Raw genomic sequence first — 72,089 nt, 5'->3', positions numbered from 1 at the left:
CCATGAGCGGCGGCGGCGCCGGCGGCGGCAACATGGTCGGCGGCCATTCCATGGACGGGGGCGTTTTGCCTTTTGGGGTCCGATCCCAACTTTCCGTCATTCCTTTTCTCTCTGTAGGGATAGAATAGGCCCATATCAATCGTACCTCTTAGGTATCGAAAGATGGTCTTTACACCAATCCAATGGCGGCGTGTTGGCGCAGAGCTGTGTCGAGCTAACAAGTTCACTGCGAATGAGATATCCGGTCTTGTGCATTGAGCTAAGTACAATAATGCGCCTATTGCACTCAAATAGGGCACTTCGGCCTCTAATGGTTCTTCGTCCTCATCCCTTGGACGAAACGGATCTTTTCCTGGCTCAAGACTACGGCCGATCATGGGAGTACTCGCAGGCTTTGCTTTATCTTCATTAAAGCGCCTTAGGACCTTCTGAGTATATGCAGACTGATGGATCAAAATCCCATCACTACGGTGCTCGAGTTCTAAACCGAGACAAAACCGTGTTTTCCCAAGATCTTTCATCTCAAATTCGGATTTCAAGTATTTAGCAGTTTCCTTCAACTCATCTAGAGTTCCAATTAGGTTCATGTCATCGACATAAACTGCTACGATTGCAAATCCGGAACTTGTTCTTTTAATGAACACGCATGGGCATATTTCATTGTTAATATATCCCTTCCCAATCAAGTAGTCACTTAGACGGTTATACCACATCCGTCCAGATTGTTTTAATCCATATAGTGAGCGTTTTAATCTTATTGAAAACGCGCTCCGTGGTTTAGAGCCACTTGATTTGGGTAATTGAAGTCCATCTGGAACCTTCATATATATCTCTGAATCTAGATCCCCATAGAGATATGCTGTAACCACATCCATAAGCTGCATGTCAAGTTTTTCGGAAACTACCAAACTGACAAGGTAGCGGAACGTTATAACGTCCATTACGGGAGAATATGTCTCCTCGTAGTCGATTCCAGGGCGTTGTGAGAAACCTTGCGCCACAAGGCGGGCTTTATATCTTACCACCTCATTTTTCTCATTACGCTTTCTAACAAAGACCCATTTATGGCCAACAGGCTTTACACTTGGGGGTGTCTGCGTTACAGGCCCAAATACCTGTCTCTTTGTTAGTGAATCCAATTCAACATGGATCGCATCTTTCCATTTAGGCCAATCTGCTCTTCGTTGACATTCTTCAACAGAGCGAGGTTCGATATCATCATATTCTATAATTCCTTTTGCAATATGATATGCAAATGCATCATTAATCGCCATAGAATTTCTATCCATCATCTCATGTACACTAGTGTAATTTATGGAGATCTCTCTATTCTCTGGAGTTGGTTCTGACATTGGAGCGTCCCCCAATGATGTCTCTTGGACATAACCTTAATCCGGAATATTCTCATGAGATGGATTATTCACATCGATGATTAATGGATTATTTTGTGCCAAACTCGCTTTCTTTCTTGGGCGAGAATCCATCGAACCTATGGGCCTCCCGCGCTTCCTGGCGGGAGCCGTGGGCCTAGCCATAACGTCACCATCATTGAGAGATGGGACGTTGGCGCCATGCTCATGCATTCTTGAGTTGGCGTCATGTCCTCTACTTTTAGGGACATCAATCCTTGCAGGCACGTTTGCAGCAGGTATATGTGATCTCGTCACTTTAGCGATATCAGAAAACGCATCAGGCATCGATTCTGCTACGTTCTGAAGATCGAGAATTCTCCGCACTTCAATTTCGGACTGTGCGGTTCGGGGATCAAGATGAGACAGAGTGGGGACAAACCACGACAATTCCTGTCGTTCCTGTTGAACATTGATGTTCTTATCTCCCCCTAACGACGGGAAGACTGTCTCATCGAAGTGACAATCCGCAAATCTAGCGGTAAAGAGATCGCCTGTCAAGGGTTCTATGTAGCGGATAATCGTTGGAGAATCATATCCAACATAAATGCCTAATCGTCTTTGAGGACCCATTTTGGTGTGCTGTGGTGGCGCAATTGGCACATAAACTGCACACCCAAATATGCGTAAGTGTGAGACATTAGGCTCATACCCAGTCACCATCTGGGACGCAGAAAAGGGTTGAGTGGCAGTGGGCCTCAGACGAATAAGCACAGCTGCATGCAATATTGCATAGCCCCAAGCAGAAATAGGGAGATTGGTGCGCATCACCAATGCTCGAGCAACCATTTGTAGTCGTTTAATGGTGGCTTCTGCGAGACCATTTTGGGTATGAACATGAGGAACAGGATGTTCAACATCAATCCCAATGGACATGCAATAATCATCAAAAGTCTTTGATGTAAACTCTCCAGCATTGTCTAATCTTATAGACTTAATAGGATGATCAGGGTGGTGAGCCCTTAACTTAATGATTTGTGCTAGGAGTTTAGCGAATGCAGCGTTCCTTGTGGACAATAGCATGACATGTGACCAGCGTGTCGATGCATCAACCAATACCATAAAATATCGAAATGGTCCGCATGATGGTTGAATAGGTCCACAAATATCACCTTGGATTCTTTGCAAGAATGGTATATTTTCTTTGGTGTCCTTTGCATAGGATGGTGTCGATCCTAACTTTGCTAAAGAGCAGGCTTTGCAGAACGAATGATGGGCTTTAGAAACAACCAATGAGGATTTTGGTTGAGCCATAAAGTCACAATGGACTTTAGAAGTAGAAATTCGAGTCAGAGGAGCAGAGGGGGCGTCAAAGCCACCCTTGAGCCGCAGGGGGATGGCGGCGCCGGCTAGTGGTGGCCGGACTTGAAGGGGGAAGGCGCCGTGAGGCGCAGGTGCTCCTCCTTGATCCAAATTTCGAGTTTTACTTCCTTTCGTTCTGAAAAAGGGATGTCCGTGTGAAGTCTTTAATATACGGATCATCATGTCACCACCTGGGTGTCCCAAACGGTCGTGCCAAAGCCTATATGTGTCGGAATCCCATAAATCATCTCTCATGACATGGTTGGATTCAATGACTCGAATAGTGGTTGCGTACAACCCACTAGAGCGACACATAAGTTTCTCTAAGACTCGTTTATGTCCGTAGTCATTAGAGGTGATGCAAAGGAACTCTTGTCCATTCTCACAATGTGTTTCCACATGAAAACCATTGGCTCTTATATCTTTGAAGCTTAATAGGGTTCTTCCTGCCCTAGGAGCATAAAGAGCTTCGGTGACATTTAAACTCGTGCCATTTGGCAACATAAATTGGGCTGGTCCTCGACCATGGATCAATCGAGATGATCCAGCCATCGTAGTCACGGAAGATCGAGATGGTGTCATCCATAGAAATAGCTGTCTATTTCGAAGGATAGTATGTGTAGTTGCACTATCCACGAGGCATTCTAGCTCTCCAGGAAACATACTGAAAAATAATAAAGTTCGAATTAAAAATATGTCCAAGACATTGTATAGAACAAATCGAAAACTTTATTAAAATAGCCAATGATTACATCAAAGTTTCTTGACCAAAATCTAATCCAATATAAAAATCAAACTGTAGACAAATCGTAGTCACTCAATCCGTTCGGTAATTTCAATTTAGTTGTGACCAGGTAAGGTAAGGCGAGATTTTGGTGGAGCGTTGCTCACTTTTAAAACCGTTCTCTCAGATCAAACCTTGCCTAGACATCACAAGTACTCTTGAGTACGCCTAGAGGGAAAAAGTTAATACAATAAGTCATTTTATTGATTTAAGGCATAATAGCCATTACATAATTCTTGGAAAAATAAGGGACTATACTAATCAAAATCTGCAGCATCCTTGTGCAATTCTTTGTCAGATTTGAAGTCCGCTATGGTGAGATTGACGTTGGCATCATCACCATCTTCTTCTTGTATATTTTCGGCAAGATTGGCTTCATGCTCTCTGAAGTCTCTAAATGCCTTGTAATGCGCAGCTAATTGTTTGCTTGCTTTGCATTGTTTGAACCAGTGCTCACTAGATCCACATCGATGACACATGTCATTGTGATTTCCTCCCTTTAATTGAGGTGCATTGTTTGCACTTGGGTGGCGTCCCTTATAGGAGTTGGCGCCATTCCCACGGCCTTGGGTGGCTCCTCCACGTCCTGGAGCCCCACGGCCTCCTCTCCCACGTTGCCATGTATTGCCACGTGATCGTCCTTCATTCTGACGAGTACCTTCCTTTGTAGGGCGGTTATATGGACCAGAACGTCCGTTGTGTCCCTTATTCTTAGGGTTCCGCTCCTTGTGCCCTCCTTTGGGTGCATCATTATAATTCGCCTCTTGAACGCTCTTAGTTCCTATAGGCCTTGAATTATAATTTCTCACGAGGATATTATCATGTTTTTCAGCTACAGACATTACAGTAATGAGCTGATGAAATCTCGTGAGCCGTCTAGTATCGAATTCCGTTCGATATTGCTTTGAGAGCAAAATTGCTGAGACGGGGAAGGTGGAGAGAGTTTTCTCAATTAGTTCTTGCTCTGTGACAGGTTGTCCACAGAACCCCAACATGGTCTTGAGGCGAAGAACTTCTGAATTATATTCAGCTACAGACTTGAAGTCAGCAAATCGTAGATTGTTCCATTGAACTTTCAAGTCAGGGAGGAGGGTATCCTTTACATTACCAAAACGCTCTTCTAGCGCAACCCATAATTCTCTAGCATCCTTGATTGCCATGTACTCCAATCGGAGTGATTTATCCATGTGGCGTCTCATTAAGATGAGAGCGGTGGCATTATTTGTAGCCGTACGCTCAAATATGAGGTCGGGATTTGGTGCTTGAATTACGGGTAGGATCCCTTTTGAAGTGAGATGATTCTCAACATCCGTGACCCAACTATGATATTCCGAGCCAGTTGAGTCAAGGATAGGAAAGTCAAGTTTTGACATCCTGAAATAAGAAGAAGAAATATATTAGTTTCGGAGTTAAAAACTTCCACGACAACTAAATATTTAGATTTCCGAGCTATGCTACCAAGAAATCGATTTCCAAGAAAATTGGATTAGACCGAAACAATGATGTTTATAAGGTCGTTAATCGATGCTTGCGGACGCTCTTAGTCCGAAGTCTTACGAACGCTCTTAGTTCGTTTATAGCGCGAATCCCCACGATTCCGCTTTCTCAAAATCGAACCCACATTATAAGAAAGGTGGGATGAAGAAGAAGGGAGGTTTTTAAGTCCCCGAGAAAAAGATGAAATATTTAAATTTCAAAATTTAGGAACTTCAAAACTTACTCTTGAATACTTACTTGTATTTGGATCACGCGCGTGTCGATGCAGGCGTGATGGAGCGAAGCAATCCGAGTAGAGGCGTGCAGCGATGCGAGGTAGTAGGGGTTGCAGAGGTGCTGCAGTGGCAGCGAGTTGCAGTAGAAGAAAAGGGGAGTAGCTAAGGCAGGTGCGCTGCAGGGGCAGCAGTGTGCGCAGGTGTGCGCGGGGCAGCAGGGGCTGCTGAGGCGCGCAGGGCAGCAGCAGCGCTGCAGGCGCACGGGCGCGCAGACGAGCAGCAGAGTTGCAGGGACGCTGCAGGGGCAGCGTGGGGTGGACGCACGGGCGCGGGGCTGCAGGGCAGCGACGCAGGGGCGTGTGGCTGCAGGTGCAGCGCGCAGGGCAGTAGCAGCGAGCGAGGCTAGCGAGGGCTAGGAGCTTGCGGCAGATTTTTGAGGAGAAGAATTTCTTTTCAGGTTTTTGGGTTTTAGCTTTTGTGGTTTAGAGCGTCGTGCTGATAACGTGTTTAAGTATATTGGTATTGAGAGAGATTGATGAGAGAAGTGTATTTCATTATAGAGAATAGGAGCCCTATATATAGGGATTACAAAGTGCATAATCTAAGAGTACAAGGATTCCTTATCTAACTTGGAGTAGGAAACCTCTCCTATTACAACTATAGAACTTATCCTAGTTTGACTAGGCACACTAAGTGTCAATATCCTTCAACAAGTTTAACCGCTCGAGAATAAATTTTCTGTTCTTGATTTTGATTCAATGATAAAAGTGAGGTGTAACAATTTTAAATTAACAACTCCAAAATTAAATATGATTACTCTAATGCATTGTTATTATTGTCTCACTCCATGCGCAAAGTAGTATGCTGTTCAATTACATTTTCTAAAAAACCATCATAGGTAATCGGGTTGGTAAGAGCCTTCAGGTGTGGAACCCCCACACTAGAGATCGAATCCCACCGATGTTGATTGAAGTTTAAATCTCAATCTATTCTTGGTGGCTAGGGGAGATGAACCATTTTGACATGATCCCTCAGGCCGGATTAGTCTCTGAGCCTAGAAAGGCTTTGAGGATACCGTGTGATTGCGATAAAAAAAAATTACGTCCCTAAAAAGAGAATTTACTAAGTTGAGACACGTGATTCCATAAATGAAGTGACGTCGTTTAGATGGTAATTGGGCCATTAGACTATCTCTTAGACTCTTACACCCAGGGCCAAATATAAAAATAAGCCCAATCGGAATCCCTCCATGTAATCACGACCCAACCGAAAACGCAACGCCGCAAGGAAATTTCAGAGGCTTTGAAGAGATGGAGTTCCAAAAAAAAAAAAAAAAAGAGGCACTAAGCTAAGAGCAACATTAAAACCACTGCTTTTTTGCTTTCTAGAGAAAAAAATTGGAGCTTTCCAGTTTTTGCTTCACTAATGTGCCCCACCGAACTTGTAGATAGTAGGTTAGAATTAGTTCTGTGTTATTTTCTCATTTCCTAAACTTATATTGCAGCACAGTAATTTCAAATTGTAAATTATTATAGGATTTTCAACCAGATTTTTTTTATTGGAGGAAAACACGAAAGTTCAGCCGATAATTTTTTTTTTTTTTTTTTTAATATGGAAAGAACTAGCTCCATGTCACTAGAAAAACTCATGTACTAGTTATGTGCAAGTAGCTAGAGCTACAAAGGGTTCTTGTGATTTTGTGATTGGATTTTCCTCGAAATGAAAAAAAAGAAAAGGAAAGAGAAATTAGGGAATGTGCCCACATACTGTGTGAACCTTCGATTTGTTATGTGGTTTATAATTGAGATTGTGGACGTACATGCAGTGGCGGACGCATGATTTTATGTTCCTGGGGGCAGAAAAAAAAAAACTTAAACAACCACAAAACAAAATTTCAATTAATGAAACAAGGTTTCAATTAGTACATTTCGTAGCAAATAAAAAGATAGATTTTCAATAATGCATTTCCCAATAGGCAAAAATTTTACAATTAGTTAATAAGAAAACAAAAAATAAATTTTCAAACGAAAACAAGCGTCAAGCCAAAGCAAATTAAAAAATCTACAAATATCTTCAAATTTAGTAATTCATTTTTTTAGTAAAGTAAGTAACTAATTGAAAAACAAATTAAAAGAACATTAGAACCCTATTAGTTGATAATTTTATCATATGTTGTTTTAAGAAAGATAGAAAAAAATATAATCCATCATGAATTCAACAGAAGTTTCTTGCGATTATTCAAGAATCAATGCTGCAGAATAAACTTTCTATATAGGTGTCGTTTGGTGCATGGGTCTGGGGGCAAAAACAATTATATAGTGTATCAAGATGAGAAAAACAAACATTTGACTGGGGGCCACTGCCCCTACTGGTCCCAACGTGCGACCGCTAGTGCGTACATGGAGTGAGTGTTGAAAAGGACGACTAAGTTGAAGTAGAGCAGCCTTTTACTGGAAATGGTTTAGCCACAAATGTCATGACACTTGTGCACTCATACCTAAGGATAGGAATGGGATAAATTAAATAGAGAAATATGATTGAGTAAACATCAATTTCTGATGTTTTGTTAGTTGGCCTGCAGATGACCGTTTACTTTTTTCTTCTGGTGAATTAGAATATGGTTGAATTCTCTCAATCATTCGGTCCTATAAAATGTACCCATTGTTTTCTTTTGAGCTAGCCACAACCAAAAAATTTCAGCTAAAGTTGTCATTTGGAGAAACCCTGTGGTTCATTCATGGCTTGCCATCTCAACTTGATTTCCTTTTGTTGAAGGAAATCGACTTATGTGTGCCTAATCAAACTAGGATTAGTTCCATGATTGTAATAGGAGAGAATGTTCTAGAATACCTAGTTCTATTCGGAATAGTTTTCCTTGTACTATTAGAATATATACTTTGTAATCTCTATATATAGGGCTCCTATTCTCAATAATGAAACACATAATTCTCTTATCAATCTCTCTCGAATCCTTTATTCTTAAACACGTTATCAGCACGACACCCTAACCCTAAAACCTAATAGCCAAAACTCTAAATCCGAATACAAAACCTTGAAACCCTTCCGGCCCCTGCTGCACATCTTGAAGCCCACCATTCCAGGAGTCCAGAACCGGTCGGAAACCTACCGAATCTGGCACCAGAAGCTCCAAACCACCCGTAGCAAATACTCCACCGGTTCACCACCTTCCGGACCTCCAATTGCTACTAAATTTTTCTAGCAGTAGCGCCTCAATCCAAAAGTCCGGGAACTAGAAAAATTTTCCCCTGAACCGGCCTAAAAAGATGTGTACCGGCCACCTGAGCATCTGCACCCTTGAACTGGCAGAAGAAGAAAAGAAAAAAAAAAAGGAAGGAGAAGCCCAGAAGAAGTCAAAGCCCACTGACATCAAATCCGCCATGTCATCAGCCATGTCAGCAGATCAGCCACGTCAGCAACTCGATCAACCCTCCGGTCAACACCGGTCAACGACTTCCAGCGACATTTTCCGGCCACCGCCGGCGACTTTTCCGGCTACTTTTCCGGCCAAATTTCCGGCGACCTATTTTTACTAAAAGTTCCCACTTTTGAATTTCCTTAATTTTAATTTAAATTCTTTTTCTTCAGAGACTTGCAACCACCCTTCTTCTACATCCCACCTTTCTTGTAATGTGGGTTCGATTCTCAAAGCGGAACCGTGGGGAGTTCACGCTATATACGAACTAAGAGTGTTCGTAAAACACAGACTAAGAGCGTTCGTGAGCATCAAAATATTACGAAATAAGAGCGTTCGTAAGCTACGGACTAAGAGCGTTCGTAAGCATCAAAATTTGACCATTTAAACGTCATTATTTCGATCTAAATCCAAACTTTGAAAACTATTGTCAACAAAGACATTGGTTAGAACTCTTTCGCAACAAGGCTCACCCAAATTATGCGTGATGTCTAGGAAAATAGTTGAGATAAGTGGTACTTAAGCGAGCTTTGCTCCACCGACATCTCCTCTTACTTTCCTGGTCATGCTTAATTGGAGTTACCGAAACGATTGAGTAATTAATTACTACTTGTCTAAAGCTTGTTTTGGATTAAAATTTTGATTTAGAAACTTTGACATAATCATTGGCTTTCATTGAAATAAAGTGTCGATTTTGATTCGAACTTTATTAATTCAAGTATGTTTCTCAGACTGCTAGAATGTCTCGTGGATAGTGCTACTACGCACACCATACTTCGAAATAGGCAGTTATTTCTTGAGATGACGCCTACTCGATCTTCAGTGACTACGATGGCAGGGTCATCTAAATTGATTCATGGTCGAGGACCAGCTCAATTCTTGTTGCCACATGGCACAATCATTAATGTCACTGAAGCTCTCTACGCTCCTAGGGCCGAAAGAACCTTTTTGAGCTTCAAAGATATAAGAGCCAATGGTTTTCATGTGGAAACACATTGTGAGAACGGACAAGAGTTCCTTTGCATCACCTTTAATGACTACGGACATAAAAGAGTCTTAGAGAAACTCATGTGTCGTTCTATGCAACCACTATTCGAATAATTGAATCCAATCATGTTATGAGAGATGATTTATGGGATTCCGACACATAGGATTTGGCATGACCGTTTGGGACATCCAGGTCGTGATATGATGATCTGTATACTAAAGACTTCACATGGACATCCATTCTTCAAAACGAAAAGAAGTAAAAATCCAATTTTGGACCAACAAGGAGCCCCTACGCCTCAGGGCGCCGTCCCCCTACATGACCGGCCTTCACAGGCCGGCGCCGCCATCCCCCTGCGGCCCAATAGTCACTTTGACGCCACCTATGCTTCCAGAATCCAAATTCTACTTCTAAAGTCCATTGTGACTTCATGGCTCAACCAAAATCCTCATTGGTTGTTTCTAAAGCCTATCATTCGTTCTGCAAAGCCTGCTCTTTAGCAAAATTAGGATCAAGACCATCCTATGCAAAGGACACTAAAGAAAACATACCATTCTTGCAAAGAATTCAAGGTGATATTTGTGGACCTATTCAACCACCTTGCGGACCATTTAGATATTTTATAGTGTTGGTTGATGCATCGACACGCTGGTCACATGTCATGCTCTTGTCCACAAGGAACGCTGCATTTGCTAAACTCCTAGCCCAAATTATTAAGTTAAGGGCTCACCACCCTGATCATCCTATTAAGTCTATAAGACTAGACAATGCTGGGGAGTTTACATCTAAAACATTTGATGATTATTGCATGTCTATTGGGATTGAAGTTGAACATCCTGTTCCTCATGTTCACACCCAAAATGGTCTCACAGAAGCCACCATTAAACGACTACAAATGGTCGCTAGAGCATTGGTTATGTGCACCAATCTCCCTATTTCTGCTTGGGGCTATGCAATATTGCATGCAGCTGTGCTTATTCGTCTGAGGCCCACTGCCACTCAGCCCTTTTCTGCATCCCAGATGGTGACTGGATATTTGGGTGTGCAGTTTATGTGTCAATTGCGCCACCACAGCGCACCAAAATGGGTATTCAATGATGATTAGGCATTTATGTTGGATATGATTCTCCAACCATTGTCCGCTACTTAGAATCCTTGACAGGCGATCTCTTTACCGCTAGATTTGCGGATTGTCACTTTCATGAGACAGTATTCTGTCGTTAGAGGGAGATAAGAACATAAATGTTCAACAGGAACTACATGAATTGTTGTGGTCTGTCCCCACTCTGTCTCATCTTGATCCTCGAACCGCACAGTTCAAAATTGAAGTGCGGAGAATTCTTGATCTTCAGAACGTAGCATAATCGATGCCTGATACGTTTTCTGATATCGCTAAAGTGACGAGATCACATATACCTGCTGCAAACGTGCCTACAAGGATTGATGTCCCTAAAATTAGAGGACATGACGACATCTCAAGGGTACCTAAGCATGGCGCCAACGTCCCCTCCCTTGGTGATGTTGTGGCTAGGCCCACGGCTCCTGCCAGGAAGCGCGGGAAGCCCATAGGTTTGATGGATTCTCGCCCAAGAAAGAAGCGAGTTTGGGACAAAATAATCCATTAATCATCAATGTAAATAATCCATCTCATGAGGATATTCCGGATTATGGTTATGTCCAAGAGACATCATTGGGGGACGCTCCAATGTCAGAACCAATTCCAGAGAATAGGGAGATCTCCATGAATTACACTAGTGTACATGAGATGATGGATAGAAATTCTATTGCTATCGATGATGCCTTTGCATATCATGTTGCAAAAGGAATTATAGAATATGATGATATCAAACTGTTTCAGCTATCTCGAGAAGAGTCCGATCCAGCTGAACACAGGATGTATCGGTCTGTTACTATCACTATCGGTCTCGCTTATCTGCAAAATAGACGAAGGTCAGAGGGAAGACCGGGTGTGCTGGCCTTCGACGCTCCGATGCGTAAGTCAGTATCGTATAAGATAATGATAATGGAAAGTGATAGTAAACAGTTACCTCTTTGGGTTGTTGGAGATGACCCTAATGTAGCAGATTTGTGGGAGCTTGGTTCCGTTTCTTTCGGTGTAGGACGCTCGGGGTTCCCGATATCGCCCCAAGGGGTATCGGGATCCTCGGCTGGGAGCTTACCTCGCTTGTGTATCGGCGATACGAGTCTTGTGCTTCCGATACTTGCGCCTGAAAGATATGTGCATACCAACAAGTCCCCCAAGTCCCCGGTCAAGAGTTTTCTTGGGTGGGGAGTTTGTCTTTGGTGAAAGTATCAGAAGTGTAAGACGAGTTTACGCCACGTGACTTCCATACAACCATTACCCCCAGTCCCCCAAGTCCCCACTTAAGAGGAGTCTTGGCTGGGGTGAGTAGATCGTGCTTGTGTTTAGCATTGTGTCGCTATCGCAAATCGGTGGTAGGGTTTCATGCGTCTTTTGGAGCATATGCCATGCCCTGGTGACACGTGTGGTGATGTCATTCGTTTTTCGTGTGCGGGAAGCCCGGTGTACTGGAGTCCAGATCATGTAATAATGGCGTAGTGGTGAGGAGCCGAGGCGACGACGCATGACTTCTGTAACGCTCAGGGATGTCGGACACGTTGTGAGATCTGGCGTCGTCGTCCTTGCACGTCCAACGGTCCCTGCATTCTCGAGATCCCTATATAAGGACAGAGGGGACATATGGAGATGGTTACTGTTCCTGTGTTCTTGTTAGAGATTGAGATAAGAACTAGGTGAAGTTGGAGCCATTGGTGTGCAGAAAGCTTGGAACGTTCGGGAGGTCGTCAGAATTTCAGTATTTGTAGGCGTCATTGTCTCTGTTTTCGATTGGAGGAGTGAACATGTATGCTCTCTTGGCCTTTCTGGGTTCGCTTTGGGGGCGTTTGTGTGTGTGAGTTTTGTTGAGGGGGTGGGGTCATTTTCCGGGAGTGAGATTTACCGGCGGGTTCTGGGTTGCGTTAGGTTCGGTGAGGTTTTGAGGAAGGTGAATTTCGGGTTGAGCTGGGTTTGCTGTTGTGGCCCCACGTAGGTGGCAAGATTTGATTTTTGTGGGGGAGGGTCGAGGAAGGCGAGAGACAGGGGGTCATTGACCAGTTGTTTGTATCGCATGCAGTATGGCGCGGGAGAATCGCAGTCGCGGTAGGCGAAAGGGTGCCTCTAGTGGAGGGGAAGGAGCTTCTCGCGTCGCGGCGGTGGTGAGGGCGTTTCTCACGGTCGTGGGCAAGGGGTTCCCCTTGGGGGAGCCGCGGGAGGTTCCTGAGGAGGAGGCGAGGGTATTGCCCGAGGAAGTGGTGAGGGTTCGTCTCGTGGGGTTCCGAGTAGGGTTGGGCAATCCGTGGTTTCCGATATACCTGATACAGAGAATGTTGAAGTGTTGGAGATTCCACGATCGCCACTGGGGTGGTTGCTCCTTGGCGATACGCCCATTGATCAGCCTGGTCCGAGTATGACGGAGGAGCAGATCGCCGAGATGAGGACCACCTAGGCGATTCCAGACAACATCTTGTTGCGCCCATTGAGGGAGGGTGAGTATTTTAGCCATCCCGAGGTGGGGTGGGCATGTTTTTACGAATATCAGCTCAAGTGTGGGTTGACGTTCCCGATACCAGAGGAACTACAGTATCTGCTATCGTGCTTGAATATATCGGTAGGGCAGCTATCGCCCAACGCGTTGAGGCAAACAATGGGAGTGTTGCTGTTATGGAAGCTTAGCAGGCTGTTATGTCTCACCATTGGTGAGTTTAATTCTATGTTCAAGATGCAGTACTCGACGAAAGCTGGCGATAGCGGATGCTTAAATTTTAGGGCGCGTGGCCGTACGATTATTGAGGACCTGCCGTCAAACATTTATGCTCGCTGGCGGGGGAGGCCGGTGGCAAAATCTGGATATGGTGCATCGGGCTCCGACCCATTTCCAACCCATCTGTGAGTATCGTGATTGCATTTTTGGTAGCTTTTGCCTTTGGCGTATACTAATAGCATGTCTTTGCATCATAGTGAGGCAGGAGGTTGATTTGACCACGATGGAGCAGAAGCTTGTGGCGAGGGCGATGGGTGCGTTTCCCAAGGGAGAGAGGGGGTTCTATCGCCTGTGCAGGCTCCCGATATACGAGAGGTTTGGTTTAGAGAGGCGTCCGGGTGAGGGGTTGCTCTTTTTTTGTTTATGGCGCTCGGTTGCATGGTGTTGTGTTCTTGCTAACGTTGTACATTTATTTGGCAGCAGATATGCCGAGCGAGGCCCCTAGCAAAAGTGACGCCCCGTACGCAGATGTCGATCCCAATACCATTATTCAGGGGTTGTTGCAAGAATCGGAGACGGCGAGGCGAGTTGATGTTGATCTACCGGACAAGGTGCGCTTAACTGATCATCCGGTGAACATGTTGTTGCCTGACCGGATGGCTATGAGGTTTCCTGATACTGTTCTGGAGTATCTCAACCAGCGAGCTGAGGAAGAGGCCGGTACCGAGGGGCATGAGGTTCAAGATGCTCGGGAACTGGAGCAAAATTCCCAGGTGCCTCCAATGCAGGTGGGTGAAGCGGGCGAGCGTCCCTAAATACATGTTTGCGAGCACCAGTCCCCCGAGACTCGGGAGGTGGCGAGACAGTCCCTCGGGGTCTCAGTAGGAGGGGTGGATCTTGGTGATGTGGCTCGGGCCTTGAAGCCAACGGTTGAAGTGAAGATCTCCGTCGAGGAGTTGCTGGAAGAGGTGGAGCGGCGTCAAAGCGATACCAGTGCTCGCGCTCAGCTAGTACAAGACGCAGTGTTGGAACAGCTGGATGCTGTCTTTGGCCAAGACACTGGCGGGCCCGTCTCGCGGGATGTCATTGCTGTCGATAGTGGAGAGACGGAGGTAACCAGCCAAGCCGTAGGTGAGACGGGTCCGACAGTTGAGGCTCTGGAGGTGCAGCAGGAGTCTGGAGAGGGCGCGATTGGGGCTGCCCAGGTTACCGAGGTGGGGGCCCAAGATCAGGTTGCCGAGGGGGATGGGATCCGAGTGACGGATACGTGTTCCCGCACAGACGGGGTCGGGTCGAAGAAAAGGACTGCATCACAACTTCAGCTCGGGAGTCCCCCAGTCGGTGTGAGTGTCGATACTCGTGGGGGCAAGAGGTCTCAGACTGAGAATGTATCGCGCTCGAGGTCGACGAGTAGGGGCTCATGGGGTTCTCGTAATGAGGTTGCCGGGGGTCTCGCGCGCACCCTGGGCGAGAATGGAGTTACTGACGGTGCCATCCTGCATATGGTTGCCGACTTGCGGAACTGTCATCTCGACCGTAGTCATGCGAACGCTGAAGATCCGCGCCTGGGGTATCGGGAGGCTCAAAAGAGGCTGATGAGGGATGTATCGCTATGAGTTTGTATGCTTTGTTCATTTCGTTCGCGTAGGTATACTGAAACCATGGTGTGTGGTGCAGGCTGTGAACATGAATTACCATGCCTCGGCCGAGTTGGTAGCCCACTTTGATCGGGAGTTAGCCTGACTGCAGGGGGAGCTGAATGCCTAGAGGGGGCGAGCACGCAAGCTTCAGAGTGCATTAGACCTAGGCCAGGCGGAGTGTGAGGATATAAGGCGAGCAATTGATGAAGGGATCGCCAGGAGGATGGAGTTGGAGCGATCACTTGCAGTGGAGGAGGCTCGTCGCCAGGAGGCCGAGGATGCGATCACTCCGCTGAAGGAGTCCAACTTAGAGCTTACCGGGAAGCTACAACGGGCGGAGGATGGCCTGAAGGCGGTAGATCAGGTTAGGGCCCGGGTTAGTGAGGCTGAAGAGCACCTGTAAGAGTTGAAAGGCAAGTCCGGAATCGCGATGCCAAGTTGGAGCTTCGCGCGGCTGCTCTGGAGAGTTTGGCACCTTTTCCTGATCATGTAGTGGAATTGGAGGGGCAGGTTGGTACTTTGCAAAGGGAAGCTGACCGTTTGCGAGACATTGAGCTCGAGGCGGGCGAGAGGGAGGCGGAGATGGAGTGATTGAGGAAGGAGTTAGCTGAACAGCAGACTCGGGCCAGTAGCTTTGCCGAGGACTGCATACGCTTGCGCGCCGCCGCCGAGACACATTTTGACAAACTCCAGAAGGCTAAGAGGGATGGCGCGGATAAGGCGGTGGACTTCTATCTCCTGTCAGACCATTTTCAAGAGAGGATGAACAAGGCCTTCTCGAATGGAGCCCTGCATTCGATCCGAGATGGTATCGCTGCCGGTTGGATTGATCATGAGAAGATGGTTCAGGATATGCAAGCCAAGAAGGCAGCGAGATCACAAGCCAGTGCCGCGAGTGGCGGTCGAGGTGCTGGGATTGTGATCCGGGAGCAGGCTGTACCGGAGCATGTGTCGGGCCAGGCTGGCAATCGCGAGGCAGAGGGCGTTGCTGGCGAGCGGGAGGCCCGCGTGAGTACCGATGGCGAGGTGCAAGGTGAAGACGTTGGGGAGCGGGATGGGGCATTGGAGTGAGACCGAGTGGGGGAGCAGACACACAGTGCTGAGAGCGAGACTTAGCTTCTGCATTGTTTAGTTTTATTTTGTGCTAGCGATAGGCTTGCTTTTTTTCTTGTAAATGCTTTGGATTTTATTGAGACATTGACCGAGTGGTCTGGTTTTTGGAATGTCCGCTTGGCATTGGGACGCGAAAAGTTTATGGGGAATAGACATTGTTGGGCGATAGCCCCTCATGAGTTGAACGCATTTATTTTTTTGTCGAATGGTTGCCTTGGCATTATTGCAGGTCATTGAAACGGTGCGACGATTGGTCATCTAGGGACGGTTGGTGGCGGTGGCATTCCTCTATAAATAGGCAGAGAGGGGGGGGGGGGTTGTTTTCATCATGTTTGCAACATGGCATTCTCTTTGTTTTTCATTGTTCTCATGCTTCTGAAATCTTTTCTTCCTTTGGGCGGTGTGTGTTTCTAGATTTCTGGGCGTTATAGCTTAATCTCACCTTGGGTTATAGGCTTTATAGCCTAATCTCACGAGGGTTCAGCTTCATCACCCATTTGGGGATTGAGCAATCTGTGCCCCTGCGGAACTGAAAACCGAACCAAGTGAGAAACCCAAGGACTAAGATCACTGTAGGGGCGACGGGCTACAACGATGGGGATCGGGTGGCGATATGGCGGAAAGTGGTGTGGTGTAACTGCCCCCCAGTCTTCCTCACCGGAACCCGGCCAGCCTATCAATCCTCCAATTCAGTGACCTTCTGGAGCTCCTCATTTTCCAAAGAATCAGACTTGGTTGGAGCTAGCTTGTGCCGGACTCGGGAGGACAAGCGAGGACGGTTGCATGTGTATCGCATTTGTATGAATCTGTAGGTGTATCGCATTTGTATGGAGTATCAATTGGTGTATCGCTATTGGCTGCAAAGCCTTTTATAATAAATATCCCTTTTGGAGTATGTACCACCGTTCATAATGCCATCGCCTTTTATTTCTGTATGAGCTGTTCATTGTGTATCTCTTGTCACCGTGGTGAAGTGCGAGTGTAGGCGCCATATTTCATGGCAAGGCAGTATAATATTGGTGCTGGGGGCGGGAGCGAGTGGCGAGGCTTTGACATTGGGTAATTCTGTTTGGCGTGGCATCGCGTTGGCATTTGCCGTTGCTGCCTTATATCGCATATCGTTGCAGTTTTTATGGGGCTCATGAATGGCAATGTGTCGCGTGGTATTAACTTTCTTCGTGGCGATGTATCGTCCACCATACGTTCAGTGGCTTCATGGCAAATTATTGCGTAGCATTCATGCATTCATTCGTGGAGACGTATCGCATATCGTTCATTTATTTACCCGTGCAGGCGCGTAGCATTCATTCATTCTTTCGTGGAGATGTATCGCGTGGCGTTTATGTACTTATTCATGCATAGGAGCATTCATTCACTGATGGCGGAGTATTGCATATCGGTAACACACACATTGATAGGAGCGTTCGTTGATGGCGGGGTATCGCCTATCGTTAACATTCAATCATTGATAGGGGCATTCATTCATTGATGGCGGAGTATCGCCTATCGTTAACACACATGCATTGATAGGAGCGTTCATTGATGGCGGGGTATCGCCTATCGTTAACATTCATTCATTGATAGGGGCATTCATTCATTCGTTGATAGGGGCATTCATTCATTCTTTGATAGGGGCATTCATTAATTGATGGCGGAACAAGATACGTGAAGAAGTTGGAGATTCCAAATATTGTATTCTTGTTGATGAAGCAGTAGATACATCTAGTAAGGAACAAATGGCCATTATTTTGAGGTTTGTTGATTGTCAAGGTATTATTCGAGAATGATTTTTTAAGATTGTGAGTGTTCTTGACACTACCTCACAAACTCTTAAAGATGAGATTTCTAAAGTACTTACTATGTACAATCTTCAAGTGAGAAATATGCGTGGTCAAGGATATGATGGTGCTAGCAATATGAGAGGTATTTATAATGGGTTACAAGCATTGTTTCTTGAAGAGTGTCCTTATGCTTATTATGTGCATTGTTTTGCTCACCGCTTGCAATTGACATTGAATGCTAAAGGGGTGCATGACATGCATTTGGCATTTTTTTTCAACTTTAAGTTTAATTGTGAATTTTGTTGATTCTTCTGCTAAGCGTCATTCTGCATTAAAAGCTGTGAGAAAGGAAGAAATTGCAGATTCGGTAGCTTGTGGCCTTAAAAAGTCCCTGAACTCTCAATTTCCTCCCAATTGGTCCCTGCCGTCAAAATTTTCTGTTAAAGTTGCCGAAAATGTCTATTATGCCCTCACTTACTTTGTTTTTTAAAATTTATTTTTTCTCTCTCTTTTATTTCTTTTTTTCATTTCACCGCTAAAAGGTCTATGGATGAGGCCCGCCGACCCGCAGGGCCAAAAGCCCGGCCCGGCCCGTCAAAAAGCCCGCAAAAACCCGGCCCGGCTAGTAAAAGCCCGTACTCTATTATATTATATTATATTATATATATATATATATATATATATATATATATATATATATATATATATATATATGTTGATGTGCTCATATTTTCTTATATTTCTATGCCTCTTTCTCTTGGTATATATGTTTAGTTCTCCTTATTTATGGTTCATTTACGTTAGTTTAGTGTCTTTGTAGGTGTGTTTCAAAGAAAGAAGAAAAGAAGCTAAGCTGAAGTAACTAACACAGAAACTGTTGTGCAGAACATCTAACTTTGCTGAATTACTGGGAACTTCTCGGATGGAATTAGGAGATGTACCATATATGCATGGAAAGCCCCATGTGTCTAGTTTCTGAAGAATTTTAGGGTTTGCGATTCCAATTTTTCTAGAAAGAGTTACGGCAATTTAAGTGAAGGCAGTTCAGCTTGGACGGGAATCTGCAACATCTTTTACAAGTTCATGTCTAGAACCTAACTTCGCTGAATTACTGGGAACTGCTCAGATGAAATTAGGAGCTGTACCCTATATGCACGGAAAGCCCCATGTGTCTAGTTTCTGAGGAATTTTACGGTTTGCCATTCCGACTTTTCTCGGAGTTATGGCAATTTAAGTGAAGGCAGTTTAGCTTGGACGGGAATCTGCAACATCTTTTACAAGTTCATGTCTAGAACCTAACTTTGCTGAATTACTGGGAACTTCTCGGATGGAATTAGGAGTTGTACCCTGTATGCACGGAAAGCCCCATGTGTCTAGTTTCTGAGGAATTTTACGGTTTGCAATTCTGACTTTTCTAAAAGGAGTTACTGCAATTTAAGTGAAGGCAGCTCAGCTTGGACGGGAATCTGCAACATCTTTTACAAGTTCATGTCTAGAAGGCCCAGCACATATATTTGGAAATCTTCAATGTGCCACATCATCATTATTGAAGATCCAGGACTTTTAGACATTGGAAGTTAGCTAAATATATTATACATGTCATGACTACGGTTGACCGATTCGATCGGATTCGAAAATATGGTGAAATTAGCTAAATTTTTTACCACACTCATAATTTATTATAATAATCTCATCCAACGGTCGGTTTTTCTACAATCACCATAAAATATTACAATCTCTCCATCGAGCGGTTGGTTTCTCCGAATTCATTTTCCACTTCATGGTTGCTTTAGAATGAACCTCAACAATTTAAATGCAATGTATAAGTCATACAACTTTAGGAGGAAAATTGGTATAGGCCAATCTGTTTGTAATTAAAATTAATTTTTTTTATCTCATGTCCACGCACATCCATCGATGGAATATTTACAAACGTGATGTGAAAAAAATAAGCACGTTTCGCGGTCGTCATGTCATCGGTCAACTAAGAAGACATACAAGTGACGACGGTTGACCAATTCGATCAGATTCGAAAATATGGTGAAATTGGCTAAATTTTTTACCACACTCATAATTTATTGTAATAATCTTATCCAACGGTTGGTTTTTCCATTTTGTTTGAATTGATAGAGGTTGCCCTTTGGAGTGTATGATATATAAATATAGGTTTATAAGAATAACTACGTTTGACCTAGTTGATCGAATTCGAAACGAGAACCAAATTGGCTGGATTTTATACAACCACCATAAAACATTACAATCTCTCCATCGAGCGATTGGTTTCTCCAAATTCATTTTCCACTTCATGGTTGCTTTAGAATGAACCTAAACAATTTAAATGCAATGTATAAGTCATACAACTTTAGGAGGAAAATTGGTATAGGCCAATGTGTTTGTAATTAAAATTAATTTTTTTTATCTTATGTCCACGCACATCCATCGATGGAATATTTAGAAACGTGATGTGAAAAAATAAGCACGTTTCGCGGTTGTCACGCCATCAGTCAACAAAGAAAACATATAAGTGACTACAGTTGACCAATCCGACGGGTTCAAAACTATGGTGAAATTGATTAAATTTTTAACCACACGCACAATTTATTGTAATAATCACATCCAACGATCGGTTTTCCCATTTCTTTGAATTTATAGAGGTTGCTCTTTGGAGTGTATGGTATATAAATATAGATTTATAAAAAAATTATGTAAAATTATATATATGTTTTTAGAAAACTATCCGTCCGTTTTCTAATCCTACCGTTGGATCTGGAATGGATAGCAGCTGTGAGACACTGAGACTAACACCTAAATGACCTAATGACGGAATGACCTAAACCTAAAGTCCTAAAATTTATCACTTTCTCAAGCCTCAGCCAACCGCTCCTCTCGACGACTCAGAGTCTCAGACCTAAATCTCTATACCTCCATAGCTCCTCAGCTTCCTCTCGACCTAAACCTCCATACCTCCATCAACTCACTTTCTCAGCCACGACTCAGGGACAGTGAAAGAGAGCTTGGAGAAGGTCGAGAACGGGATCTGATCCAGCGTGTTCCATTCCGGCTGGATATCCACCAACGATTTGAACATGACGGCTTCATGGCGAGTTGGATCTGTTCATGTTGTAAAGCCGGTCACTGCGAGGTCCTCTCCTTCTCATTGTCCATCGCTATTTTTCTTTTCTTCCTCTTCCTCATCTCACGGGCTGCAGGAGGGGATAATCTGAGAGCAAAGATTTGATCGAGCAGGGACTGAAACGACTTCTGGTACTATTCTCTTATCTTTTTGATTAGTTCATTTTTAGTTTATGTTTTAAATGGAGCGATCTGACGAGTTTGAGTTTTATTTCTTTGTTTGTTCATGCTTCAAAACTCGAACATATATTTGCAATCGAGCAGGGACTGAAACGATGGCTGTTGAATCAAGCTGAAACGATGGCTTTTGAATCCAGGTTATGGCTTTTTTTTTTCAATTTTTTTTTTGAAGTTGGTGTTTTGATTCATTGGACTGGAGTTGAAAGAGTGATTATTTTTTATAGTTAATGAAATCCCTATGCTTTTCCCTCTTCTGGGTTGTCTCTGTTAATCAAAGCTGGAAATGAAGCTGATAGTGATTCTAGAAATGACTCTGGGGAACAGGTACAATGTTTTTGGTTCATCGCTTCTATTTTTTTATTTTCAGCGAGACATATTTACTGGTTATTTATTCTTTAAATGGTCTTTGAATGTGTAGGTGAGACATGCAAGTTGAATCCCATGAGCTTTCAACCAATCTCCCGCCTTAATCTTACTGGTAATGCTTTAATTGCTGCATTGTTGTCTTGGTCATTCAAGTCCCTAATTGTATATTTGATTTTAGTACAAGTTATAGCTTCTAATATAAAAAAGGATTGAGATACTGAGATCCATCAATTTGGATGATTTCAAGCATTTGATGCTTCTTTTATGAATATGTTGCCATAAAGTTGTTTGTGTTTGTCAGTTTGTGGTTGAAATTGATGATTTCCTGCTCAAGGCTTTGGATAGTGATGAGACAATTATATTATTTCATTTTTACCATGCACTGCTGCTATTAGCATCACCTTCATTTACGAAGTTTACGATTGGAAATTTGAAGTGCTAGAGTAGCAGCTGTACTGATTTGGATGTCTAACATTGCTGTAATCCCTAAATTTAATGCCGATGCTCAGATATTCTAGTGCTCAGATCTTTATTAACTGAACATGTTGCTCTGTATTATCAGATATGAGTCTAGACACACAAACTTGGGCTGAGTGATGGAAATGCATGGTTCACTGTTGTTCACAGTTCACATGAGCCTCAATGTTGCCAAGTCAAGTGCGAAGAAGAGGAACAACCTTAAAATGGAAGACAATATATATGCCTAAGTAGATATAGAAGTTGTATTATTAATCTGCTTTTGTTTTAAGTTGTAATTGGGAATGATTTTGGACTTTTGTTATAGTCCCCCATTCCCTACACTTTATATTTTTCGTTTTTTTATTTCAATAAATTCAATCGGGCGTGGGGATGAGCCTCCCAGTTCGGCTGGTTCCAAACCCCTTAAAACGAAAAAAAATAGCATCTTTAAACATGTCTTTGTAAATAAAGTCCGGCCCGGCCCGGCCCGAAAAAGCCCGCAAGGCCCGCCTTATATGGACGGGCTTGGATCTTATGATTTATAAAGAAGCCCGGCCCGGCACTATTTAAAACAGTAATTAGGCCTGGCCCGGCCCGCTCCAAGTCTGCTATGAATGGGCCGGGCCCAGCCGTTGACGAGGCCTAGTAAGTCTTATATAAGCAACATATTTCTATTGTGTCTTCAGTTTTGTTGCTAATAACAGGTTATTTTTCATTTGGTACAGTGGTTACATGTCTCCTGAGTATGCTATGCAGGGATTTTTTTTTCTGAAAAATCAGATGTCTTTAGTTTTGAAGTGTTGATGCTCGAAATCATCAGTGGTAGGAGAAACAACAGCTTCCACACTGCTCATCGTGCGCTCAATTTAGTAGGATATGTATGTCATGCAATTCTCAGTTATACTTGTATTGATTTTGTTCTTTATTTTCATGTGAAATGTAAATAAAATTATGCATCCTAAATGGATACAATCTTGTTTCAGGCATGGGAGTTATGGCAAGAAGGTGCAGGACTAGAATTGATGGACGCAACTCTTAAGTGATTCATGTGTACGTTGAAAATCAACTATTAAGATGCATCCATGTTGGTCTACTATGTGTCAAAGAGGATCCAGAACTTCGGCCAACCATGTTAGATGCCATATTTATGCTGACAATTGAAAGCTAGCCTTTACCTATACCAACAAGACCAACATCTTTTCCAGTAAGGAATTCGGCTGGAGTAAATATAAGAGGAAATGAATATGAAAAGATTCCAGAAAATGGCTTGTCCAACTCCCTTATTGTAGGACGGTGAAGACGCCTAATGTGTTGTGGAAGAAGGTGGCTAGCCAGCTAATTTCCCCTTGTTGAGTTAGATCAACTTGAGTTAGCTGAGGGATTCTTTGTGCTTTGTGTTCTCTACGTAAATAAGTGTCATACATGTATACAACAATATATCTCCTCTGTATTATACTTTTAACATTATGTAATAGGTAATTACGTGTATACCAAGGATTACTGTAATATATGTCTAATCTGGAGCAGTTAAAACAAAAAAGTTCAACCACTTTACGATGCTTTATGAAAGTTTCAATAATTTTAAAATGATTTATAAAAGTTAGTGTGAGACGGCTTTCATAAGCTAAAAATAGAGGGGTTCACTACAACAAATTCTGGCATTAGTGACCAAATTGTCAGTGACCACATTAATATTGGTCACAAATAGTATTGAATTAGTGACCATTATTACCAGCTGGTCACTAACACTTTTAATGACCAAAAGTTTTAGTACTAGTGACCATTTATGTTGGGTCACTGATTTTTCTAGACTTTATAACAAGTGATTTTGCTTTAGTGACCAACATTTTTCAGCTGATTGGAGGGAATTTCACTACTATAATTATGGGATACAAGGACACCAAAGAAGGACACAGCCGACGTGTTTAATGTTGTGTCTTGATTCCAAAAATAGCTCCCAAATTTCACTTCGCGCTCGAGCTCCTTCCCTCCCCAAATTTCACTTCCCTCCTCATCCAATTTTCAGATTCCCTCCTCCCCAATTTTCAGCTCCCCCTAAAAGGTAAAAGCGAAGCTTTATTGGACGCAGCAGCTCTCAGATTTCTTCTTCTCCCAAAAACCTCTCAGACCCCAGCACCACCGCGATGACCTGAAGAGGTTACTCCAAGGAGATCGACTCCCGAGTCCGCAGGTCAGATTCGCACTCCAAACCCTCTTCTATCCAACTACAAATGTTCCCAATTTGTTCAATTTTTAGTCTAGGGTTTCCATTCGGATTTTCAATTCAGCCGATTTTCTGCCCTAGCCGTTAATTTTGGTTGATGTAGTTTCTGGGTAGTGGGTTTCTGTGTGACTTGGGAAATTTTAGATGGTATGAGGAATTTGTTTGGGTCTGAATTACATGTTTCGGGTTTTGCAGTGCGAGAAAACTTGCGAGGAGTTAAGGAGTTTAGGAAAACTGAAGATGATTTGAAGTCGCTTCAAAGTGTTGGTCAGATTATAGGGGAAGTTCTGAGACCTCTTTTTTATGAACGCTGTAAGTAAAGTTTGGACCTGCTGGTTATCAATCCGTAATGGGAGATGAAAATCCTTTCACCATATTTCTGTACTTTTCAGTAATTGGAGTTCTATTTTCAGCTAGTTATTACTAGAGGAGGCTGTTTACTCGGGTTATACTTGTTATACTGGTTTACAGATTTTGTGCCTGCTTTATTCCATATTTTTCAAATATGACCTCCATTGCATTTTCATTATGTTAGGTTGTATCATACATGATAACTTAAATTAAACTTGTCTTCTATAGGTATCGAGTATTTCTGGGGCACAAACAATACTTCGTTTCTTCAGACGTAGGTGCAGGAAAGATGCAATGGTATGCATTTCACAAGGAACCAGCTGGTGGTGCTGATGCCCCCAATGGTACTTATGCTCAAGATGCCCTTAGACTTCTCTCGTAGATATATGCAATTAAGCACATAAACTCTCGTTAGCAAATGAATCTAGAATTTGTAAATGGGTATAAGAAACTACCCGAATGAAAAATATGCTAGGATATCAAGTGAAGTTCTCTCTAGTTAATGGCTGGTGGGGAGTAATATATATTTGTAGCCCACTTATCGTTCTTTCTCTGATCAGGGCCAAATTCATAATATGCACAATTTCATATAAGGATTTAATTGTAACAGTATAAACTATATGAGACCATATTTCAGATGTGCAGAATTATGAGATTAAATGATGCATTATCAGTTATCACGTTATACTCGACAGAGTATTGTTGGGACATCTTATTCCAGCTCTGTGTTTCTTTTTTGTGATATGGAAAGAAATATGTAATTGATTCGTTATTGTCCCTGGTTTGGCAGGTAAAAAGGAAAGGTTGCTTAAAATATTTGATGGGTGGTGTGATAATGTGGTAGATTTGCTACTTGCCACAGAGGAAGATGCAATTCTACGACGTGACATATATGACAGGACACCAACTTTATCCTGGGGAAAGGGTAATGTGACCTTGCTTGGAGATTCTGTCCATGCTATGCGGCCAAATTTGGGTCAAGGGGGATGCATGACCATTGAGGTATGCTTTACTGTGTATTTAATTTTTACACACTATTGTTCATCATCACTCAAATCAAGTTATGAAGGTTAATTCTTTGTTTTTCTTCTTGTTTCCTTATCGTCTGCAGACCTTATATATATATATATTTTTTTTTTTTCCTTCTGCACAGATTTTAGTCTGGCATGTACTCTTCGAGCTATACATTGTTGTTTTATTGATGATCGACCGGTTAATAATTACTTCAATACTAAAGTTCTCTTGACCCTATTATATATTACATCTCTACAGGATGGTTATCAACTTGCAGTGGAGCTTGAAAAAGCTCTGAAGAAAAGCAGTGAACTGGGAACTCCTCCTGACATTGCTGCTTCTTTAAGGTAAACCCCAGGATACTATAGGAACTTTAATTTAAGGGATGAGATCAATATGTGTATAATTATATATATAAGAAAGACAGTTGAAAACAAAGACTTGTTTGTTTGGAGGACTTAATTGACTTGAGGAAGTTCTGACTATTGATTCATTTTTTATTTCTTAAACAGCTATGAGACATCTAGAAAACTGCGGGTTGCCATTATTCATGGAATGGCTAGAATGGCTGCAATTATGGCTTCAACTTACAAGGCTTCTCTGCGTGTAGGACTTGGTCACTACTACAAAAACTGCATCACACAACACCCATCAGAATACCGGTCCATTATCGGTAAGAACCTTTGTTAATTGCAGTACAAAATACTTATTGGCATAGAGTCTACAATCTTGATAATGCAATGGAAGTGTCTCTAGATACTCATATTGGTTGAAAAACCTTGTAGTTTGTGACGAAGTTTAGGATACCACATCCAGGAAGAGTTGGTGGGAGAGTTTTTATTGACAAGGCAATGCCCTTGATGCTGAGTTGGGTCTTAGGTGGTAACAGGTAAGATATCGTCTTTGGTTGGTAGTAAGATATATTCTTCTGTTGCATGGTTCGTGTTATTTTGTCTGCTTTTGCACTTTTAGGGAAAATAATTGTATGATGTGCAGCATGAATGTTAGAAAACTAAGCTACATTAGGATGAAAGTTATAACTTGCTATATATGTTTTGTTATATTGCAGATTTGGTCTAAGCTTCAAAAAGTACGTACATCTTGCAAACTCTCATTGAAGGCACATTGAACTTCTAGAAAGACTTTAATGTATTTCTGTCTATTTTGAAATTGTTATCAAGGATGGATATTAACATCTCTATATTTTGGATTTGTGAATGTAGTATTTCAAGATGGAGATATTGATAACTGGTTTTAGAGTACATTTCACTTTGTGGTGTTGGACTATATATTGAATGCTACTTTTAGCAGGTTATTGCATGAAAAAATGCACATTGTCTCCATTTTGAAAATGCAGCAACACACTCAGTGATCAAGTTTGTTGGTTATTAACATCAAACATAGCAACCTAGAATAATTGCCAATTTAGTTACCAAATTATTAGTGACCTGATAATATGGTTACTAAAATTATTCAATTTAGTGACCATTGGTATCACAATTTAGTGATGAACATGTATGTCACTAATGTCATTATCATTTGTGACCAAATGATCATGGTCACTAAAGACATTTTGAATTAGTGACCAAAAATTGTGGTCATTGAAGACATTTCTAGTTAGTGACCAACTTACAATTGTTGGTCACTAAATAGAATCAGTGAGGGACCTATAGTGACCACCTAGTGACCACTCGAATTTGGTCACTAACCATATTTAGTGACCAAATTTGCTAGTTTTAATGACCAATGTAGTGGTCACTAATGTCCAGATTTGTTGTAGTGGTTGCAATGAAAGCTAAAAACAGAATAGCTTATTGTTTAAGCACCTCGGTCTTCAACTCGACTTTCTTGATCACAAGATCCATTGAAGTTGACTTCTTCACAATGCTTGCATCATGTGAGATTTTCTGCCATCTCCCTGGCCATTATTCCAAGGTTGATTTTTGTGTACCAAAGCCCTTGACGGCTTTCAAGTTGGTTGGGTTTGGGTGGTGATGCCATTGGGACCAGATGACCCCCTTTCACTTTCCCCTTTTTTGTTTTTTTTGTTTTTTTCTCCTTCTTTCTTTTGGCGGCTGTAATAATGAGATCTGATACCATTCCTTATTGTACCAACTATTTTAACTATGTGTCAAAAACCCCAAAACGTAATAACGTGCTTCCTTCTTCCTAAATTGTGAAGATTGCCAAAGACCAAAGACAATGATAGCCGCTTCTCACTACCAACAACCCGAAGTTCAAGTCTTGAAGAAGAGAAGAAGAGAAGAAGAGAAATCATAGGTTTGACCTCCGCCCAAGTTCTCTATTTGATTTCAAGTTGATTTTTTTTTTACCATCTTTCAGCTTTGGGTCAGTTGGGTTTTATGGTCTTTGGAAGAAAGGTGGGTGAAATGGGTTGAAGCCTGAAGGTGTTTCAAGAAAGTCCTCACTGAGAATGAAAGGTCATTTCTTTAATGCTCAAAATAGCTGTAAGTGGAAAAAAACTAGTCACTCCCCTCTCTATCAATCAAACAAAAATCTGAATAAATAAAGTAAAAAACTTAATTTCTGTGATGCTCTGTCCCGCTGGCTGCAGTTGACCATTGACTTTTTAGGGTGAGATTGATTTCGAGTGTTAAATTCTCTTTCAATTATTCCAGCAAAAAAAAGGGTCTCGAGAATATTTTGTTTTTTTTTGGCTGTACAGCGCAGCAAAAAAAAATAATTTCAACATAGATTTTATCATTTGGATTTTGGAGGAGTACTTTGTGGTTGGGGTGATTTAGCATTTATGGTTGGCGGTGTCGATTTGATTTGTTTGATGTTTATGTGGAGCTTGTGGAGTACTTGTGATGGTGCAACAAACACACTGAAACATGGTGGAAGTCTAGATTCTTCAAGCTTGTTAGTTTCTGCTAATGGGAAGTTCACTTTGAATTTTCGTGTTTAGAAGCATGATGCAAACTTGAGCTACTTAGTTATAAAGTCGTTGATATTTGGTTGCTGTTTCTATCTAGCTAATGTGGATGTGACAAATAAGTGCATTCATACTTGATGATTGTATTCTAGCCAAAACTAGGCAGCGATATATGACACCAAAACTTCCTTACTTACTAGTCCATGTGCAGTTTCTTATTGCTTAAGAAATTTCTTAACCCAATCCACAAGTCACTAATTCATTTTACAGAATAAGTTTAATTTATTTGAGAACTAGGCATTCTATATTTGCTTGTTTCCAATAATCATATAAGTAATGAAAAAGCAAAAATAAAAAAATTTGTCCTAATATTTGTATACTTAATAGTTTTTAGTGCTCCATTGTAAAAGTTCAGCAACCTTGCACGCTGAATAATAGTGAAGGGAATCAAGACAATTTGCTAGTTTGGTGACTTGGTCTACTGCACTACTAACCTATATGCATAGTACAGTTGTCTAGTTTACAAATATTGTACTATAAACGCATGAAGTGGAAAAATTGTAAAATTGAAAATATGTGTATCGTCCCATAGGAATTTAGGAAGGGACCCAAGCTTCGACGCATTTTCCACACAAGTGGATGAGCAGGTAGAGAAAATGGGAAAGCAGGTAGAGAAAATGGGAAGTTGATATCTTGTTTTAAGTGGAAAATGCGCATCACAAGTCCAACTTCTGTGTACATGCCAAGTGGAGACATCTTAGTTTTGAGACTAGTTCCGATCGAAATCCAGGGCCCTTCTAGCTATGTGGTGCTGCTAGTTGGTTTCCAAGACTCCTTACATCCCAAACTTGTATAGAGGGCAGGTACTTGTCATCTTCATGGTGTGACTGATCTATTTTGAAGATATCATGTCAACTACATGCAAGTCTATATCTACACAGTACTTTCTAAGTGGATTGCATACTCCAAGCAGATTGTAACAAGATTTCAGTCTCTGTCAACAAACATTCCTGCTTCTAGAAACTTTTTCCAAAACAATTACTACCTCTAAATGCATTTGTAATCATACACAGAGGTACAGGAACATCCTTAAATTGTTTGCTTTCACCTACTGAGTCAAAAGTCAGAAATTCTGGGCTCAGAAACTCTGGAGCTCTGTGTGATAATCAAATTTGACAAGGCCACCAACCCAATAATAAATAATAATAAAAGAGGGAACACTCGATATTTATATACTGGTTTGCCCTTTTTTTTTATTTTGCTTGACTATCTTTTCGCCACAGAATAGATGGCATCTCATTCTCACGTCGCGGTTAGAATTTCACATATAAAAATAGTAAAAAGTCTTGACAGGCATGCTTGTTATTAAGAACGTGATTTGAGTGTCAATATCAAAATTAGGCAGGCAGGTACTCGGCATCTGATGCCTGGTGTCTCACCATCTTGTTAGGCTTTTTCATTTGTTTTCTCATCAAAATACTTGTTTTCAACTCCTACATTACCCTCCTCTATATCAAAGCTACCCCATTCGCATTCTCTATCAAAGCTACCCCATTCGCATTCTCATTCTCTGTACCTCGAAATTTCAGTTGGAAAAAAGCTCATTTCTTGTCTGAGGCATTATGACGAACACCCTTCCAGGCAGTTTACTAGTGGTTTGAAGTTTGCTGTGATAACCATTAACAGTTACCTTTACATTCATGGGATTTGGATAAATAAAGTGAAACCATGAATAAATAAAGTAAAAAACTTAATTTCTGTGATGCTTTAGACCGCTGGCTGCTGTTGACCATTTACTGTTTTAGGGAGACAATATTGGTTTTGAGTGTTAAATTATTGCAGCACAAAAAACGGATCTGTACAGCGCAGCAAAAAAATTTCATCAGCTTTGATTTTGTCATTTGGATTTCGGAGGAGTACTTTGGGGTTGTGGTGATTAATCATTTATGGCTGGCGGTGTCGATTTGATTTCCTTGGTGTTTATGTGGAGCTTGTGGAGTGCTGCCTGTAATGGTGCAACAAACACACTGAAACCAGGTGAAAGTCTAAATTCTTCAAGCTTGTTAGTTTCTGCAAAGGGGAAGTTCACTATGAATTTTCGTGCTCATGAGCTTGATCCAAACCATAGCTACTTAGTTATAACGTGGAATGGGAGTCATAACTATGCGTGGGTTGCGAATAGAGAAGCATCCATTTTGTACCCTTCTGGAGCTCTTACATTGGACAGGAACAACACATTGAAGGTTACTCACAGAGATGGGGATGCCCTGGTGCTTTACTCTGCTGATTCGGAGACTATCAGTGGTGATGCTGCGGCTACTCTTATGGATGATGGGAATTTTGTGCTGCAAGAAATGAGCTCTGATGGATCGGCGAAGAGGGTTTTGTGGCAGAGTTTTGATTATCCTGGAGATGTGCTTCTGCCAGGTATGAAATTAGGGGTTAACCGTAGTAATGGCCACAATTGGTCACTGTCGTGCTGGTTTACTGAGAGAAGTGCGGTGCCAGGACCTTTCACTCTTGATTGGGACCCTGATGGACACGACTTGAAAATTAAGCGGCGTGGGGTGGTGTATTGGAGTAGTGGAGTGTTTCGAGATGGGAGTTTTGAAAATATTAAGGAGAAGAGGTATAATTTTAGCATTGTTTCAAAGAAGAATGAAGAGTATTTCAGTTACACTACTTTAGATGAAAATGCTGTATCAGAGTGGCTGCTAACCACAATAGGGCGACTGAAAGACTTTGATGAATCAATTGATATTGCAAAAGCAGATTCCTGTTATGGGTATAACACTGACGGTGGATGCCAGATTTGGGACCAGCCAAAGTGTCGGCGTTCTAGTGCTGTATTTGAGCAACAAAATGGTTACTTTAATCCAACAGGTGCTAGCGGCACTACTGCAACATCAACAAGTGATTCAAATACAAGTCTCAGTATTAGTGACTGTAAGGCTGCTTGTTGGGCAGATTGTAACTGTATTGGATTCCTCTTTCTGTTTCCTAATCAGACTGGATGTCGGTATTGGACTGGAAACTTGAAATTCATTGCAGACAGCATAAGTTATAATTCAAATGTTGTATATGTTTTAACAACAAAGTCAGTCGACAGCAGAGGTAAGTATACGCATCCTTAGCTTTTTTATAATGAGCATGTTTGTCAAAACTATATTGTACCAGGACTAATAAACACTACAAAGCTATCTCCCAGAAATGATGGCAAGTCTACTTAACCACAAAGCATAATGATGCATAATAGTTACTCTATGTAGATGCATCGCATAAGTGGATATGGATTGGTATTGCACTTGTCGCTGTTCTTCTGGCAATGGTGTTTTGTAGCATGTGCTACCTACTACGAAGAAGAAAACTTGCAGGTATATAGTTTCTTTAAACATTTGCTTTGTACACCTGTTATAAAGAACTTCACATTTTGACATTGCTTTTGCAAATTGAAATGATAAATTATCTGCATTAATCTTAATAGGTGAGAACCAAAGAAATGTCCAGGATATGCTGAACATGATAAATTCTAATATACCTACTAATGCTAGTGGACTTCAAAATGATCATGGAAAGGGGGGACATGATTTAAGGGTATTTAAGTATCCATCTATCATAGCCGCCACCTGCAACTTCTCTGATGAAAATAAGCTAGGAGAAGGCGGTTTTGGACCTGTTTATAAGGTAAGGCTTTGAATAATGCAAGTGAATCTTATATAGTACATTATTAGTTTTTTTCTTGTGCTCTACTGAGAATATATAAAATATAATTGGGTGACATGTATTATTCAGGGGAAATTGGTGACCGGACAAGAAGTGGCAGTGAAGAGGCTTTCAGAATGTTCAGGACAGGGAATATCGGAGTTTAAGAATGAGTTGATACTTATACATGAACTCCAGCATACAAACCTTGTTAAGCTCTTCGGATTTTGCATTCAAGATGAAGAGAGGATGTTGATATACGAGTACATGACAAACAAAAGCTTGGATTACTTTTTATTTGGTTGTTACTTTAATCTAACTACTTGCTTAATTCCATATATCTATTTGTTATAGAAATGTACATATCTATTTGTCATTAGATTTGATCTGATTGTACCGATTGTACAGATTCAACTAGATGCCAGCAGCTAGATTGGAACAAACGTTTCAACATAATTGGAGGAATTGCTCAAGGTTTGGTTTACTTGCACAATTATTCCAGAATGAGAGTAATTCATAGAGATTTAAAAGCAAGTAATGTTCTGCTTGATGAAAGGATGAATCCCAAAATTTCCGACTTTGGAATGGCAAGGATTTTCATGAATGATGAACAAGAAGCAAATACTATGAAGATTGTTGGGACCCGGTAAGCAAACATGCAGTTTTGATATTTTGCTTTTGGTTGTTAAGCATGCATTTGTGAATGTAGTTGCACTAACGAATTTTTCATCTCCATTTGGTGTAGTGGTTATATGTCTCCCGAGTATGTTATGGGGGGAAATTTTTCCATAAAATCGGATGTCTATAGTTTCGGAGTGTTAATGCTTGAAATCCTAAGTGGTAGGAGAAACAACAGCTTCTACAATGATGATCGCGCCTTCAACTTAGTTGGCTATGTATGTCAAAGTGTCAAAAAATCTTTGTTTTTCTTGTAGGGGTTGCCGGCTGGGTTCAGTGATTCTAAAATTCTAAATGAATGTGATATTGTTTCAGGCATGGGCGTTATGGAAAGAAGGTGCAGGACTAAGATTAATGGATCCGACACTTGGCGATTCATGTCATGAACATCAATTGTTGAGGTGCATCCATGTTGGTCTGCTCTGCGTGGAGGAAAATGCAGCTAGTCGACCCACGATGTTAGATGTGATACCTATGCTGACCAATGAAAGCATGTCTTTACCAGTTCCTACAAAACCAGCATTCTGTACAGAAAGAAATGTGATCACAGATGCTATAGATGGAAGCGGATCGGAAACGGTTTCATCTATAAATGCTATCTCCAATTCTGGTGTTGATGGGCGTTAAAGTTACACCCTTTCCCCTTCAGAATATAGGTGGTTATGAGATTCGAAGTTTGATTTTCTGTCAAAAACATAAGATGTTTCTATTTTCTTCTCTTTACAAAATGTAATCATATATGTTATGTATGTTATTGACTATATTTATGGCTGAATAATTTATAATTTATCATGTGTACTCCTGATATTGAGTTGATTATCGTCGTTTGGTTTCTAATTAATGGTCAATAATGGTAGTGTTATAACATAATCAGTGTGACATACTATATATGAAACTCTTTCAAAAATTATTCAAAAAAAATTAGTTTAACCGCTCGACAATAAGTTTTATGTTCTTGATTTTGATTCAATGACAAAAATGAGGTGTAACCGTTTTAAATTAACACCTCCAGAATTAAATATGATTACTCTAATGCGTTGTTATTATTGTCTCACTCCATGCACAAAGTAGTGTGCTGTTCAATTACATTTTTTACAAAACCAACATATATAGGTAATCGGGTTGGTAAGAGCCTCCAGTTGTGGAACCCCCACACTAGGGATCGAATCCCACCGACGTTGATTGGAGTTTAAATCTCAATCTATTCTTGGTGGCTAGAGGAGATGAACCATTTTGACATGATCCCTTGGTCCGGATTAGTCTCTGAGCCTAGAAAGGCTTTGAGGATACTGTGTGATTGCGATAAATAAAAAAATAAAAAAAAGACAAAATTACTGCTTACTGTTGTAAATGATAATGACTATTCATGCAGTAGGTATTGGTTAATGTATGCGATTGACAGACTCGTAATGTATGCGATTGACATACTTGTAATGTGCGATTGACAGACTCGTAATGTATGCGATTGACATACTTGTAATGTGCGATTTATTAGTATAGCTATTATGTATTGCCTTTTGTATACATGATGTAACCCTATAAAAACCTCATGGTGAGATGAATACAATACAATATAATTTTTCCAATTCTCTACAACACGTTATCAGCACGAGCCCGGCCTAACCACAAGAAAAAAACCAAACCAGAAAATTCTTCAAAACCTGCCACTGGCACCTTCGAGCCTCACTGCCGCAGCTCCTAGCCCACGCTAGCCTCACCTGCACACGTGCCCTTGAAGCACCTACGCGCCCTTGCGCACGCATCCTTGCTGCCCCTGCAGCACCAACGCACACCTACTGCATCCTTCTCCTTTCCTGTGCACGTCAGTCTGCTTGCAGGCTCCGAAACATATAGTTAGGAACCTCAGATCAAAATCCTTTCTTCATCAGAGTTGTTCGTCTCTGTCTCTTCCATCTGACCTCCAAATTTCAGCTTTATCGGAGTTATTTTGAGACCGGCACAACAATCAAAGTGAAAGTTGTTCAGAAGAGAATCTGCTCCGAATTTCAACACGTAAGTTTTGTAATTAAGGTTGCTGCTTTCTTGTATTTTAAATTCCTTTTATTTTTTGCACAATTTTGGAATATATGAACAGGATTTTGAGTATTTAATAAAGCGGAATTATGGGGATTCACGCGTAACGAACTAAGAGTGTTCATAATGCTCAGACTAAGAGCGTCCGTAAGCATCAAATTGTGACCATATTAAAACATTATTGTTTGGTCTAATCCAAAAGAGATTCTTGGAAATTGTTTTCTTGGTAGCATAGCTCGGAAATCTTATTATTTTAGTTTTCGTGGAAGTTTAGCTCCGAAACTAATATATCTTCTCTTCTTATTTTCAGGATGTCGAATGAACCTAGACTCGACTTTCCTATGCTTGACTCAACAAGCTCGGATTACCACAGTTGGGTAACCGATGTTTAGAATCACCTCACTTCAAAGGGAATATTACCCATAATCCAGGCACTTAACCGGATCGTGTGTTCGTGCGAACACCTACAAAGCATGCTCAAGCAGTTATCTTGATGCGACGCCATATGGACAAGGCACTCAGATTGGAGTATATGTCAATCAAGGATGCAAGAGAGCTATGGGTAGCGCTAGAAGAGCGTTTTGGCAATGTCCAAGATTCCCTCCTCCCTGACTTGAAGGTTCAATGGAACAATCTGCGCTTTGCTGATTTCAACTCTGTTGCTGAATATAATTCAGAAGCTCTTCGCCTACAGTCCATGTTGAGGTTTTGTGGACAACCTGTCACAGAGCAGGAGCTAATTGAGAAAACTCTCTCCACCTTCCCCATTTCAGCCATTGTGGTATCAAAGCAATACCGCACTGAAGTCAATGCTGGACGGATCACGAGGTTTCATAAGCTTATCAATCTCATATCTGTAGCTGAGAAACATGATAACATACTCGTGAGGAATTATAATTCAAGGCCCATTGGAACTAAGAGCGTTCATGAGGCAAATTATAATGCACCCAAAAGAGGGCGCAAGGAGCGGAACCCTAAGAATAAGGGATATGAGGGACGTATGGGTCCATATAACCGCCCTAACCAGGAAGGAAACCGCAAGTTTGGTGCGGATACACGTGGTGGCAATGACACACGTGGGAGAGGGGGTCGTGGCAACCCTGGCCGTGGTGGTGGCGCCATGGCCCGTGGTGGTGGCCCCATGGGTCATGGTGGTGGCACCAACCCTTCTAGGGAACGCCCACAACGTGCACCTCAATTAAAGGGAGGCAACCACAATGATGTGTGTCATCGATGTGGACCAAGTGAGAATTGGTTCAAGCAATGCAAGGCAAGCGAGCAACTAGCTGCAAGATACAGGGTAAGGGTCATCATGGGCCGGGTTAGGGCCGGCCCTACCCTAAATTTTAGGGCTTAGGGTCGGGCCGGGCCGGGCCGGGCCTAGTCAAAGTCAACAAAATTTAGGGCCGGGTAGGGTCGGGCCGGGTAGGGTCGGGCCGGGGCTTAAATATGCTAACCCTTACCCACCCGAAAAGCCCGATCCGCTAGGGCCGGGTGGGGCCGACCTTCCGAATAGGGCTGAAATGGGCCAAAAAGGGCCTTATTTTGTTTAACAAAAAAAATATATATATATATATATATTATTTTTTTTCCTCAAAATGTGGCTAAATGATTATATAGGTAATACAAAACTTATTGTTTTTTGTTAATCATATTTAATACAAGACACACACACACACACACACACATATATATATATAGAAATTAACTTATAACATGTATTAATTTAGTTAAGGTAATTATATTCAATTAACTATTTCTCTAAATCTCTCAATATTAATTGTTGTGTAACAAAGAAAATAAAAATTAAAGAAAACAAAGCCTATGTAATAGAAAATAATAAAAATAATATATAAATTTTAGGGTTGGGCCGGGTAGGGCTTTTAGGGCCGGGCCGGGCTTGGCCCTTACGGGCTCAATTGGGCCGGGCCGTAGGGTAGGGCCGGGTTTCATTTGCATGACCCTTACCCTACCCTATTTGAGAAAGGGTAGGGCCGGCCCGCCCTAATGCAAGGGTCGGGTCGGGCTTCGGCCCTACGGGTAGGGCGGGTTTAGGGCCGAAGGGCTAAATGATGAGGCCTAATACATGGCATACAGGGACCTGAGGGAGAAAGAAGTGTACCTTGCAGAAGCAGAAGAAAATGGTGGAGACGTCCATCTCACCATAGAGGACTTCAAAGCTGACGATGAAGTGCACAAGGATGTCACAGACTTTGATTAGATTAGTCCTCTTATTTTCCAAGAATTTTTGTAATGGCAATATGTCTTAGTCAATAAATGACAATTGTATTAAACCCTTTCTTATGTGGTGCACCCAATGAAATATGATGTCTAGGAAAGTCATTGAGATTAATGGTACTTAAGAAAGCCTCGCTCCAACAACATCTCTCTCTACTTTCCTGGTCATATTTGATTGGAGTTACCAAACGGATAGAATGACTACAATGTGTCTTAGTTTGATTTTATTTTGGATTAGACTTTTTGGGACCTTTGATGTAATCATTGGCTATCTTTATTAATAAAGTATCGTATTATTATTCGATGTCATGGACATGTTTTAATTCCGAACTTTATTATTTTTCAGTATGATTCCTGGAGAGTTGGAATGCCTTGTTGATAGTGGCGCCACACATACTATATTGCGACATAGACAACTATTTCTATGGATGACGCCTAGTCGATCTTCTGTGACTACGATGGCTGGACCATCACAATTGATTCATGGTCGAGGACCAGCTCAATTTATGTTGCCAAATGGCATAAGTATAAATGTCACTGAAGCTCTATATGCTCATAGGGCTAGAAGGACCCTATTGAGTTTTAAAGATATCAGAGCCAATGGTTTTCATGTGGAAACACATTGTGAGAATGGACAAGAGTTTCTTTGCATCACCTCTAATGACTACGGACATAAACGAGTATTAGAGAAACTTATGTGTCGCTCTAGTGGGTTGTATGCAACCACTATTCGAATTATTGAATCCAACCATATCATGAGAGATAATTTATGGGATTCTTACACATATAGGCTTTGGCATGACCGTTTGGGACACCCAAGTCGTGATATAATGATCCGTATATTAAAGACTTCACACGGACATCCATTCTTCAAAACAAAAAGAAGTCAGAACCGAAATTCGGTCCAAGGAAGGGCTAGCGTCGCCTACCCCCTGCAGCCCAAAAGTGGTATTGAAGCCACCAATACCTCCTTGATTCCTTTTTCTACTTCTAAAGTCAATTGTGACTTCGTGGCTCAACCGGATACTTCCCTGGTTTCTTCTAAAGCCCTTCTTTCGTTTTGCAAAGCCTACTCTTTAGCAAAATTAGGATCGAGACCATCCTATGCAAAGGACACTAAGGAAAATATTTCATTCTTACAAAGAATCCAAGGTGATATTTGTGGGCCTATTCAACCAACTTGCGGACCATTTAGATATTTTATGGTGTTGGTTGATGCATCGACACGATAGTCACATGTCATGCTATTGTCCACAAGAAATGTTGCATTTGCTAAACTCTTAGCACAAATCATTAAATTAAGGGCTCACCACCCTGATCATCCCATTAAGTCAATTCGTCTTGACAATGCTGGAGAGTTTACATCAAAAACATTTGATGACTATTGCATGTCCATTGGGATTGAGGTTGAACACCCTGTTCCTCATGTTCACACCCAAAATGGTCTCGCAGAAGCTGCCATTAAACGACTTCAAATGGTCGCTAGAGCATTGGTTATGAGCACCAATCTCCCTGTTTCTGCTTGGGGCTATGCAATATTGCATGCAGCTGTGCTCATTCGTTTGAGGCCTACTGCCACTCAACCCTTTTCTGCGTCCCAGATGGTTACTGGATATGAGCCTGATGTCTCACACTTACGCATATTTGGGTGTGCAGTTTATGTGCCAATTGTACTGCCACAGCGCACCAAAATGGGTCCTCAAAGACAATTAGGCATTTATGTTGGATATGACTCTCCAACCATTATCCGCTACTTAGAACCCTTGACAGGCGATCTATTTACAGCTAGATTTGCGGATTGTCACTTTGATGAGATAGTCTTCCCGTCGTTAGGGGGAGATAGGAACAATAATGTTCAACAGGAACGACATGAATTGTCGTGGTTTGTCCCCACTTTGTCTCATCTTGATCCCCGAACCTCACAGTCCGAAATTGAAGTGCGGAGAATTCTCGATCTTCAGAACGTAGCAGACTCTATGCCTGATGCATTTTCTGATATCTCTAAAGTGACAAGATCACATATACCTGCTGCAAACGTGCCTACAAGGATTGATGTCCCTAAAAATCATGGACATGGCGCCACCCCTAGGGGTATTGGGCATGGCGCCGCCACCACTAATAGTTATGGTAATGTGGCTCAGGCTGGGCTCCCAGCAAGGAAACGTGGGAGGCCCAAAGGTTCGATGGATTCTCGCCCGCGAAAGAAAGCGAGTTTGGCACAAAAAGATCCATTAATCATCAACATAAATAGCCAGTCTCATGAAGATATTCCGGATTATGGTTATGTCCAAGAGACATCATTGGGGGACGCTCCAATATTAGAACCAATTCCAGGGAATAGGGAGATCTCCATGAATTACACTAGTGTACATAAGACGTTGAATCGAGATTCTATTATCCTTGATGATGTGTTCGCATATTCTATTGCTCAAGGAATTATAGAACACGATGATATCAAACCTCGCTCCGTTGAAGAATTTCAACGAAGAGCAGACTGGCTTAAATGGAAAGATGCGATCCAGGTTGAATTGGATTCACTAACAAAGAGACAGGTATTTGGGCCTATAACGCTGACACCCCCAAGTATAAAGCCTGTTGGCCATAAATGGGTCTTTGTTAGAAAGCGTAATGAGAAAAATGAAGTTGTTAGATACAAAGCCCGCCTTGTGGATGTGGTTACAGCATAACTCTATGGGGATCTAGATTCAGAGATATATATGAAGGTTCCAGATGGACTTCAATTACCCAAGTCAAGTGGATCTAAACCATGGAGTGCGTTTTCAATAAGATTGAGACGCTCACTATATGGATTGAAACAATCCGGACGGATGTGGTATAACCGTCTAAGTGACTACTTGATTCGGAAGGGATATGAGAACAATGAAGTATGCCCATGCGTGTTTATAAAAAGGACAAGTTCCGGATTTGCAATTGTAGCAGTTTATGTTGATGACATGAACCTAATTGGAACTCTAGATGAGTTAAAGGAAACTGCTAAGTACTTGAAATCCGAATTTGAGATAAAAGATCTTGGGAAAACACGGCTTTGTCTCGGACTAGAACTCAAGCACCGTAGCGATGGGATTATAATCCATCAGTCAGCATATACTCAAAAATTACTAAGGCGTTTTAATGAAGATAAAGCAAAGCCTGTGAGTACTCCCATGATCGGTCGTAGTCTTGAGCCTGAAAAAGATCCGTTTCGTCTAAGGGATGAGGACGAAGACTTATTAGTGGCTGAAGTGCCCTATCTAAGTGCAATAGGCGCATTATTGTACTTAGCTCAATGCACAAGACCGGAAATCTCATTCGCAGTAAACTTGTTAGCTCGACACAGTTCTGCGCCAACACACCGCCATTGGATTAGCATAAAGACAATCTTTCGATACTTGAGAGGTACGATTGATATGGGCTTGTTCTATTCCTACAGAGAGAAAAGAAATAACGGAAGTGTGGGATCGGACTCCACAAGGCAAACGCCACCTTCCGTGCTCCTCCTCCCCTCCATCAAAATGACAACGATGTCTTGATGGGTTTTGCTGATGCAGGGTATCTCTCTGACCCTCACAAAGGTCGCTCCCAAATGGGTTATGTCTTTACCATGGGAAGCACTGTGATATCTTGGAGGTCTACAAAGCAGACCCTTGTTGCTACTTCCTCAAATCATGCAGAGATTATCGCTCTACATGAAGCCGTGCGAGAATGCATATGGCTAAGGTCTGTAGTTAGACACATTCGAGGAACTTGTGGTTTGAAGTCTACCACAGATGAACCTACATGCATTTATGAAGATAATGCAGGTTGTATTGAGCAAATGAAGTTAGGTTTCATCAAGGGCGGCAACATCAAGCATATATCGCCTAAGTTCTTTTACAATCAGCAACAACAAACACTTCTAAATATTGAAGTGAATCAAATCCGTTCAGAGGATAATGTAGCGGACTTGTTTACCAAGTCGTTACCTAAATCCACCTTCGAGAAACATGTGAAGAGCATCGGATTAAGAAAGTTATCTGAACTCCCATAATTGTAGAAATCAGGGGGAGACCTTGACATCAGGGGGATGTATGATGTCTACATGTTCGATCTCGAAGAGTGAAGGACGTGTTGTGCTCTTTTTGCCCTTCGACCAGGGTTATTTTTGTCCCACAGGGTTTTTGTTACCTGGCAAGGTTTTTAGTGAGGCAACGATCAAAACGTCATCACCGAGTTTAAGCGGCACAAGGGGGAGTGTTGAAGGATATCGACTACTCCACATTCACGCCCGTTGTGCTCTTTTTCTCCTTCGACCAAGGTTGTTTTTTCCCACAGGATTTTTATTACTTGGCAAGGTTTTTGACGAGGCAACTTAGAAGCGCATAGCAGAGGCAACACTATTGACATGGAATATCCAAGGGGGAGTGTTGTAAATGATAATGACTATTCATGCAATAGGTATTGCTTAATGTATGTGATTGACAGACTCGTAATGTATGCGATTGATTAGTATAGCTATTATGTATTGCCTTTTGTACACATGATGTAACCCTATATAAACCTCATGGTGAGATGAATACAATACAATACAATTTTTCCAATTCTCTACAACACTTACTCCCTATACTTATAGGGTTTCGTCGTTTCAGTCCCTGACGTTCGAATTTCACGTAAAAACTCCTCGAACTCTCAATTTCCTCCCAATTAGTCCCTGTCGTCAACCTCCGTCCAAATTATCCGTTAAATTGCTGACGTGTCATTGTTTTCACGAGAAAATGTCTATTATACCCTCACCTGCTTTTTTTTTTTATATTTTCTTTTCTATCTATTTTTTTTTCTTCTTTTCTCGTTTTCTCTATCTCCAGATCATCACGCTTCTTCCTTAGCATTCTTTCTGATTCCTCTCTCGACTAGGGTAGAGATCGCTGCCATAGGATGGAGGCTTATAAGCGAGGCGCTGGGTTCCGACGATTGGGATTGGTGGTTCCGATTACGGCCTTGCTCGTAATCTCCTATTCTCATCAATCAGATCATTCTGATCTGATCTGGTATGTGTTTCGAATACAGTGGTGTGGAGGTGATGAGGCGGCAAGTGGTCGGCCAATTGATTCAAAGGGCAACGAGGAGGCTAGGGGTTTCGATGTGTCGGCGCTGATCCGTGATCTGATAATGGAGGGACGCAAGGTATGATGCCATGAGGCGGCGCGGCAAGGCAGGGTATTAGGCAAAGTCTGGGCGCTGCGTCTTTGCCTTTCCCCTCCAGACCGGCCATGAGTTAATGACTTCCGGTGAAGCTCATCTTTCAGATTACTGGCCGTCACCATTACCGCCTTAGCCGTCATCTTCTTCTTCTTCTTCTTCTCCCTCACTGTCATCTTCACTTCCCCAACCAGAGACTCATCTGATCTCGACAGCTTGGTAAGTCTTTCTTCTTCTTTTTCAAGTTGCATTTCTTGATCTAAATCATTGCTGGTTCCCAAAGTTTGATTCTTTTGTGGTTGATTTGGGGATTTAAGGTTTCAATTCGAGTTCTTTTGGATTGGGATCTTCGAGTGCTTCGGTAAAAATACCAACAACAGTCCGATTTTATGATTATCTAACCTTGTCGCTGATTTGGGTTTATGATGGTAAATGGTATTGATGTTCAAATTTGTGATTGAATTCGGCTTTTGAATTTGTGATTAAATGGTAGCCTCTTGCAATTGCTTTGTATCTAGTTTATGTTGTTGCCGAGAAGCCAGGTTTGGAGTTTGTTGACTAATTGCTTGTTTGGTTTGTCAATTTTGAGTTTTAGTTTGTTTGTTGCTTGTTTGGGTTGAATGAAATCTTTAGCCTGACATTGAATTCAAATGGGTTGAATTCAAATCTTTACCCTGAAGTTGGCGTTGTCGAAGGTCTGGAAATGGAGAGAGAGCTGGGTTTGTTTTTAGAAGAAGAATATGAAGATAAAAAGAGGAGAGAGATGGAAGAAAAATAGAACAAGAAAAAAAAATATATATATATATAAATATTAAAAAAATAGTAGTTGAGGGTATAATAGACATTTTTGTGTGAAAAGAATGTCACGTCAGCAATTTAACGGTTAATTTGGACGAAGGTTGACGACAGGGACTAATTGGGAGGAAATTGAGAGTTCGAGAAGTTTTTTGGTGAAATTCGAATGTCAGGGACTGAAACGATGAAACCCTATAAGTATAGAGAGTAAGCAGTATTTAATTCAAAAAAAAAAAATTACGTCTCCCAAAAAGAGCATTTACTAAGTCGAGAGACGTGATTCCACAGATGAAGCAACGTCGTTTAGATGGTAATTGGGCCATCAGACTATCTCTTACACCCAGGCCCAAATATAAAAATAAGCCCAATTGGAATCCAGCCATGTAATCACTAACGAACTGAAAACGCAACGCCGCAAAGAAATTTCAGAGGCTTTGAGAGAGCTATAGACGGAGTCGTCAAATAGAACAAACCAAACGAGCTCCTCCCAAAAAAAAAAAAAAAAGAACAGGCACTAAGCTAAGATCATCTCTACAAAATTTCAGCCAAATTGATGGTCGTTAAGGCATTGATAACTACTTTAAAGCTAGTACGGTTCAGGTTTGACAGATTCAGTTCGTCCATTGGTTTGTGCTTTGTGAGAAGTCAGAACCAATAATTTTATTATTATTATTATTTTTTTTTTTTATGGAAAGAATTAGCTCTATATCACTAGAAAAACTCATGTACTAGTTATATGCAAGTAGCTAGAGCTACAAAGGGTTCTTGTGATCTAATGCTTGGATTTCCTCGAAATGAAAAAAAGAAAAGGCAAGAGAAATAAGGGAATGTGACCAAATACTGTGTGAACCTTCGATTTGTTATGTGGTTTATAATTGAGATTGTGGCCGTACATGGAGATTGTAGAGCAGCCTTTTACTGGAAATGGTTTGGCCACAAATGTCATGACCTTGTGCACTCATAACTAAGGATAGGAATGCGATAAATTAAACAGAGAAATATGATTGAGTAAACATCAATTTTCTGATGTTTTGTTGGCTGGCCTGTAGATGACCGTTTACTTTTTTCTTCTGGTGAATTAGAATATGGTTGAATTCTCTCAATCATTCAGTCCTATAAAATCTACCCATTGTTTTCTTTTGAGCTAGCCACAACCAAAAAATTTCAGCTAAAATTATCATTTGGAGAAACCCTGTGGTTCATTCATGGCTTGCCATCTCAACTTGATTCCCTTTCTCTTTTTATGGAGCTTGTTGAGTACTTGTAATGCTGCAATGAACACACTGAAACCAGGTGACACTCTCGATTCTTCAAGCTCCTTAGTTTTTGAAAATGGGAAGTTCACTTTGAGTTTCCATGTATATGATCGCCATGCAAACCTGAGCTATCTAGTTATAAAGTGGAATGCAAGTCATAATTATGCTTGGGTTGCCAATAGATATACTCCTGTTTTATACGCTTTCGGAATTCTTATGTTAGACATGAACAACACATTGAAAATTACACATGAAAATGGTGATCCAGTGTTGGTGTCGAAAAATTCCGTTGAGGAGTTTGACTCACCAATTAATGTGGACTGGAGCGAGAGCTGACCGGGAATAATCGAGAAGCTTCCTTGGGGCGTTGACCTGGAGTTTGATTGTCGGCTCGAGGAGAAGGGGGGGTACCTGCAGAAAACCCTCGATGTCTAAGTCAGTACGTTTCTCAGTAGTGGAGTAAAACAGGTTGGAATTCCCTCCCTTACCTGGTCAGTATGCCCCCTATTTATAGATGAGGGAGAGCTTGTACCACAAGTGGCGTTTAATATCGATAACCGTACTCATTATTGTCATAACTCCGCAGTATTGAATAACGTCATCACTGTTATTCAATAATGCCGTCAATAACGTAATCACTGCACGTTGTACCATTACTCCGTGTTACTAATAACGCCATTGCTCCGCGTTATGGAATAACACCATCGCTCCGCGTTATGGAATAACACCATCGCTCCGCGTTATGGCGTTATCGAATAACGTCGTTACTCCGCGTTATGACGTTATCGAATAACGCTGTTACTCCGCGTTATGGCGTTATTCAATAACGCCATTACTCCGCGTTATGGATTAACGCCGTCGCTCCGCGTTATGGCGTTATCGCCGTCGCTCCGCGTTATGACGTTATTTAATAACGCCATTACTCCGCATTATGGCGTTATTTAATAACGCCATTACTCCGCGTTATGGAATAACGCCATCGCTCCGCGTACTTATGGCGAGGGTCAATTGTCATAATGGTGGGTCAATTTCGTTGATTACCCCCACATCCAGTGGTGCTCTACAATGCATCAGAAATCACCAGTAGTAGTGTTGTGGCTACTCTTTTGGATTCTGGAAATTTTGGCTACAAGAGGTGAGCTCTGATGGATCGATCAAGATGGTTCTGTGGCAAAGTTTTGATTATCCAGGTGATGTACTTCTGCCAGGCATGAAACTAGGGGTTGACCATAGTAGTGGCCACATTTGGTCACTTTCGTCACGATTAACTGAAAAAAGTGCAATGCCAGGAGCTTTCACTCTTGATTAGGATCCTGATAGACTTGAAATAAAAATTAGGCTACGAGGGGTAGTTAATTGGGGTAGTGGAGTCTTCAGAGATGAAAGTTTTGAGTTTCTTAAGCAGAAGAGGTACAATTTTAGCATTGTTTCAAATTAGAATGAAGACGTACTATTTCACTTGCACGCCAGTAGATCAAGGTGCTATACCAGAGTGGCTGCTAACCACAGTTATATGACTTAATTTGATGAATCATTTGATATTGCAAAAGCAGATTACTGTTATGGATATGACACAGACGGAGGGTGCCAGATTTGGGACCAGCCAACTAAGTGCAAGCTTTTTCAACGGCGGAGTTAGGATTTTAAAATTGAGTGGGCTAAAAAAAAAATTTTAATAAAAGTTTACTAATGTTAAATTTTTTTTTTTTTAACTTTTACAAGTAATATGTTTTATTCCTTCTTTAAATTAAACCTCATCATATATTATAGAAATTCTACAATATGTTAATGTATGACATGCATATAATTACCTTAAAGTGGAAAAATGAGTCATCAAAATAATAATATTAGTCCTCAAAGTGGTAACATGAATCCTTAAAGTGGTAAATTTTCTTAGTTACCACATGAATTCTCAAGTGGTAAAATAAATCCTTAAAGTGGTAAAATGAGTCCTCATAGTGGTAAAAATAGTTGATGTATAAGAAATGTTAACATACCATAGGTATACATATTAAATAAGGGTGCGGCTATTGCCACCCTACTATTTTCTTAGTTCACCCTACAAACATTTGAATTATTGAAAGACTATATATTACCCAAGTGCAAAATGACTAATAAGTACATTAATTTTCTAAAATCCAAATATGTAAGAAAAAATAAATATATAAGTAATTAATTAAATAGAAAAACTACTTAATTTCTCATTGAATAACATTAGTCTTTATCTTCTCAACCCAAATTTGAATTTATTACTATTTTTTTGTCTTTTTGTTGCCTCCTCATCGTTAATTCATTATTCAATTCACAAAACCATTACCTTTAACTTCATCAAAATCTTTGGAATATTCTTTGTGAACACCAAAAGTAAAAATTTAAAACACGAAGAAAAAAATCAATCTCTTCTTCATTGATCATAGTTGTAAATTTACTAATCTTTTTACATAGATTGAAATAGATCGAGAACATTGAAATTCCTTATCAAAAAAAAAAAAAAAACATTGAAAATGAAAGAAAAAAATTAAAAAAAATGGGAGTAAATCAGATTATGATTTTATTAGGAAACTTTAATAAATTTTAATTTTGTTATGAGTATAAATTAAATCAGATATTTTCGTTAAAAATATTTATTTTCTAATTGGATATGTCATATAAGGATATTCTTGGAAAGAGAAATGGGTTAAATAAGTAAATCTAATAATTGAAATTAAAATGTAGGGTGTTATGAGCAAGTAGGGTGAACAAAAAAAATGGTAGGGTGGCAATAGCCGCACCCATTAAATAATCAAATAGCTAACTGATAAAAAAAAAATCAACATTAAAACATTTGATAGAATTTCGATAACAAAAGTCTAAGACAAAAAAACATACTTATTCATATTTTATCATGCGCTCTTGAATAGAACCGAAAATCTTTAATTATTGAATCTGTATCATAATTCTCAAACAACTCTTTTTCTGACCTAATTTATCCAAAAAAAAGCAAGTTTTGATGCGAGTATGCCTCTTAAAGTAGAATAGAAAAAAAATATACAATAAAATACTTCAAGCAAAGAGATAACATACATATGCCAATATATATATATATATATTTAGAAATTTGGGTGGGCTACATTTTAATATTTAATTTTTTAAACAGAAATTAAGCTACAAATTAACGTTTTTTTCAAAATTTGAGGTGTGTTGTAGCCCACCGGAGCCCGTGCATAGCTACGCCTTTGGGCGTTTTGGTTATGTATTTGTCTATTTGAGCAAGACAATGGTTACTTTAATCCAACAGATTCTAGTGGCTCTAATGCAACATCAACGAGTGATTCAAATACAAGCCTCAGCATTAGTGATTGTAAGGCTGCTTGTTGGGCAGATTGTGACTGTCTTGGATTCATTTTTCTGTTTGCTAATCGGACTGGATGTCGATTTTGGAATGGAAAGTTAAAGTTCATTCCAGCAAAAGCAGGTTACAGTTCGAGTGTTGTTTATTTTTTAACAACAAAATCAGCCAGCAGCCGCTGGAAGTATTCTTGCTCATGAGCTAATAATAATTGTTCAACAAATTTTCCATATAACATGACTTCACATCCTTCAATTAAATGAGAACATGTGCACACCAACAACAAATAAGAATTTTGGCTTCCACAAAAAGTAAAGAACCAATCAATGATGAATCTTAAGATAAATAGAAGATAACAGAAATCATGATCAGTGAACTTACATGTTTCGCACATCTATAGCTAGTTAATTGTAACTCATATACTGGCTAGTTTATTGAAATCAGGACTCTCTCCAGACGTTAGTGTATTAAAACTCAACTTATGTTTCAATTGTTAGCCTATACAGCACATAAGTGGATAAGGATTGGTGCTGCTGCTCTATTGGTAATGGTGCTTTGCATCCTCAGTTATCTATTAAGAAGAGATCCTGCCCCTCCAGGTAACTTTTCAAACATAATGAATTTTCAGACATGTTTTCAGAGATTTGACAAATGAAATCTTTTTATTTTGTATATTACTCTAAGTAGGGCCTCCAAATAATAGATCAATGGGAGATGATTTAAGAGTATTTAGCTATGACTCTGTCATGGCTGCTACAGACAATTTCTCTGCAGAAAACAAGCTCGGAGAAGGGGGCTTTGGACCTGTTTATAAGGTCATATATTTTGGATAATGAGAAGTAATTTTCTAATTAGTTAAGGGAAATTGATCATCATGTGGCTTATTATGGATCATCAATTCAGGGATCAATGCCGACAGGTCAAGAAATAGCTGTAAAGACGCTTTCAAGAGGTTTGGTGCAAGCTTGTTCAGCATTTTGGATATTGCATTTATGGTGAAGAGAGGATGCTGATATACAAGTATATGCCAAACAAAAGTCTGCACTACATTTTATTTGGTAATCAAACCATCACTTACTTGTTTCATTTGATTTTAGTTATGAAAAGACATAACCACTCTCTGTATGTATTGGCCAGATTCAAGCAGATGCATGGCACTAGATTGGAAGAAGCGTTTCAATATAATCAAAGGAATCGCCCAAGGATTGCTTTACTTGCACAAACACTCAAGATCAAAAGTAATTCAGAGAGATCTTAAAGCTAGTAGAGTTTTTCTATTGGAACCTCCAAATTTACTCACTTGACCTCTATGATTTTTACACCTCTTATCAAATTTTCAAATACTAAATTTACTCACTAAACCTCACTAAACTTCCTCAAATAACCTCACTCATATAATTTGCAAACAAATTATTATCTTTAAAATAAAAAATTTAGTCATTTCAATGATTTAATCACTCTATAAATCTTAACTAAATATACATTTCTGAATCAAACTTGAGTTTCAAAAATTGATGTCTAATCAATAAGAAAGTGCCATGAACTATTATGTTTTTTTTTATATTTTTTTTTCTATTTTAGTTGTGCAAAAACAAAAAAAATGAAGAAATCATTTGTTTTTATTCTAAAAAAAAAAAATCATTCTTTTTTTTAATGTTTATTTTTTTTTGTATTTTTTGTACCACATGATTAATTATTTAAATATTTTTAGATTTTTTTTTTTTTTTTTTTTTTTTTTGCAAATATAATCGATTAACTTAGATTTAGGTCATAAATCATAAGAGAATTTATTTTGTTTTCCCTCACCAATATGCGTTCAACATATATATCATACATTTTTATGTCACATGATCTATTGATCTTAATCATATTTTTAATTCTTATTAAATATATATGAATGCTTTGATAAGTATGTAGTGAAATTGGAAAATGAAAATAGATAAGGAAAATAATAAGGAATACAATTAATCTAATATTTTTGAATTGGAAAGTCTACATAAAATAAATATAATATTTTTTTAGTATAATTATTGTCCTTAATAGTCATTTTATAGTATGTTATATATGTCATTTAATAATTCATAATAGAGTGAGGTCAAGTGAGCAGATTTAGAGGTCCCAAAAGAAACTCTCAAGCTAGTAACATACTACTTGATGAAAATATGTACCCCAAAATTTCTGATTTTGATACGGCAAGGATGTTCACACGGCATGAAGTTGAAGCAATTACTAGACTAGTTAATGGGACATTGTAAGTCTTATGTAAGCAACATATATATTCCTATTTTGTCTTTCAGTTTTGTTTCTTATCATGCATTGATGTATGTATGTACTAATAAAATGTTCTTTTTCATTTGGTACAGTGGCTACACGTCTCCTGAGTATGCTATGCAGGGATTTTTTTTTTTTTCTGAAAAATCGAATATCTTTAGTTTTAGAGTGTTGATGCTTGAAATCATAAGTGGTAGGAAAAACAACAGCTTCCACAGTGCTCATCGTGCGCCCAATTTAGTAGGATATGTATGTCATGCAATTCTCTCAGTTATACTTGTATTGATTTTTGTTTTTTTTTTATTTTTCATGTGAATGTAAATAAATTGGGGAAATGATCATTTACCCAATTTCTGCTTAAAAATTGCCCACTTGCTCCACTAACTGTTTTTTAACCTCGTTTTCCAAAAACACTCTAAGGGATTATTTCCCCTTTACCCAATTAATTCTTTTTTATTCTTTTTTATTAATTTTTGGGACTTTTTTGCCCTCTCCTTCTTTCTCACTTAGAGAGAAAAGTCATCCTCCACCTTGCTGTGCTCCGGTGACCAGCGGCCAGCCCAGGGTTCCGGCTACCGGTGACCGGAATCCGGCTACAGATGACCGGAATCCGGCCACCGGACTGTTAACCGGATTCCGGCTTCTGAATTTATTGCCCCCTAATAATACCCAGTAACCATATTATGACCCCCCAGTAACTATATTACTGCCCCCCAATACTCATATTATTGCCTCCCAATAATCATATTATTGCCTCAAATAATCATATTATTGCCCTCAAGTGAATTGCATAAACTCTCAAAACCAAAATGAATACTTATTGCCCCCCAATACTCATATTACTGCCTCTCAATAATCTTATTATTGCCCCGCAATAGACTTGTCACACCCTGAATTTTGAATAAAGAAAATTCAAATCCGAAACGCGAGAACAAACACAAGAAAACAAACATAGAAAAAATTATCAAATAAATTAAGCAACAAACAAACTGAACTCACAATGTCAATACCGACTCGTTCTTTAGAGTCACATATTACATCACCAAGTGTTTACAAATTAAACCGAATAATAATTCAATAAGTAAACACACACACCACAACTCACTACCCAGCGGAAGACTTAAAACTCAGAGCACTCTTCCACGTCCACGTCATCGAACGTACACCTCAGTTTTGATAATGATCACTCGATATTCTAACCTGCACAATAACCCATACACCATAGAATAGTGCACCGGGAATGTAAACAACAAACCTGGTAAGCTTTTCAGCCCGTATGAGTAAACTCAAATAAAGTGACTCACGTCACGCATGCTTATAATTTCTCAGCTCTTGAGATAATTAAAGCAACAAGAACATCAAGTTCAAATTAAACAATAACATGCTCAACAATTTCAACCTAACTAAAAACCCACATGCTCTGTCTCTCAATTCATTTTCCAATCACTACAGATCACAACCCACAATTGTACCCACAATAAGAATTAAGCAAAACCAGTAATCCCTGCATAGAAACTTAGTTCAGGAGATCACATGAAAACAAACAAAAGAATTCATATAAATCCCTGCATAGAGTTTAGTTCAGGAATTTACATTAAAACAAACAATACAAAAAGCGGTAATCCCTGCATATAACTTAGTTCAGGAGATTACATTAAAACAAACAATTCAAAAGACAGTAATCCCTGCATATAACTTAGTTCAAAAGATTACATTAAAACAAACAATAGAAAAGACAGTAATCTCAATCTCACGTAAACACTAAAGAAAGAACATCAACAACATTCCTCGAAAACTACGTACTCATGATTGCCGTAACACAGTTACCACCATGACCGCACGCATACCACAGACTACGTACTCATGATTGCCGTAACCCAGTTACCACCATGACCGCACGCATACAACAGACTACGTACTCATGATTGCCGTAACCCAGTTACCACCATGACCGCACGCATACAACGCATACAACAGACTACGTACTCATGATTACCGTAACCCAGTTTCCACCATGACCGCACGCATACAACAAACTACGTACTCATGATTTCCGTAACCCAGTTACCACCATGACCGCACGCATACAACAGACTACGTACTCATGATTGCCGTAACCCAGTTACCACCATGACCGCACGCATACAACAGACTAGAGCTCCAATTGAATCGTAACCTGTCACATAGGCCGAGGTTCAGCCTTACGATGCCAATTGCCTCAACTGACACTAAAGTCAATGATCACCCATAAACTCCAAACTAAAGTCGATAGTCGATGTTCACCCATCGACTTTGACTAAAGTAGATGATCACCCATCAACAATCTCAAACCACAATCACTCAACATTAATTCCTATCCTCTTCATAATAATCAACACATCAATTATCGCCACTTTAGTCACCACTTTGGTACTACAATATATTTAATCACACTCTCAAACACAACTTCACCAATGTCACACCATCCAATATATATATTCCACGTAAATATATATATACGTAGTCATTCACGCAGGAATGACTACTAATACCAACTATAGTTTTATAAATTATTCCTCTCGAAAATCATTTTATATCAAAACATTGTTTTAACTTACCCATGAACCGTTGTCGATCAAGTTCATATATTTTAAAACAAATAATTTGTTTCGAAAATGATTTAACAATTAAACAAGTAATTCCGAGTAATAAATAAATCCGTTCGTAAATGAACCACGTGAGATTTACTCACCTCTAAATCCCGCTGTGTCTTCTCTTACAGCCGAGATAAAGTACAGAACACACTCCATCAATCACCTAAGTAAAATGCATCACAACTTAGTAAACGGATCGAAAACGATTAAAGTTCAAACCCCCGTTGAACTAAAATCCCCAAAAGTAATGCCAATCGAGGCGAACTTCATCCGAGACCACCTGAGGCCTCCGGAATACTTATACGGTCAATATAACAAAACTACAAGTCAATTGGACGGCCGAATCCTTACGGATCGAAAACCGATCGAATCGAAAACCGATCGAATCGAAAACCGATCGAATCGAAAACCCTAAAACTTGGAAAATTCATAACATGCTCATACGATTTCCAAAAATTACAAACTATATATCGAAATGCTCGTATCGACGAGTAGATCGCACTGAGAAGCAGAAACTGCCCCAGAGGTGGCCGGAAGCCGCCGGAAACCACCACCACAGTGGCGGCACCGCCACCAAACCAAAGTCAAAATTTGACAAAACTTCCAACATCAAAGTTCTTCATCTCAACTCCAATTGAAACATTCATAACTAGCACAAAGTCAGAATCAAGCCATTTGGCCGGAATTTACCTCGCAAGTTTTGAAAACCGATGAACCCTAGAATCACAATCTTCAAAATTCGACCTCCACACTTTGAATCGTTGCAAGCCGCTTGGAGGGAAGCATCAACGTCCTATGGGAAAGAAAAGCCCTCAAAGAACTCGAGCTATGGTGGCCGGAGGAGGAAGAACCCATGGAGGCGATTTCAACGTCGGCAGCTCCACTTCTCGGCCTTGTACCGCCATGTACGATGCTTCCCACGACGAATAACCACCATATACGTGTAGAGGGGACTGAGGAGAGCAGGATTCCCTTTGGAATCGCACCGATTGGTGGCCGGACGGTGAAGATATCGGCCGACGAAGGGAGAGGGGCGAACCGGGGTCGGGACCGAAGAGAGAGAAAAAGTTTCCCATTTTGGAAACTTCTGATTTTCTGATTTTTTTCCCATTTAACTAAAATGGAAACTTTTTCCTAATGCGATAACTTCTTCATACGAACTCCGATTTCCGCGTTCCACATGTCCACGAACTCGTATCGACGCGCTCTACGATTTCTGTGAAGGAAGATTTCGGAGAATCTCAACGTATAAAAAGTCAACCTTCGTAACCCCCTAAAACGTGCACTTTGAATAATTATTCGTCCGAAAATAATTCCACTCCACCCTCGAACCACGAAATCGTACAAACGAACACTTTATTAATTCCAGGAAACATTTAGGAATTAATAACAAATTTCTGAGGTCTTACAAGACTTGTATAACTACTCAATATTCATTCTTCTGCCAAATTTACCAAAAAAAAAAAAAGCAGAACGTCTTCGTCCTCCCCAATCAAAAAATTGCTCGGCTTCAAATCCAGATGCACGATCATATTCCAATGACACGCGTCGATCCCAGACAGCATATGCAGCTTCCACCTTTTGACCTCGCCGCAGCCAATCTCGCCCTCCTTCTTCTTCGCCGTTTTGATCAGTCTCCAGGTCACTGCCCAGAAACTCGAGCACGAGGACGGCGTCTTCGTCGTCAAGCCGAAAGTACTAGTACAAAACGACGACGTTGGGGCAGCCGTGGAGCGTCTGGAGGGCCTCGATTTCGCGGATGGCCGACTGTTAGTCATGGACCTCCTTGAGAGCAACGCTAAGGTTGTCGGCGAGACGGCGGGCGCGGTAGACGTCAGAGTAGGCGCCGGATCTGACCCGCTCGAGGATCTGGTACTTGGCGATTATCTCAGGTCGGGTGTGGATTCTCCAACTCTTCGCCGGTGGAGATCGATCAGTTTCAGTTTAGAGAGAGAGAGAGAGAGTCCGAGAGGAGAGACAGTATGACATGAGAGATTGAGCAGTTTCAATTTAATTAATATGGGTAAAATTGTCAGTAGATGTTAGATTTGGTAAATGGGGTTAAAAAACTCTTAGTGGAGCAAGTGGACAATTTTCAGCCTAAAATCGGGTAAGTGGTCACGGCCCCAAATAAATTATGTATCCTAAATGGATACAATCGTGTTTCAGGCATGGGAGTTATGGCAAGAAGGTGCAGGACTAGAATTGATGGACGCAAGTCACTTAACTCTAAGTGATTCGTGTGTTGAAAATCAATTTTTAAGATGCATCCATGTTGGTCTGCTATGCGTCGAAGAAGATGCAGAACTTCGGCCAATCATGTCAGATGCCATATCTATGCTGACAAATGAAAGCTTGCCTTTACCTATACCAACAAGGCCAGCATCTTTTCCAGTAAGGAATTCGGCTGGAGTAAATATAAGAGGAAACGAATCTGAAAAGATATCAGAAAATGGTTTGTCCAACTCCCTTATTGTAGGATGGTGAAGGAGCTCAATGGGTTGAGTTGGATCAACTTGAGTTAGCTAAGGGATTCTTTGTGCTTTGTATTCTCTACGTAAATAAAGTGTCATACATGTATACAACAATATATCTCCTCTATATTATACTTGTAACATTATGTAATAGGTAATTATGTGTATTACAAGGGGTTACTGTAATATATGTCTAATCTGGAGCAGTTAAACGAAAAAAGTTCAACCACTGTATGACGTTTTATGAAAGTTTCAATCATTTTAAGATGATTTATAAAAATTAGTGAGAGACAGTCATAAGTTAAAAACAGCGTTGTTATGAAAGCTAAAAACAGAATAACTTATTGGTTAAGCACCTCGGTCTTCAACTCGACTTTCTTGATTGCAAGATCCATTGAAGTTGACTTCTTCACAATGCTTGCATCATGTGAGATTTTCTGCTATCGCCATGGCCTAATATTCCAACGTTGATTTTTGTGTACCAAAGCCATTGACGGCTTTCAAGTCGGTTGGGTTTGGGTAATGATGCTATTGGGACCAGATGACCCCCCCTTTCTCTTTCCTTTTTTTTTTCTTTTCTTTTGGCGGCTTGTAATGAATGAGATCTGATACCACATTCCTTATTGTACCAACTATTTACACAAAAAAACCCCAAAACGTAAACGTGCTTCCTTCTTCCTAAATTGTGAAGATTGCCAGAGACCAAAGACAACGATAGCCGCTCCTCACTACCAACAACCCAAAGTTCAAGTCTTGAAGAAGAGAAATCATAGGTTTGACCTCCACCCAAGTTCTCTATTTGATTTCAGGTTGAATTTTTTTACCATCCTTTAGCTTTTGGTCAATTGAGTTTTATGGTCTTTGGGAGAAAGGTGGGTGAATTGGGTTGAAGGTGTTTGCTGAATGTCCTCACTGAGAATGAAAGGTCATTTCTTTAATGCTCAAATTAGCTGTTAGTGGAAAAAAGCTACTCCCCTCTCTATCAATCAAACAAAAATCTGATTAAATAAAGCAAAAAACTTAATTTCTGTGATGCTCTGTCCCGCTTGCTACAGTTGACCATTTACTTTATAGGGAGACATTGGTTTTGAGTGTTAAATTCTCTTCAATTATTCCAGCACAAAAAAGGGTCTCTAGAATATTTTGCTTTTTTGGCTGTACAGTACAGCGCAGCAAGAAAAATTTTCAGCATAGATTTTATCATTTGGATTTTGGAGGAGTACTCGGTGGTTTTGGTGATTTAGCATTTATGGCTGGCGGTGTCGATTTGATATGCTTGGTGTTTATGTGGAGCTTGTGGAGTACTTGTGATGGTGCAACAAACACACTGAAATCAGGTGAAAGTCTAGATTCTTCAAGATCATTAGTTTCTGCTAATGGGAAGTTCACTTTGAATTTTCGTGTTTATGAGCATGATGCAAACTTGAGTTACTTGGTTATAAAGTGGAATGCGAGTCATAACTATGCCTGGGTGGCGAATAGAGAAACACCCATTTTGTACCCTTTTGGAGTTCTTACATTGGACAGGAACTACACATTGAAGATTACTCACAGAGATGGGGGTGCTGTGGTGCTTTACTCTGCTGATTCGAAGACCATCAGTGGTGATGTTGTGGCTACTCTTATGGATGATGGGAATTTTGTGCTGCAAGAAGTGAGTGATGCTGGATCGGTGAAGAGGGATTTGTGGCAGAGTTTTGATTATCCTGGGGATGTGCTTCTGCCAGGTATGAAATTAGGGGTTAACCGTAGTAATGGGCATCATTGGTCACTTTCGTGCTGGTTAACTGAGAAAAGTGCAGTGCCAGGACCTTTCACTCTTGATTGGGACCCTGATGGACACGAATTGAAAATTAAGCGGCGTGGGGTGGTGTATTGGAGTAGTGGAGTGTTTCGAGATGGGAGTTTTGAAAATATTAAGCAGAAGAGGTATAATTTTAGCATTGTTTCAAAGAAGAATGAAGACTATTTTAGTTACACTACTTTAGATGAAAATGCTGTATCAGAGTGGCTGCTAACCACAATAGGGCGACTAAAAGACTTTGATGAATCAATTGATATTGCAAAAGCAGATTCCTGTTATGGGTATAACACTGACAGTGGATGCCAGATTTGGGACCAGCCAACTAAGTGTGGGCGTTTTGGTGATGTATTTGAGCAAGAAAATGGTTACTTTAATCCAACAGATGCTAGCGGCTCTACTGTATCATCAAGAAGTGATTCAAATACAAGTCTCAGTATTAGTGATTGTAAGGATGCTTGTTGGGCAGATTGTAACTGTCGTGGATTCATCTTTCTGTTTCCTAATCAGACTGGATGCCGGTATTGGACTGGAAACTTTAAATTCATTGCAGACAGCGCAGGTTATAGTTCAAGTGTTGTATATTTTTTAACAACAAAGTCAGACAGCAGCTGTAAGTATACTCATCCTTAGCTTGTTTATAATGAGCATGTTTGTCAAAACTCAAAACTATAGCTGGTATATTGTAACTCAATATATAGCTAATTGTTAGCCTATGCAGCGCATAAGTGGATATGGATTGGCGCTGCTATTGGCACTTCTGTATTTTTAATGGCGGTTTGCATCATCTGCTGTCTATTAAGAAGAAGAAAACTCTCCCTTTTTGGTAAGTTCTTAAACATAATGAATTTTTAGAGATAATTTCCCAGATTTGAACAACAAAATAATTTTCTATATTGTTCTAAATAGGGAAGAACAAAGCAAAGATTGATGAGAAGGACCTGCTTGACTTAAGGGGATCTGATATATCAACTGATGTCCACGGGATTCAGAATGATGGATCGATGGGACATGATTTAAGAGCATTTAGCTATGAATCTATCATGGCTGCCACAGACTGCTTCTCCTTACAAAACAAGCTAGGAGAGGGGGGCTTTGGACCTGTTTATAAGGTACGTTTGAGGTAATGAGAAGTAATTTTCTAATTACGTGTTAAATGACACTGATCATATGGCTTATTACGGATCATCAATTCAGGGAAAATTGTCATCAGGGCGAGAAGTAGCTATAAAGAGGCTTTCAAGAGGTTCAGTGCAGGGAACATTGGAGTTTAAAAATGAATTGATACTCATATCTGAACTCCAACATACTAACCTTGTTCAGCTCTTGGGATATTGCATTCATGGTGTAGAGAGGATGTTAATATACGAGTATCTGCCAAACAAAAGTTTAGACTACATCTTATTTGGTAATTAGCTATGTTTTCATCTAAGTATTTGTTTCATCTGAGTTCAGTGGTGAAAATGCATAGATTTTGTCCTGTTAACGAAGAACTCTGTATATATTGGTCAGATTCAACCAGAGGCATGCTACTAGATTGGAAGAAGCGTTTCAATATAATTGAAGGAATTGCTCAAGGATTGATTTACTTGCACAAATACTCAAGATTGAAAGTAATTCATAGAGATCTTAAAGCTAGTAACATACTACTTGATGAAGATATGAATCCCAAAATTTCTGATTTTGGTATGGCAAGGATTTTCACGGTTAATGAAGTTGAAGCAAATACTAATCGGATTGTTGGCACATAGTAAGTCATACATTAGCAACATATTCCTACTGTTTCTTTCAGTTTTGGTTGCTAATCATACATTTAAGTGTGTCTGCACTAAAAATAGGTTCTTTTTCATATGGTACAGTGGTTACATGTCTCCTGAGTATGCTATGGAGGGAATTTTTTCTGGAAAATCTGATGTCTTTAGTTTTGGAGTGTTGATGCTTGAAATCATAAGTGGTAGGAGAAACAACAGCTTCCACAATGCTCATCGCTCGCTCAATTTAGTAGGATATGTATGTCATGCAATTCGCTCAGTTGTAATGAATTTCTTTTTCCTTTGATGTGTGAATTTTTGATAATTTAGAGATTACAATCTTCTTTCAGACATGGGAGTTATGGAAAGAAGGTGCAGGACTAGATTTAATGGATCCAAGGCTAAGCGATTCATGTAATAGAGATCAACTGCTAAGATGCATACATGTTGGTCTATTATGCGTGGAAGAAGATGCAGAACATCGGCCAACCATGTCAGATGCCATATCACTGTTGACAAATGAAAGCTTGCCGTTACCTACACCAACAAAACCAGCATTTTTCCCAGTAAGACGTGTGGCTGAAGTTGATGTAAGTGGAAGCAAATCAGAAATTTCGTCAAATGACTTGTCAAACTCCTTTGTTATTGGGCGATGAAGGCTTTAACATTTGTCTAACATATGTTTGGTGTGCCTCAAAATTATACTTACATGAATGTGATTGTAGCTTGTTTAGAAACGTTACTAGCTGGAACTGCATATGTGCCTGTGGCAGTAGGTGGATAAACCACCTAGTTGTCCTGGCAGAGTTGGAACAACTGAGGACTTCTTTGTGGTTTGTGTTCCCCTGTACAAAAGTTTCTTATACATCAACACATCTCCTCTGGATTGTAGTTTGTACGTGATAGGTAATTGACATGTATACCAAGAGTTAGAATTGTTTTGATACTTGATGTATATGATGTGTACAAGTTTCCTGTCATTAACATCTTCAGCACTACTGTCATGATTATGAGATGCCTTAAGTGCTTACTGCTCTGTTTTTCATTTTTAAAAGTAAAAGTTGTTCAATTTCCTCTTGTACTGCTTAGTTCAATAATTTATATATGAATTTTGACATGGAGCTGCTCTCATTCCTGCGCGTGAATGGTGACTGCTTATTGTTGCACCAGCAGTTTTCTGGAATATTCTATGTATCCTCATTTCTTATACTCAGCTTTCCTGAATTGTTGTTTATTCTGAATGCGAGCAGAGAAGGAAACACGATGTTTATCAGTATTAGGCTTCAACCCACTCAAGCTAATGTTACAGACTTTGTTCAGTCCAGCGTTTCACTCAGACTAACAGAACCAGTTGACTTTCTTGATATTTTTGCTCAGTTTTTCATGGATGTGGATTTGTTATGCTGCAAAGGAGACACTCAAGCTAGGTGACACTCAGATTCTTCAAGTTCTTTAGTTTCTGCCACAGGGAAGTTCATTTTGGCCTATTGGGTATATGAGACTAATTCCAACTTCAGCTACTTAGCTATAAGGTGGGATGATAGTAAAATCATGCATGGATTGCCAATCCAGACTCACCTATTTTGTACGAGAAACAATATCTGCTACATGGTCTAACGAATTTGAATTACGCTTAGAATTTGGTTTGTACATTTTATTTGTGAGATTCCGGTCCTGAATCAGTATCCAGTAGTTCATTTCAGGCGTAGGGGTTACGGAAAGGAGGTGGAGGGCTAGGACGAATGGATTCAACACTAGGAGATTAATGTGGTATCTACTAAAGATTGACTATGAAGATGCATCCATGTTGGTATGCTTTCCCAGAGTCCTATCGACCAAGTTTCACACTCACTAGATCCAAGAGGGCTGGCCGCTTTGGCGTTGTGATAATTGAAATTGGGTTCATAATTGCAACCAAACCATGCCACCAACCCAACCACCCCTAGTCCTGACGAAATGATAACTGATCAATAAATACCAGCAACCTCTACTTCAATAATAGAGTTCTGTTTTCCATTGTTCTTTATTTTGTAATTATTATATTAGACACAGACTATGAACTTTCTGGGAAGGAGTTACCTGACCCAGACAGGAGTACTATGTATGCAGTATGCATGTGAATCCTCAGACTCCGTTCCATCGAACTTCTCCCCTCACCAAAAAGATAACAAAAAAAAACGTGTTTTGCGCAGGAACGGTACCTGCTACTGATATTCAATCAATGTTGAAAAGTGGGAAGAACGGGTTTGAGTGACTTCTTGAAAGTTTCAGCCTTTCAAAAAATCACTCCAGCCCCTTCTTTTCTCCGCCCTCAAAATCCAGCAACAGCTAATGAGTTCAATTGCAGTTTCAGACACCTAATAGGCCGGGTACGTGAGCTCTGTAATTCGCACTGATGTTTCAATCTTTCATCTTTCATTGGTCCATTAGTCTCTCTCTCTCTCTTTTTTTTTTTTTTTTTTTTGAATAAAGAGCTGGTGCGGCTGCCCTCAAGCATTGATTAATGAAACTGTCGAACACAAGAGGGGACATTAAGCCTAAACCCCTGATTACAATAAGCATCTAGAGTATGTCCTGAAATAATATCAGGAATCTCTACATAAGACATGTATTCTAACAAGCACCAACTAGCAAAAAGTGCACTAATGGCTACTCCATTTGCTTTGACATAGCGGTGACATAACGGAAAGATAACTCGATATGTAACTAAATTACCACGTAGCATAATTACCAATAGCACAGCTTTCCTACTATGTTGCCGCTGGAGAGTATATCCGACGACACTTAGCTTCACCCTGCCACTAGGCAGTGAGCCTATTTGACAAAGCAAGAGACTCGCTACCTACCTAGAGTAGACAAGACACTTTGAGTGCACACACAGGCACAAGGCCCGACTAGTCCTACACAACTAATGTAGGCACTTATTGCTCGCATAAAGCGACATATAACTAACCAACATAAATAAACGAAAACATAAAATAAACTTAGACCTAGGGCATGGCCCAAAAACTGAGCCCAAGCCCATGTAGCTAGAGGATCAGAGCCAACATGACAAGCCCGGCCCAATACTGTTTTAGCCACCGCCAATATCCTGGCACCTCCCCCTATTTCGGTTCGCTGCCGTCATCAGCGCTCCACCATCCTCGCAACCTAAGCTTCTGGCCATCATTCTACCCAAATCAGATCTGCGATCACCCATAGATCCAAACCAGAGCAGGTCATCCATCGTCCCTCCGCTATTGACTTCGCACGATCCCGACATTGCTCCCAAACCAGCGACTTCCGGCCAGCCCCGCGACAGCAGCTTCATCCGCCAACCCCGCCAAAGAGTACCAGACCACCGCTCGCCATCAGCCGCGATCTCCTCAGCCACTTCACTACAAAAAAAAATTGCAATGGCCACGGCGCAATGTCGTCGCTAAAACTTCATTTGCCGTCGCAAATGACTTTTGGCGACGGCAAAACTTTGGTCGCCGTTGGTGGCGTCACCAATGTTATTTGCTATGGCAAATGCACCGTCGTAAGAGTATTAGCGACGGCAAAAGGTTTGCAGTCACAAGAATGCTGTCGCCAATACCAATAGCGACGCCACCAACCGCTACCAGAGTTATCTACAGTCGCCAAAAGTCATTTGCGACGGCAAAAATGTTATTTATGAATAAAAAAAATCTGGCATGCAACTATGCATGCCAATTTTTTTTTTTTTTTTTTATAAAAGCTATACAAAAAGGAATAAAGCTTATACAAAAGGGAATGTAACATTTTAATTTTTCTCATGAATGTTACAAAATGAATGAAGCTTCTACGAAAGTTTACAAGATAATTAAGCTTTACAAGGTGCCAATCTTCCTCTACTTCAACATTGAAACAGAAGATGCTCACCAAGCCTGACTAGTAAGAAACAGAAGCTGCTCACCAAGCTTGAATTGATGCTTCAAGGTACTACCTATATGACAATTTTACAGAGTCAAAATACAACCTTGAAGAAATATATGAAGCTAGCTAAGTTTAAGAATCAAAACTAACAATCTTCAATTATATAACAAAGCAGCAGCTAGCTAGAAGCTAATACTACCGAAAGCCTAAACTAGATAAACAAAAGCATAAATGTATCTATATATATATATATTTCCAGAAGGCCAAGTGTACAATATCCAAAATGAATTACGTATGTGTTTTCTAGGTTGATGAAAGAATGGCTAATATTTATCACAACTCTCAATCGTTTAAGTGTCATCACTAGAACATATATAAGTATTCATGATGGCTCTGAATGAATAAAAATGGACATTCAAAACATAAAAGTATAAATCTGTACAAGTATTCTTGAGGGAGAGAGGGAAGAGGAGGAGGACGAGAGGGGAGGGGGATTATTCACATCACTCACCTCTCTTTGATGGCCAACTACAGACATGCTTGTTACTGATGTTGTCCCAGAGATTCCAAGTAAGAAGTGACTGATCATAACCTTTGCTTAAACTCTAGTTTAGTTGATGGATCCTATTTAGTATCTGCCAGAAAATGAATGGCATATATATGTAACTTGCGTAAGTATATATGCATCAATAGTATTTAAAAACCAGTATGATTAGTAAAAGGAGGTATACCATATAGGATATTGCACATGCTTCCATTTGGTAAATATTCAAAAATCAACATTTGAAATCCACTTTCGTGGCAGTAACTCAGTATTTTAGACTTTCGTGGTAGTAACTCAGTATTTTAACTAAGATTCGGTGATGAATCTGCGACAAGTACATTACCTGCTACCACATAATTAAGCTCTTACATAGTTGTTTTTGTTATGCACAGTTGTTCATTATGCAAAATGAAAAGAAACTGATCCTTAACACTATATCCAGTTTAGGCATAGAACATGGTTCATTAAGTAACTAGGAGCTACAAAATGTAATGCACAGAAGTATAGAGTGTAGAACACTATGATATGTCCCCACTTAGTTATACCTCTGAGACAAATTCCTGTCTAGGAGCACCGAGGCGCCTTTTGATAGCCACAATTGTCCCATCATGGAGCAAACCTTTATAAACAAGTCCAAAACTTCCATATCCCAGAAGACTCCTTTCATCAAAATGCTTGGTAGCTTGCTCTAACTCCTCCATTGTGAAGTGCCTTGCTGAACTAGGTCCACCTCTAGTCAGCTCAACTGACCATGTTGGCAAGAAGAGTATCATAGACATCAGTAGTTAACTAATTGGCAAAAACACTAGACAAAATGTGATATAAAATCTTACCTATTGCAGATGGATCCGAAGAACCAGTCTTCGAGTTCTTGTTGGGGAAATGCTTATTACATTGTGCCTTGCAGAACGACATGAATCCGACGACTATTGCCACCAAGGCAAGTGCCCCAACAGCACCTCCAACTATGGTTGCAGAAGATGACTTTGACATGTCTTAGAGCCTTTGCTTTCTCCAGCTACAGACTTAAACATTGAGCCTGTGATGATAATGCAGAAGAACCAAAAGAGCAGTCAATCCAAGCATTTTAACGAGTTTGGGATTTTAAACACCAGTCTCTATGGCAACTTACTATTCAAAGAGATCAAGTGGTCCTATTGGTTTGAGAAAACTAAAATGTAGTTTTAGAGTGGCATTTGAGCACTTGCTAGTGGGGTTTTGGTGCCAACAAATGTTTAGAGATATATGTTAACTGGCTGATCTCAAAGTATCTACTTGGGAAACAAGAATTTTGGTATGTGATGAAAACCATGCACCTACCTAAATTTCTATTTTCCTGTACAGTTATTCTCAAAGAATTTCAAAAACCATGCACACTTCCAAACCTGTAGCCTCCATTTCACCTTTAAACCTGTAGTAAAGTTTCTATCTTTGAAGCCTAAGGTTGTCCGCTGAAAGTGAGTCACTTCATGTTTTTAAGGTTAAACTTATCCAAAGCTAGTAGATTTCAGTTAACTTTCCCTTCTGTTTAGAATTAATTAACCTTACTCACCATATAAGCAAACTATACACAGGTCACATACACTTGAGGCAAAAAACTTGAGACTTGTTACAGGTTTCAGTCAACTTCAGGTTCTTTTGTAGGATAATCAAGGAAATCTAATCCCATGACCCAGAAACTCGTGAAACACTAGACCAAAAATTTGTTTGGATGCTCACCAGGCAAAAACTGACTTATACACCATAGCAGCTTGCATGCACAAATTAAAGTTCTAGTGACCAACCCAATAGCTAAATCATCTGATACGTAAATTACTAGAAGTCTGCAAACATCATTTCCAATATGCAGAGAGACTAAATCAGCATATATATCAAAGTCAGCATCTTGGATATGGATTTGAATCTCTCTCATATAATGGTGGGCTAGGGGGGAAAAAAAACCCTTCATTTGATATATTCCTAAACCCCAAAGGCATAAGCATCATTTTTTTTTCCTTCCAAAATGATCCAAAGGGAGAGTGCTAAGGCTGGAAGGACTATACTACATATCATATACTGCTACAGTTTACTTGACAATATAAAAAGAATGGAACTGTGTTTGTTCCAAGTATGAATTCTATGATTCAGTCAATTCATGTAGGTTCTGATATGGCATGTCCAAGCATTAATAAACATTTTAAGCATAAAATAATTTCAGTTCCATGTATTGCTTGCCCCAATCAACCATCCAATTGCAGTTTTGAGTAGTGGATTCAGCTCGCATTCACAAGAGCCTCAAGTACTGGGCTGTCTTTTGTATATAATAACTAGACAATATACAGCTAACAAGCATACCAGACTAGCATTTACAAGAACCTCTAACGGCCCTCAGAGTATCTCGCAGACAAAAGACAGGATGACATGGTTATGTAGTGATTAGTCATGGCAATGAAATTATATGCAACCTGCTATGGAGAGCAAAATTATCCACTAATTGAGAAACATGTTAAGCTAAAGCTATTGAAACAGCAATGTACTCTGTTTGGTTTCCTTGCTAACCTACAAACAATACTTTGATCGTGTTCCAGCTCCAATGAACTAAACAAACAAATCCCAGGATCCCTAACTCACAAGCCAAAATAGAAAGAAACAAAAAATCCAAAATTCTGATTTAATAAATAAAAACGCAAATCCAAAACAGAAGAAATCAAAACAAACAAGGAATCGAGAATTATTTGTCGTTCATTGTGCATATGAAGCTGAAAACGCAAACGGAAAATTGAGAAATCCAAAATTCTCTCTCTCCTGTTACTTTCGTGAGGACCTGGTTAGTTCAGAAAAGACCAGACCAGGTCACTTAATCGGGGATTGCAGGAGAAAGTGAAAGGGAAACCAACGAAACACCCAATTTGACATATCCAAAACCAAAAAACATAACGATTCTTCCATAAATAAGCAAAATCAAAAGTAATTTTAGATACATTCAGCAAATTTTCTATACTTAATTCCTCTCAGACTACAGAAATCATACTCTTCCATTTCATAATTTGAACTAACTGAATTGAACCCACTGATAGAAGAGAGAAGATAGTTGAGAGAGTGAATTGAACCCACCGAATTGAACCACTGATGGAAGAGAGAAGATACTGAGAGAGCGAATTGAACTCACCGAATTGAACCCAACTTGAGAGATCGAAAGAGAAGGTCAGTACTGACTATGGCATATGAGGTTCTTCAGATGCAGAAAAGTTTTAGGGTTGAGGAGAGGGGAAGATGGAGTATGAGGTTTCACTCATCGGGAACTAAAATCTAGGCGGGCCTAATTTTTGTCTCTTGGCGCTTTGTAGAGCTAGGTTAAGTTTGATTTCAATTTTAACACCCAAATAGTATATCTGAAAAATAAGTTGAAAAGTAAATAAAGGCTACGGCAATTGTAGCGAAGCAAGAATTAGGAAAAATCTTGCTACGACATTTTTAATGCCGTTGCAATTGAAGCATTTTTATGCTACGGCTCTCCTTTGTCGTCGCAAACTAATTTTTATTTTTGCGACGCCTTGTTTCCCGTAGCAAATCTATGACCAATGGCGATGGCCATTGCAATTAATTTTTGTAGTGCTTCTCTCAAATCCCAACGATCCAGATCGGATCCACTCTAATTGAGAGCCCAACAACCTCACCTCAGACCCGTCCCCGATGGACGGACAATCAGACTCGTCCGGCTGCACCCACAACGCGCCGACGAGGTCAATGACGACGCCGAGGCAAAGGGTCGCCGGACGAGTGCAAACACGGCTAGGGTTTCTTCCTGTTTTCGCTCTCGGCTACTATATTTCTAGTATTCTAGTTTTCCTCTCTCTCTTTACAATATTGGCTGTGTAAGCAATAAATTTGATGATTATAATGTGATGCTGCAGAGGCACTTTGCCTGTGATGTGTATGAAATATGGCTCAAACTTTACAATGGGTTGCATCGTCTCTTATGACTGATTTAGTGTTCCTTTTTCCACTAGTGTCAACTGTGCATGTATCTATTGCGCGGCCTTTTGGTCTATATGTATATATAAATGGCTAGCATTGCTAAAGATGCTAGTAGTATACAGAAAATTCCCTAATCTGTGGAAACAGAGTATATTCCGGAATCCAATTATAGTCGCGCTCCTAAGAGAGGGTGCAAAGAGCGAAACCCTAATCTTAGGGATACTTCTGGACGTTCTGGTCCATATAATCGCTCTACTTGGGAAGGTAACAGCCAAAATAGGCGAACACGGAACCGAAGAGGTCAACGTGGAAAGAGAAAGGGAGGCAACGCCTCTGGCCATGTTGGTGGCGCCACCAACACTAAAAGTCATCTAAATGATGCTTTCAAAGCGCCTCAATCAATGGAGTCTGAGCAAAGAGAAGTATGTTCTCGATGTGGAGTATCCGGTCATTGGGAACACATTTGTAGAGCTCGTGAAGAAATTGTCACCGCCTACAAAGCATATTGTGAAGCAAGAGAAGCTCACTATGTGGAACAAGAATATCAAGAAGATGATCTAGAGTGAAGGGTTGAAGACTACAAATCTGGCTGGGATCAATAGATCGCCAATTCTGTTTAAGTCTTTATTTTTCCAAGAGATGTAATAGGCAATTTCCATATACTTTGTAGTAAATGCCATTGGTTTAGTTTTTCTTCACATAGGCTCATCCAAAATGAGTATGATGTCTAGGAAGGTTTTGAGATAAGTGGTAATTAAGCGAGCTTTGCTCCACCGACATCTCTCTACTCACCTAGTCATATTTATTTTGGAGTTACTGAAAGAAGTCAAACGACTACCTTTGTTTTACATTAGCTAGCATTTTGGATTAGGTTTTCTTTGGTCAAAGAGACAATGATGTAACTCTGTTGGCTTATGAATAAAATTTCGAGTTCTTTTCATTATGACTTCGTTTTGATTCTGAGCATATTACTTTGTGACTACGATGGCCGGGCCATCAGTATTAATTCAAGGACATGGAATAGCCCAAGTTCCCCTTGCTAAATGGCACCTTGATTACTGTCACAGAAACTCTCTACGCTCCTAGGGCAAATCGCACCTATGAATAGCCAACGGATTCCATGCGAAAACACATGTAGAGAACGTAAATGAGTTCCTTTGCAATACCTCTAATGATTACGAACAAAGGCGCATCTTAGAGAAGTTTATGTGTCTCTCTAGTGGACTTTATGTTACTATTCGAGCTATTAAATCCAATAAAGTTATGAGAGAAGCTCTCTTGGATTTAGACACATAATGGCTTTGTCACGACATGATAGGTCATCCTAGTCATGATGATCCGTCTACTAAAAACTTCACACGGACATCCATTCTTTCGAGCGAAACAAAGCATGAATCAAAAGTTGATTCCTGGACTAAGTGTGACCACTGCTGCTGCCTCTGGCGGCGCCACCGTCCACCACCAGCCTAGGGATGGCACAATCCGTATCCATGCCGCCATGGATGGCGTCCATCATGGTGATGGCGCCCTAGGTGATGCTGCAATCACCAACTTTGCTTCAAATAGCGTTTCAGACGCTCAGGCCCAACCACAATCCTCATTGGTTGCTTCTAAGGCCTTCGACCGAGGTTATTTTTGTCCCACTGGATTTTTGTTACTCGGCAAGGTTTTTAATGAGGCAACGAGAGGAGCACCACGTTTGGGCGACACAAGGGGGAGTGTTCAAGTAAAGAAGCCCCTATTATCAATGAAAGTACGACTCAATTCTCTCCCAATTCAGTTTTCCTTAAACACGTTATCAGCACGAAGCCCTAACCCTGAAACAAATAACCAAACCCTAAATCCGAATACATAATTATCATTACTACGAAAGATAAATGGCAAATGGCACCTTGCCATGCTTACGAAGTGATTAGTAAGAGCATTTTTAGTAATGATAACTATGTTTACATTTTTAATATAATTAAAACATAGTTATTTACTATATACTAAAGTTGGGTTGCTGTTCATTTAACAGTGATTTGGCTCTAAGTGGTTTGACGCTTTTGCCCTCGCTTCAAATTTTTTTCCGACTCTGCCACCGACCTAGATCTTCCCGTTGTTTCCCCCCTTTCTTCTACAGTCCCCTCATTATATTTCTTAAACTGAGCAATCATATAGGCATTTCTAACAAATCTTTCTGCAATTCCCATGAAACAATTAAAAATTAAAACAAACCCAAATTTCATAATCGATGAAAATGTAAGCTTGGCTCGGATTTTGCAAAGCTACTACGTCATTGAAATACTTTGTGTAGGCGAGTTGGAACAAATCAGTGAAGTCACTAGGATATTAGATATGTCAATCTCACATATAGCAGTACCATCAGTAAACTTACTAACCGAAGAAATAAACACTTACTATGATCGAGTTACCTCTACCCTGCTAAAATTCTGTTCTTTTCTTCAAAGTCCCCAAAGAACATAAAGTTAGCGTCACCTGAAAGATGCAAAGAAAAACAGTCAGCAACGAAGCTAGAGCATAGAAAAGAAGTAGCATAATCATTTACAAAAACTGAGACCAGCACAGTTTGGTTAGTTGAATGACTGTTCTGCTGGATCTTCCCGTCGCTTTCCCCCTTTCTTCTACAATCCTGTAGAACATACATCTCTTCTACAGTCTTTCTTCTATAGAAAGATTTGTTGGAAATGCCTATATGATCGCACCTATGGATTTGTTAGATTCATATTCAGTTGATTGCTCAATTATAGTTCTTTATTAATATGTTAAATATTAATAAATAAAAAGAAAAGCACTCTGACCTAACTCACCTAAGTCATCGAGTCGAGACCTAACTCGATACTAACCCTCTGACCCTCTCTTCTCGAGTTCTCTCTCTCGGCTCTCCGTCCGCCACTCTCTCGGCTCTCCCAACTCGATACCAGCTCCTCTGCCACTCTCTATCTCCAAAATCCGCCTCCGCCAGCGAGCCACTGGACTCGGAGCTCCAGAAGTTCGCCGTCGCTGACTCCCGACGATCTCGGAGAGAGCTCTCAGATATTCAATTCCACATGGTTTCGATCCAATAGTCGATTGACTCGATTCTCCTCGAAGTTCTGCAGTCTGCACTTCACTCTTGGAAGCTCAGTTCGGTGACTTTGGTCAGTATTCAATAATGAGTAATCTAGGGTTTTCAATTTGACTTTTTCGTTCTGAGGTTTCTGAATTTTTTGAACTTGAATGTGGTGAATTAGGTTAAGGTGATCTTGTATTCGAGCGCTCCCCAAATTTCATGGCTTCTCCTCAGAATTCATCCCAAAGTTCCGATTCCAATTCAAATTCAAAACTCATTGCTCTTCCAACGTACACCAACTGATGCTTCGAGGGTTCAGACGATTCCGAAAACATTCCGAAGCTCGAAGAAGAAGGCTGCTGTGAAGAGAAAAAGTGGTGGAGCTACAGATGCTGGACCGAGCAATGCTAGAGATGATGTAAATGAAGAAGGAAAAGAAGAAAAACCTGCTGGAAGATCGTGGGTGTGGTTGTACTTCAAGAAGATCGAGAAGCCTCAGTTCGAGATTAAGGATGCTAAGAAAGTTCAAACTTGTGTTAAAGAGAGAGCTAAGTGAAATTACTGTGGAACTGATCTTGCATGTGATGGTTATGGAAATGGAACTAGTTCGCTTAGGAGACATATACAAGAAGTGTGCAAAAAATATCCGAGTAGGGTTGATTTAGAAAGTGGGTAGCATGTATTAAGTACTGGTGGTACTAAGGAGTTGGTGATGGTGAAATGGAGTCAGGAAGCTTGCAGGGAAGCAGCCTACAAGATGATAGTAATGGATGAACTACCTTTCAGTTTCATCGAAAGGCCGGGGTTTAGATACTTTTGTCGTGTGGTTGTGCCTAGGTGGGATGTGCCTTCTAGGAGGGTTATTGTGAAACAGTTTATGTCCATGTATAAAGCAGCTAGATTAGAGCTGAAGAAAGAGTTAAGAAATCATTGCCTTTGCTTAACCACCGATACATGGACATCGGTGCAAAATATCAACTACATGGTGGTCACTGCCCATTTTATTGATGCTGGTTGGACATTGCACAAAAGAATACTGAATTTTAAGGTGATTCCTAATCATCAGGGCAATAGCATAGGGAAGTTGTTGGAGGCATGTTTGCTTGATTGGGAAGTTGAGAGAGTGTTGACAATTTCTGTTGACAACGCAAGTGCAAATAAGGTTGCAATTGAGTACATTAGGAAGAAGATGTTAGGCTGGGAGAAACAACCTGTTCTTGGAGGCAAGTACCTGCATGTTAGGTTCCTTACACATATTCTGAACCTCATTGTCAGATCAGGCCTAAAAATGATGGAAAAATCAGTTGCTTCAATTAGAAATGCGATACGCTATGTTCGGAGTAGTGGAAAAAGGCTCAATGTTTTTAAAATGTGTTCAGAGAAGGAGAAGGTTGAGTCGAAGAAAGTTTGCATCCTTGATGTGCCAACAAGGTGGAACTCTACCTTTCTAATGCTAGACACTGCATTAGAGCTGCGAAAAGCCTTCGATAGAATGGCAGATGAGGAGGACAGCAAGTACGCGCAATACTTTGATGAGGATGAAGACATTGATGATGAAGATAATGAGCTGCAAGTTGGAGGGTCTGATTCAAGGAAGAAACAGAAGAGAAAAAGGGTGGGGCCACCGGTTAAAGAGGATTGGGAAAAGGCAGCAGTTTTTGTGAGGTTTTTAAAGGTCTTCTATGATGTGACAATGAGGATTAGTGCCTCAAATCACCCAACATCATGGAAAGCTTTTCATGATATAGTGGCCATCAAATCGGAGATCGATGAATTGTTCACTAAACAGTATATGTGCACTGGTTCAGAGACTGAAATGATCTTGTTCGATATGGCTGCGAAGATGAGAGGGAAGTTTTATAAGTATTTTGGAAGCTTGGAAGACTGCAATAAGTTTTTATTCATTTCCTTGGTGTTAAACCCAAGGTTCAAGATCAGAAACTTTGAAAGTATCTGCA

General features: G+C 40.4%; 4 protein-coding genes and 1 pseudogene across 5 annotated transcripts; 4 read left to right on the top strand and 1 right to left on the bottom strand.

Moving 5' to 3' along the window:
- The first annotated feature begins 24,654 nt into the window (after positions 1–24,654).
- LOC133731101 (zeaxanthin epoxidase, chloroplastic-like) lies at positions 24,655–26,913 on the top strand. The gene is made up of 7 exons (XM_062158556.1): positions 24,655–24,686; positions 24,885–25,000; positions 25,447–25,658; positions 25,929–26,017; positions 26,183–26,343; positions 26,456–26,559; positions 26,740–26,913. Exons 1-6 carry the CDS (start codon positions 24,655–24,657, stop codon positions 26,470–26,472), a joined length of 627 nt encoding a protein of 208 aa, XP_062014540.1. The 3' UTR covers positions 26,473–26,559; positions 26,740–26,913.
- A 3,541-nt stretch (positions 26,914–30,454) lies between these two features.
- Positions 30,455–33,665, top strand: LOC133728659 (G-type lectin S-receptor-like serine/threonine-protein kinase At1g67520). The gene is made up of 7 exons (XM_062156083.1): positions 30,455–31,680; positions 31,836–31,940; positions 32,051–32,250; positions 32,359–32,569; positions 32,677–32,914; positions 33,014–33,164; positions 33,262–33,665. Exons 1-7 carry the CDS (start codon positions 30,513–30,515, stop codon positions 33,571–33,573), a joined length of 2,385 nt encoding a protein of 794 aa, XP_062012067.1. The 5' UTR covers positions 30,455–30,512; the 3' UTR covers positions 33,574–33,665.
- Positions 33,666–43,877: 10,212 nt separating this feature from the next.
- Positions 43,878–55,164, top strand: LOC133731100 (G-type lectin S-receptor-like serine/threonine-protein kinase At1g67520; annotated as a pseudogene).
- Positions 55,165–56,125: 961 nt separating this feature from the next.
- Positions 56,126–59,717, top strand: LOC133728652 (G-type lectin S-receptor-like serine/threonine-protein kinase CES101). 2 transcript variants are annotated; one of them, XM_062156078.1, is made up of 7 exons: positions 56,126–57,564; positions 57,673–57,777; positions 57,861–58,063; positions 58,149–58,359; positions 58,464–58,701; positions 58,811–58,961; positions 59,053–59,717. In XM_062156078.1, exons 1-7 carry the CDS (start codon positions 56,400–56,402, stop codon positions 59,356–59,358), a joined length of 2,379 nt encoding a protein of 792 aa, XP_062012062.1. In that variant the 5' UTR covers positions 56,126–56,399; the 3' UTR covers positions 59,359–59,717. The 2 variants fall into 2 exon arrangements, with proteins under 2 accessions (XP_062012062.1, XP_062012060.1); XM_062156076.1 differs by having other exon boundaries at positions 57,664–57,777.
- Positions 59,718–63,472: 3,755 nt separating this feature from the next.
- LOC133728654 (LRR receptor kinase SERK2-like) lies at positions 63,473–64,232 on the bottom strand. Its single transcript, XM_062156079.1, has 2 exons — positions 63,956–64,232; positions 63,473–63,867 (listed from the first exon to the last, which is right to left on the bottom strand). The coding sequence occupies exons 1-2, from the start codon at positions 64,113–64,115 to the stop codon at positions 63,662–63,664; spliced, it is 366 nt and encodes a 121-aa protein (XP_062012063.1). The 5' UTR covers positions 64,116–64,232; the 3' UTR covers positions 63,473–63,661.
- Between the last annotated feature and the right edge of the window lie 7,857 nt (positions 64,233–72,089).

Source organism: Rosa rugosa, chromosome 2 (assembly GCF_958449725.1).
Source record: "Rosa rugosa chromosome 2, drRosRugo1.1, whole genome shotgun sequence".
NCBI lineage: Eukaryota > Viridiplantae > Streptophyta > Magnoliopsida > Rosales > Rosaceae > Rosa > Rosa rugosa.
This window is presented reverse-complemented; position numbering and strand designations above follow the sequence as displayed.

Coding starts and splice junctions, on each gene's coding strand:
- LOC133731101 (XM_062158556.1), top strand. CDS start 24,655: ATGGGAGATGAAAATCCTTTCACCATATTTCT. Junction 24,687..24,884: donor AATCCTTTCACCATATTTCT/GTACTTTTCAGT, acceptor TGTCTTCTATAG/GTATCGAGTATTTCTGGGGC. Junction 26,018..26,182: donor GACATTGCTGCTTCTTTAAG/GTAAACCCCAGG, acceptor TTTCTTAAACAG/CTATGAGACATCTAGAAAAC.
- LOC133728659 (XM_062156083.1), top strand. CDS start 30,513: ATGGCTGGCGGTGTCGATTTGATTTCCTTGGTGTTTATGTGGAGCTTG. Junction 32,251..32,358: donor GTTTTGGACCTGTTTATAAG/GTAAGGCTTTGA, acceptor TGTATTATTCAG/GGGAAATTGGTGACCGGACA. Junction 32,915..33,013: donor ATGAAGATTGTTGGGACCCG/GTAAGCAAACAT, acceptor CATTTGGTGTAG/TGGTTATATGTCTCCCGAGT.
- LOC133728652 (XM_062156076.1), top strand. CDS start 56,400: ATGGCTGGCGGTGTCGATTTGATATGCTTGGTGTTTATGTGGAGCTTG. Junction 57,778..57,860: donor AAGAAAACTCTCCCTTTTTG/GTAAGTTCTTAA, acceptor TGTTCTAAATAG/GGAAGAACAAAGCAAAGATT. Junction 58,962..59,052: donor CGCTCAATTTAGTAGGATAT/GTATGTCATGCA, acceptor ATCTTCTTTCAG/ACATGGGAGTTATGGAAAGA.
- LOC133728654 (XM_062156079.1), bottom strand. CDS start 64,115: ATGTCAAAGTCATCTTCTGCAACCATAGTTGGAGGTGCTGTTGGGGCA. Junction 63,868..63,955: donor TTCGGATCCATCTGCAATAG/GTAAGATTTTAT, acceptor CAACATGGTCAG/TTGAGCTGACTAGAGGTGGA.